General features: G+C 40.5%; 6 protein-coding genes across 6 annotated transcripts in view; 1 reads left to right on the top strand and 5 right to left on the bottom strand.

Moving 5' to 3' along the window:
• Positions 1 to 394, bottom strand: part of cpsf2 (cleavage and polyadenylation specific factor 2) — a 7,335-nt gene extending 6,941 nt beyond the window's left edge. Inside the window, exons 1-2 of the mRNA XM_058073451.2 lie at positions 270 to 394; positions 1 to 116 (exon numbers count right to left, since the gene is read on the bottom strand). The exon at positions 1 to 116 is cut by the window's left edge and continues 51 nt beyond it. Coding sequence (XP_057929434.2) covers positions 1 to 98 — 98 coding nt within the window. The 5' untranslated portion in view covers positions 99 to 116; positions 270 to 394. The remainder of the gene's footprint in view (positions 117 to 269) is intronic.
• A 137-nt stretch (positions 395 to 531) lies between these two features.
• On the top strand, positions 532 to 1,965 carry ndufb1 (NADH:ubiquinone oxidoreductase subunit B1). Its single transcript, XM_058091613.2, has 3 exons — positions 532 to 687; positions 1,091 to 1,235; positions 1,326 to 1,965. The coding sequence occupies exons 2-3, from the start codon at positions 1,096 to 1,098 to the stop codon at positions 1,360 to 1,362; spliced, it is 177 nt and encodes a 58-aa protein (XP_057947596.1). The 5' UTR covers positions 532 to 687; positions 1,091 to 1,095; the 3' UTR covers positions 1,363 to 1,965.
• Positions 567 to 12,477, bottom strand: riox1 (ribosomal oxygenase 1). Its single transcript, XM_078794675.1, has 15 exons — positions 12,339 to 12,477; positions 11,734 to 11,883; positions 11,380 to 11,669; positions 11,208 to 11,307; positions 11,026 to 11,139; positions 4,929 to 5,035; positions 4,752 to 4,859; positions 3,605 to 3,639; positions 3,345 to 3,523; positions 2,549 to 2,653; positions 2,333 to 2,474; positions 2,125 to 2,245; positions 1,949 to 2,048; positions 1,794 to 1,880; positions 567 to 1,729 (listed from the first exon to the last, which is right to left on the bottom strand). Exons 1-15 carry the CDS (start codon positions 12,429 to 12,431, stop codon positions 1,670 to 1,672), a joined length of 1,791 nt encoding a protein of 596 aa, XP_078650801.1. The 5' UTR covers positions 12,432 to 12,477; the 3' UTR covers positions 567 to 1,669.
• An 8,590-nt stretch (positions 12,478 to 21,067) lies between these two features.
• ism2b (isthmin 2b) lies at positions 21,068 to 34,242 on the bottom strand. Its single transcript, XM_058073100.2, has 6 exons — positions 33,608 to 34,242; positions 27,952 to 28,200; positions 24,906 to 25,230; positions 23,308 to 23,445; positions 23,176 to 23,244; positions 21,068 to 21,730 (listed from the first exon to the last, which is right to left on the bottom strand). The coding sequence occupies exons 1-6, from the start codon at positions 33,716 to 33,718 to the stop codon at positions 21,213 to 21,215; spliced, it is 1,410 nt and encodes a 469-aa protein (XP_057929083.2). The 5' UTR covers positions 33,719 to 34,242; the 3' UTR covers positions 21,068 to 21,212.
• Positions 34,243 to 37,085: 2,843 nt separating this feature from the next.
• sptlc2b (serine palmitoyltransferase, long chain base subunit 2b) lies at positions 37,086 to 56,461 on the bottom strand. The gene is made up of 12 exons (XM_058087208.2): positions 56,176 to 56,461; positions 52,194 to 52,391; positions 51,830 to 51,984; positions 49,744 to 49,892; positions 47,472 to 47,596; positions 45,828 to 45,921; positions 45,630 to 45,735; positions 44,056 to 44,275; positions 43,780 to 43,906; positions 41,877 to 42,012; positions 39,527 to 39,656; positions 37,086 to 38,792 (listed from the first exon to the last, which is right to left on the bottom strand). The coding sequence occupies exons 1-12, from the start codon at positions 56,317 to 56,319 to the stop codon at positions 38,685 to 38,687; spliced, it is 1,692 nt and encodes a 563-aa protein (XP_057943191.2). The 5' UTR covers positions 56,320 to 56,461; the 3' UTR covers positions 37,086 to 38,684.
• Positions 56,462 to 59,488: 3,027 nt separating this feature from the next.
• Positions 59,489 to 63,732, bottom strand: snw1 (SNW domain containing 1). The gene is made up of 14 exons (XM_058070718.2): positions 63,633 to 63,732; positions 63,175 to 63,328; positions 62,919 to 63,080; positions 62,705 to 62,800; positions 62,458 to 62,564; positions 62,013 to 62,117; positions 61,795 to 61,864; positions 61,639 to 61,704; positions 61,417 to 61,533; positions 61,133 to 61,274; positions 60,913 to 61,015; positions 60,727 to 60,844; positions 60,446 to 60,609; positions 59,489 to 59,828 (listed from the first exon to the last, which is right to left on the bottom strand). Exons 1-14 carry the CDS (start codon positions 63,644 to 63,646, stop codon positions 59,636 to 59,638), a joined length of 1,611 nt encoding a protein of 536 aa, XP_057926701.2. The 5' UTR covers positions 63,647 to 63,732; the 3' UTR covers positions 59,489 to 59,635.
• Positions 63,733 to 71,145: the final 7,413 nt, after the last annotated feature.

The following is a 71,145-nucleotide window of genomic DNA, read 5'->3' as shown; positions in this document are numbered from 1 at the left end:
TCCAAAAGGAAGCGGAATTCATCCACCTGGAGAAGGTAGCAGAGGGCAGACTCCTCCTGAACTCCTGACAAAGCTGTCAGCTTGATAATGGACGTCATTGCTGCTCATTCGCTGGTCTGAAAGAACGTTTGGATTACAAACTAGCCGACAAAACAAAACAACACGAGCTAGCTTAGCATTATTGTGGCTCAAGTTAACTACCCGGCAACTCTATTAGGTAATGCTCAAGCTTTTGGATAGAATTAATAACTTAATGATGCTAAACGTACCATTCCTTTGTATATTGTAGAAATGTATAGTTAGCGCGTTCAAACAAAAATATGTTTTTTGTGTAATTTCAATATTTAAACAGTTTGGCTAGCGTCGTATAACCGCGACAGACAGCCATGTTTGCCGCTGCATCATGTGTGAAAGGGCATTAGGCGGTACCAAGTCGGTATCAACCAAGAACTCAAAGTCAAAACAATGGCACATTGTTTCAGTAACATTTATTTATTTTACCATTACAAAAGTAAACATATACGAATTATTTGAAATGTATAGTTTCTTGAATATACGTACAATTCGTACATTTTATGTATGTATGTGTATTAACTCCCCCCATTCTTCTTGGCACAGATGGTAGAGTCCAATGTCCTCTATCCGTTGAGTGTATAGCAAAGGCCACAGCTTGCTGCAAGCTTTAAGGTAAAACATTTAATAGGAAACGTGTGTTTTATCTATGGCTACGAACGTATTTTGAAAGAACATCTGCTGTGATTATTTTACCTTCTTTATAGTTAAACTCAAAAAAAGGATATCCAGTACTGCTAATATAAGCTAGCTAGGCTAGACGACTAGCTAGTGCGGTGGCTGTAGTATTGGTTGTAAATAAACATATTTAATGGTCTATATAATTGGCGGTGCTTATTAAACCTTCGCAATTGCGTTATGAGTACGATAGTGTAATTTTGTTGGTGTCATTTTTAAAAGATAACGGAACGTCATCATCAAGTGTTCACTTGCTAAAATGGGCACATTTCTTGTCCCCTGGCTTGCAACATGCTAGTCACGTGATCAAGAGACATAACAATTGTTTATCTCATTACAGCAACCATGGTCAACTTTGTAGCGTTTGCCCGTGAGCACTGGGTGAACATATTGGTGCCCATGGGTTTTGTCATTGGATGGTACTTGGACAAACAACAGGACCAGAAACTGACAGCTTTCCGGAACAAAAGCGCTTTATACAGCAGGTACAGTATGAGTCCACCCAGATGATAATCATGTTACGGTGTTGTGGAGCGAGTATCGAATATATTCACATTTATTCCTCCTCTTCACAGGGAGCTGAAGCCTGGCGAGGAGGTCACTTGGAAGTAGACTTCCCAACCAACTGTGTGCGTCTTCTGTGTCTGTAGTTTGAATGGATAATGGGTGCCCCTCAGATGAGACTATTTAATTATTCTCACATTCATACATCTTTGAGTTGTATCAACCAACAATAAATGTACTTCCCCACCAAAAATAAGGTTTGATTTTTATAAAACTTTATACAGACAGGAAACAGTGAATTGTTCTGTATGGGTATCTGCACAAAAGAGGTCAGTTAATATTTTGTATACAGGTCAATTTGAAGGTTGAGCGAAACTAACATATGACCTTGAAGTTATAAGTGGTTGAATTAAAGTTACTGAGGTCTTGCAGTCTGAATAATCCCCTTCTCAAAAAGCAGCTCCGCCAAAGAAATCTGGTGGTGGAAAGAAATGTAAATTAGACTCCTGTACAACAGTTAACATTAAAAAAAAACACACCTTGTCCCGTGAAGCATCACATGGGAGATGTCCTACGCTCACAAATTTGGGATAAGAATGGATCAGGAACTCTACGGCATCTGTGTGCTGCAAGGGAACAAGCTTGAAGGACACTTGAAACAACAAAATCCACTTTTTGTATGCTAATATTGTACCTCAAGTTTCATTTCTAAACTTTTCATCTCCTCTTTGTGATAAACTCTGCAGTTTTCCGTTGTGTAGTAAAGACGGACAGCATCGCCATCGCTGCACAACCTGAAGGAAAATAAATGTTAGGAATTAAAAGTCACAATTTTTTTTTAAATGCCATTTTAGTGACATTACTGTATACCTGGCACACCCTGCACGAATGAGTCGAATCCGGGTCTGGCTTGTGAAATGTGCACCTGCATCCATGACTCTCCCATGCTCCCACCTGGCAGGTGCTCCATGCACACTGCAGGTAAGTTCCTCTGTTGGAGGGAGGCATGTGCGTTAGTTAAACAGCTGAAAAAAAACAAACTGCTTTACTCGGGACTAAAGTGGTCGCTGTCGGGTACCTGCGGTGAGCTTTGGAGGCAGGCAGTCGTGCAGGAAGTCCCTGGCTTTGAGATCCACGGCCGCATCGACTGGAGCAAAACTTTTCAGCTTGCTTATCAGGGTATCAATCTTGGAGAAGAATTTGGTCCTGCGTGGATCGTGCTATATGAGAGCATTACGAAGCCGTAAGAAAAAAAAACACATAGAATGTTGATACTTGTTGAAGAGGCACACACCTTGTCGGAATTTTGCACCCCCATATATGAAAGATAATCCAAGGGTAAACCTTGTCTGAACTCCACATCCTCTTCCATGGCTACCTCAAGTGCAGCCGGGACGAGCTGCAAAATGATCATCAAAACAACAGCACTTACATGCAGTAGCTTAGAGTCCTTTATATTCTTTGGTTCAGAAAAATACTTTTTAATTATGTTGAATGATTTAAAAAGAGCTGGAAATTGCTGGAAATCACAACTTTTTTGGGCCCCATGGTGGGTTATTTAGCAGTCACACGCAATAAAAAATGCACAGACAGTGAGTCGGCATCATGTAGCGCCAGTTGGCGCCAATGCAATCTGCTGTGCCGCCTAGTGTCACCAATAAGGTGCCTAGTGGCATGCAGTGGCTCAAACTGCCTCCCAACTGGCTCGTGGTGGCCCGTAATGGTGGCAAGAAAATTTCAAAACGTAAAAAAAAATAAATAAATGCACAGACAGTGAGTCAGCATCATGTAGCGCCAGTTGGCGCCAATGCAATCTGCTGTGCCGCCTAGTGTCACCAATAAGGTGCCTAGTGGCGTGCAGTGGCTCAAACTGCCTCCCAACTGGCTCGTGGTGGCCCGTAATGGTGGCAAGAAAATTTTAAAATGTAAAAAAATAAAAAACGCACAGACAGTGAGTCGGCATCATGTAGCGCCAGTTGGTGCCAGTTGGCGCCAATGCAATCTGCTGTGCCGCCTAGTGTCACCAATAAGGTGCCTAGTGGCGTGCGGTGGCTCAAACTGCCTCCCAACTGGCTCGTGGCGCCAATCACCTTCTGCAGTAAATCTCCCCAGCTGTTCTTCTGGTAGGAAGAAACAGTGACGTGCAGGGAGTGTGCGTCTGACAGGCAGCTGCCCTGGTGGATGAATCCTCGAGGAAAGTAGAGCAGATCTCCCGCCTCCAGCACCACTTCCAGAATGGGCTTCCCAATCTCTGCCTGGTCAAAGTTAGCTGGAAAAGCAAACGCAAAAGCAGTCAAAGTATTTGAAATACTGTTGGAAAAGGATTATCATTTTTGTGTTTTGCACTCACGGCTTGAAAGCACAGGCAAGACCTCATCGTCTGACCTGAAAAAATACGATATTTTTTTAATAAGTCAAATATGTGGACTTTGCATGGGTTTTTTCAGGGTACTCCGAAAAACTTTCCGAAAACATGCTCGGTTAATCGGCAACTCTAAATTGTCCATAGGTATGCATGTGAGTGGGGATGGTTGTTTGTCTATACCAGTGGTCTCAAACACGCGGCCCGCGGGCCAAATGTGGCCCGCAGGACACTAGTTTGAGGCCCCCGCCTTGATATGAAAGTTAATGTTAGTGCGGCCCGCGCAAGTTTGATATGGATGCTGTATGGTATCATGTACCCAGAAAAAATTATTACATTTGATTAATGTTCATGTTAAAGGTTAAATAACTGTTAATAGTTATCCTCCCTATTCGTGTGGAAGTGGTAAGTTTTTGCCTATTTAAGTTTAAAGGAAATAACTTGAAGGCTACCGTTTAGGTCGCTAGCTCTCTAGTTTGCGAGTTAGCATGTGTCTCAAGACCCTGCAGTTGCGCAATATGTTGTAAATAAAAAGAGTATAAATGTGACTATAGTCGTGTTTTGTCATGTCTACAGGGCTCTAATAATGCTTTGTTCATTTTAATCTGAAAAAATAATTTGTCTACCCACCAACTATATGTGGTTTCTTAAGTTTTTATTATTTGCCGTTTTATTATTATTATTATATTTATTTATTACTGATTGATTGATTTTCTTTATTCTTGATTTGTTTATTTATTTTTCATCTTATTTTGTGCAGAAAAATAAAAATTAAGATATTTGAGAACAGTAGAATGTTTTATCAGAGCTTTTATTGTAGAAAATCGGAACCAAAGCACTGAAAAAGTTTGTATATTTTTCTGTTTTTAATAAATGCGTTTTTTTTTTTTTGGAAAACCTGAAGCGGCCCAGCCTTGCCCAGACCCCAGCTCCAGTGGCCCCCAGGTAAATTGAGTTTGAGACCCCTGGTCTATACTGTATGTGCCCTGTGATTGGCTGGGCACATACAGTGTGGTTAATAAGGTTTAAAAACATGAGAAAATGTCAAATATTTCTTATGAAGCCATAAGAAAAAACCATATAGGGTCACATAACGAGAAACTATTGATCTTCACCATCAATTTGCATATCTCACCTTGGGTTGTACACCCTCCAGTGCTTCTTTCCCTCCAGCTGAATCACAAACGCCTCAATGTCATCATAATGTGGAGCGAATCCTTGCGTTCCGGGCGGCGTCAGGTACCTGGATTCCCGTAAAAAAAACATGACTCCAATGCAAACCGCCATCAAATTGAGAAAAACTCCTACTCACACATTGGCTCCTGCCATGCTGCCAAAATATTCCTGCAGGATGGACAGCACATTCCAGACGGGGGAGGAGAAAGCCTGAGGATTCAGCATACGGAGGGAACAGCCATTCTGGAACACCCAGGTAAAGCCACAACTGTCAGAAGTGAATTTCAGCAAAGTAGGAATATTTAAAAACTGTTTGTGACTTTGTAAATACATTTTTTTTACATTAGAGCCCTCTAGACATGAACTAACACCCCTATAGTCACCTTAAACTTGGATTACCCAATATTGTAGACATAATAAAAGTAAATAAAACATATATAAGACTTATACTTGAGTGTGTGTTGCTATCAATGTGTTCCCAAGGGGAAATAAGTGAGTGGCGGACAGGAAGAAATGTCAGGGGTTCAGTTTCAGCTTACCATGGGTTCCAACCCCAACAGTAGCCCGTTTTTCTATTATGGATTTTTATTATTGTGCTTGTTGTGCAATAATTCAATAAAGCTGTTCTGGTGATCAAGTCTGGTGCTTGTGTGTCTCCCAAAACATTACAGCAGAGGTCTCAAACTCAATTTAAATGGGGGCCACTGGAGCTAGGGCCTGGGCAAGGCTGGGCCGCATCAGGTTTTCCAAAAAAAAAAAAAAACGCATTTATGAAAAACGGAAAAATATACAAACTTTTTCAGTGCTTTGAAAAAGCTCTGATACAAGAAAAGCTCTGATAAAACATTCCACTTTTCTCAAATATCTTAATTTTTATTTTTCTGCACAAAATAAGATGGAAAATAAATAAACAAATCAAGAATAAAGAAAATCAATCAATGAGTAATAAATAAATATAATAATAATAAAACGGCAAATAATAAAAACTTAAGAAACCACATATAGTTGGTGGGTAGACAAATTATTTTTTCAGATTAAAATGAACAAAGCATTATTAGAGCCCTGTAGACATGACAAAACACGACTATGGTCTAACTAACTAGAGAGCTAGCGACCTAAACGGTAGCCTTCAAGTTATTTCCTTTAAACTTAAATAGCCAAAAACTTACCACTTCCACAGGGATAGGGAGGATAACTATTAACAGTTATTTAACCTTTAACATGAACATTAATCAAATGTAATAATTTTTTCTGGGTACATGATACCATACAGCATCCATATCAAACTTGCACGGGCCGCACTAACATTAAACTTTCATATCAAGGCGGGGGCCTCAAATTAGTGTCCTGCGGGCCACATTTGGCCCGCGGGCCACGTGTTTGAGACCCCTGCATTACAGTATCATGACTGATTGAATACCACGTCAATGGCTTTGAATGCTTCATATTTGTATTTTTGTCCATTTAGCCATTCTTGTCCTTGAAAATATTTAATGTAGGTAAAAATTGTGCAACATTTGCTTTAATACGGATATGTAATAGCTCATATTCAACCATGAAACAGCATAACTGATTAATACGTTCTTGAAATACCAGTAATAGAGTAAAGCCACAAAATTCTAAGCAAAGTCAAAATGAACTGTTAAAGGGAAACACTATGACTGCACATATAATTCATCAAAGAACATGAGAATTGTTATGACCACAATGATGCTAACGATACACATCTTTCAAAATATTGGTACTAATGACGATGATGGTGATGTAACCGATGTCATAACCATAATGCTTAAATGACATATATCTAATGGGTATGTGACATGCACGATGCGAATACAGCTAGTTGTAGAGAGTACTTTATACCAGAAAACTGAAGACAGGACTGAAATGATTCGTTACCAGAGAAGACCTGGAAGATCACAGGTATGCAACGATAAATGCTGGTCCCAAGTTATTATTGGTCTGAGTGGTGTTTTGACACTATTCCTCTTTTGATCTTAGGTAATCAACCTAACCTGACAAATAAATTCATCCTCTACGATCAGTCAAAGTCCAAAAGATCTTCGCGGTTCATAACCACGGATCATTTATTGTAAAGAGGAAGACACAAACAGCCTTAAAATTCCTAACTACCACTGCCGACACAAACTGAAAACCATAAAAAATGGAGGACAGAATAACAGAACTTCGAAAGCAAAGGTCTACCGCCAAAAGTTGCCTGGTAAAAAAAGCTTGCCAGATCGCTAAAAAGGCAGGCGGAATGAGCGAACAGGAATTAAGAGAGGAATTCACTAAACTTAACCACTACCATAACAGATTTCTTGACCTTAGCGAAGACTACAAAATAGAACTTGGTGTATTCCCAACATCAGATGACAAACAAGTAGCTCTTCAGGAATATTTAGATAAGGACTCCAAAGAACTTCATGCAAAGTTTTCCGAAGCTGAGCAGATTATCCAGTTTAACCTGTGGACAAAATTCTGTAATCTCGCATCGGTAATCCAAAATGCTGAAATGAGTTGTGACGAGATTGAACACGTGTCCACTGACACCAATCCAGGTTACTTTAAAGCACTCTTGGGCATCCTTGAGAAACGAATCAAAGAAATAGTTTGGGCTAGGTCGATTTGGGAACAATGGATACCAGCCGATCAATTGCAGGATTTTAATCGCAGGATCCGGAAAATTAAAAGCACAAAACAAAGAATGGAGTTTAAAGCGGTGCGGGTGATTGCCCCGCAGATAAGAACTCTAACTGGAGGAAACCTAATGCAGCCACCAGCAACCCAATCAGGAAAGATGAACGCTACCGGTCTTCCCATCTTCAACGGCGGCAGCAGAGACTTTTACCGATGGAAACAAGACTGGGAATCTCTGCAAAGGCAAGGAAATCCATCTGGTTCGGCTGAAGCCGTGAAAGCACAGCTAATCGAGAGCATCGATGAAAAGATCATAAAAGATCTAAGTCTAAGGTCCTACAGTACGGACAAAGACATATTCAGAGCTTTGGAGAGCAAGTACGGCAATAAGTCAGCCATTAATCTTGATCTTCTGAAGAAACTGCAGGACTTACATCCCGTCGAGGGAAACGATCCAAGACAAATCTCTGAATTTCTTACAAACATCGAAAAAGCTTTAATAGATTTAGCGGAAAATTCACTTACCATACGAACAGTGGAAAGCAAGTTACCCAAACCCATCCAAGAGGCTTGGCTCGTTTTTAAAGATGACCCGGAAAACAATGTCTCAATAGTCAACCAGTTCAGCAAATTATTAGCATTTTTGAAAGCTCCAGAAAGCATTCTCGACAGAACGAAACAATGGAATATTCATTACTCGGAGAAACCAGAAGACTCTGATGTCTGCGGGAAATTCGAAGGACTTGGACTACAAGAGAAAAGGGCGCCTGTGACCAAGTCAGGAGCTTGTGAATTGTGTCTAAGGTACCATGATGGTGAAGAACCGTGCAATAACACGTACCTTTGCGACAACAACGTCTGCATGAGAGATCACCATCACATTCTCTGTCCGATAAAGGAAAAGGACCGTGAACAAAAAACTGATGAAACCGGAATACTCACCAGCGAACAGTTTGAACACTTGTCCAATTTTCCACTTGAAGATGTAGAAGAAATCAAGAAAGCCCTTATGTGCTTGTCCAAATACTCACCCGCAGATGTAGACATCATCAAGAAGGCTCTTAAAACCAAACCAAGGGCCTCGGTGGAGCATGAAGATACCTCAAAGATGGGTGAACATGCAGCCACCAATGTCAACACTGCTGGTTGTATGGCTCAAGGAGAAAACCCATCCTCTGACATAGTCCAAGAAGTGGTTGAAAAACAAGACCATCTTGAAGAAGACGCCCATGATATGCTGACCTCTCAAGAAGTTGAAGAACGCAGCTACAACGTTGGTCAAGAAAGACATGACCAAACCTCTCAAGATGTCGAAGAGACTATAAATACAGAAAACTTCTCCCCTGAACCGCAGGTTGGATCAGACCAAAGTGAGAAGGAAAAGTCTGACCTTGAAGATGAAGACGACAAAGCCGTAGAGGGAGTTGAACAGCTTGTGTCCAGTTAATGTCCATTCTTACATTTGATCAAAGTTACTTAAGATTTGTCAGATCAAATCACGCTGACTCCTTATGACGTGTGGTCGTCTTGTCTAATTTGGACCTACTAGGTAATTACTAATAAAATTAGCAATCAAGAAGTGGGCGATGTGATTTTTTTTCCTGTGAGGCCCAGAATTCTGTACGGTTAAACCCAAACAGATTCATATCTAGGCCCAAATTCAAGTTAAATAGATTTGAATCTTTTCATGAAATGGATCACAAGTTCTAGAAGTAAAATTCAAAGAAACATTAGCATAGTAAAAATTTTTAGCCATTTCCATTAGCACACAATTACAGTTGTTATGCTTGGGTTAGCATGCCAACATTAGCATAGTAACATTCATTCATTCATTTTCTACCGCTTTTTCCTCACGAGGGTCGCGGGGGTGCTGGAGCCTATCCCAGCTGTCTTTGGGCGAGAGGCGGGGTACACCCTGGACTGGTCGCCAGCCAATCACAGGGCACATATAGACAAACAGCCATTCACACTCACATTCATACCTATGGACAATTTGGAGTCGCTAATTAACCTAGCATGTTTGGAATGTGGGAGGAAACCGGAGTACCCGGAGAAAACCCACGCATGCACGGGGAGAACATGCAAACTCCACACAGAGATGGCCGAGGGTGGAGTTGAACCCTGGTCTCTTAGCTGTGAGGTCTGCGCGCTAACCACTAGACCGCCGTGCCGCCCACATAGTAACATTTTTAGCCATTTACAATAGCAGACACTTGGAGTTGTCATGCTAGGTTTAGCATGCCAACATTAGCATAGTAACATTTTTAGCCATTTACATTAGCAGACAAAGCCGTAAAGGGAGTTGAACAGGTGGCGTCCAGTTAATGTCCATTCTACATTTGATCAAAGTTACTTAAGATTTGTCAGATCAAATCACACTGACTGCTTATGACGTGTGGTTGTCTTGTCTAATTTGGACCTACGAGGTAATTACTAATAAAATTAGCAATCAAGAAGTGGGTGATATGATTTTTTTTCAGTGAGGCCCAGAATTCCTGGCTATATATGAACATTTTTTCATATATATGAAATCCAGTGTCTTCCACCACTAACAAGACTGGTCATCTGGTTTAGCTTAGCTTAGCCTTCTAGCTGTCCAACACATATACAGGCCAGTGTTCTCCACATGGCTGGTACCCAAATAAACAGATATATTATGATGTACTAGATAGATAGACTAGATCAGGGGTCTCAAACTCAATTTACTTGGGGGCCACTGGAGCTCGGGTCTGGGTGAGACTGGGCCACATCAGGTTCCCCCCCCCCCCCCCCCCCAAAAAAAACACATTTATTAAAAACAGAAAAATATACAAACTTTTTCAGTGCTTTGGTTCTGATTTTCTACAATAAAAGCTCTGATAAAACATTCCACTGTTCTCAAATATCTTAATTTTTATTTTTCTGCACAAAATAAGTTGAAAAATAATTAAATCAAGAATAAAGAAAATAAATCAATAAGTAATAAAGATAATAATAAAACGGCAAATAATAAAAACTTAAGAAACCACATATAGTTGGTGGGTAGACAAATTATTTTTTTCAGATTAAAATGAACAAAGCATTATTAGAGCCCTGTAGACATGACAAAACACGACTATAGTCACATTTATACTCTTTTTATTTACAACATATTGCGCAACTGCAGGGTCTTGAGACACATGCTAACTCGCAAACTAGAGAGCCAGCGACCTAAACGGTAGCCTCCAAGTTATTTCCTTTAAACTTAAATCGCCAAAAACTTACCACTTCCACACGGATAGGGAGGATAACTATTAGTTATTTAACCTTTAACATGAACATTAATCAAACGTAATATTTTTTTCTGGGTACATGATACCATACAGCATCCATATCAAATTTGCGCGGGCCGCACTAACATTAAACTTTCATATCAAGGCGGGGGCCTCAAACTAGTGTCCTGCGGGCCACATGTTTGAGACCCCTGGACGAGCAGTGAAATTGTCAACGAAATGTCGTTGCCTAGCTCATGTATAATACTAGAGACAAAAGAAGATAAATAATAAATATGTGGAGAATAAATAGATGACATCAAATATGAACTATACAACCAATGTATAACCTATTTACCATACCTCATAGAAGTCCCACACAGTGAATGGCAAAGCTCTCCCAGGAGGATTGTGTGTTTCCCTCTTGCCGTCAGTGTAGCTTGTGACATCCAGATTTACTCCATACTGAACATCCTCCTTTATTAAAAAAAAAACAAAACAGAAAAATCAGTCCTGTAAAAATATGGAACGAGGAAGAGCCTTACCTGTCTAAGAATACGATCAAACTCTTGTGTTGAGAATAATCCCTTGTAGTAATCAGTATTTTTACGCTGGACAACAACGGGTTTCTTTTCCCATGTTTCCCTTAGAAAAGAAAAAAGTAACATTATTTTGATGTTAATTTGATGTTATTGTGTCTTGTAACAAATCCTGTACCTGAAGAAAGCCTTGGCGGGAATGGGGTCGATCAGCCACTGGAAGAGCTTGCTGGCACGGTCCCTGCTGTTGTTCATTTTTGCCAGCTCATCCAGTAACACATTTAAGGCCTGCCCTCCTGCTTTTACGCTCCCTTTCGCCGGCAATGGCTTCACCTGCAACGGCTTCGACTGCAACGGCTTCGACTGCAACGGCTTCGACTGCAACGGCTTCGCCTGCAACGGCTTCGCCTGCAACGGCTTCGCCTGCAACGGCTTCGCCTGCAACGCCTTCACCGGCAACGCCTTCACCTGCAACACCTTCAGACTTAACCACAAAGTTCCCTAACTTTTAACTAATTCTATGACTACTCACATCAACATTACTCCGTGTTGTTTTTTCCTCTGCTCCATGACTTCTGGCTCTCTTCCGTACTTTCTTCTTTTTCACCTTCAACGCAGGATCAGCGGTGCTAACATGAGCATGTGCAACCCCATTCTCCTTTTTCTTTTTCTCTGAGGACACCTAGAAAAGACAGAGGAATAAGAGGAAGCTTAGAACTATGTAAAACGGGGGTGTCCGTACTTTACACCGAGGGCCACGCATGGAAAAATCTAAACTAGCATTAAAAAAAACATTTTCAGGTGAGAAATATGCGTCGCAATTTTACAAGCATAAACTCGTTAAAGAAAGAAAAATGCAATAGACTGAAAATAGCCCCCAGGTCGCACTTTGGACACCCCTGATGTAAACAAATGCACATTCCCGGATGCAGTCAAATACAGTAGGATAATACTGCCTACATTACATTACTATAATGGGCAAGCATTGGATTGAGAAGCATTAGTGTTTTGTTTATTGTCCGTGCTGAAACAAGCACTGAAAGGCACTTAGCATATAACTAGCAGTGGAGTATGAGCTACAAACAGCTACAAGTATACCATTAAATATGCACATTACATAATTTATGTGTATTTTACCTGTATTGAACGTTTCTTAGCGGGGGGTGGCGAGTCTTCTGATAGTTTCAAAGATTGATAAAAGGCAAAAGCCGACATGTGTTTTCGCTCCATGTTTTTTTTACAATGACGTCATTAAACTGCGACTCCGTCTTCTTCGCGAAATATGTAAAGACTCTGTAGCGCCCCTACTGGTTTGTCGGCTCAACTGTGTAAAAAAAAATAAACATAAGGTAAACTGACCTTAATGACCCCCAATTATGCACATTGGGGCCTTCCAGGATTGTAAATAGGATCAATATTGCCAACTAGAGCGTACCATTACGTAGATAAAAAACACTTCACTGCTCAAATAAAATGTTTCTCCTCAGCTGGTGATACAATTACACCCGTCTCCAGGAGCGCCGTGGTGGAAGGGTAATTGCTGGAACACCTACTGTATAGGTTGGATCAATACACACAATGTGTTGGCCAAGTGATGCAAATTAATCTTGTGTGTCATCGCCTACGTCAATGTATAGGTCACGGTTGCATTTGCAACAAGTGTTACATTAAATTACATCGCATATTTACGCTTGCACAAGCCGGGAATCGGGAGAAGCAGAGCTTATTTAACAGTTTATTTATTTCCTGTATATAACATTACTGTTTTTCTGTGTTGGTTTAGTGAATAAAGGGCGTTTCTGTCATGACTTAAATCCATAAACTCATTAAATGCATTTGCTAAACTTAGTTTGTTCAAGTTGGCTTTTCCTATGAATGTTTTATTCACCTCATTAAAACGTGATGTAAAATGCTGCAATGTGAAACTTCACCACAAGAGGGTGCTATAAATTCACATTTGTTGTTTTGTCTGTTATATTAGTACTAATTGCTTTGTGTGTTTTAAAACATTTTTTTGTTGCTTTATTGTAACCCTTTAATAAGTCATATGTGCTGTATTTGCTATATGTAATGTACTGTTGTTGTATGTAATAATTTGCTAAAGAGATATACGTATTTATTTTACTTTTATTATATTAATATTATATTATATTAATAAATATCAATATTTATTATAATATTAATAGTAATATTAACAATAATAGAATTATAAATATTATATTATATTATATATATTATAACATTATATTATTATAAAAAATATAAATATTAATTAATAATAGTCATATTTATTAATAATATTAATATTTATTATATTAATATTATATTATATTTAATGTATTACAATATTATAATATTATATATTATTATTATAAATTATTATAAAAATAATACACCATAATAAATAATAATAATATTAATATTTATTATTTATATTAATATTTTATATATTATAATATATTGTGTTATATTAATATTAGTATTATATTGATATATACTGTCATTTATTGTACATCAATTAATATGTACTGTGTGTTTTTAATGTAGTTTCTTAAATTAATGTTTTTAAAATGACTTTTATGATAAAAAAAGTTTCTAAACTAGCAAATTCCAGGTTTCAGATTATTATTTTAATATTATATTAATATTTAATATATTATAATATTTTGTGTTATATTAATATTAATATTATATTAATATTTACCGTCATTTATTGTACATCAATTAATATGTACTGTGTGTTTTTAATGTATTTTTTTAAATTATTTTTAAAATGACTTTTATGATCAAAAAAGTTTCTAAACTAGCAAATTCCAGGTTTCAGATTATTATTTTAATATTATATTAATATTTAATATATTATAATATATTGTGTTATATTAATATTAATATTATATTAATATTTACTGTCATTTATTGTACATCAATTAATATGTACTGTGTGTTTTTAATATATTTTTAAAATTATTTTTTAAATGACTTTTATGATAAAAAAAGTTTCTAAACAAGCAAATTCTAGGTTTCAGATATATGAGCCAGTCTTGGGGGGGTGGGGGGTAGCCATAACCACACAAGAGGGAAAGGATTTCACAATAAAAGAGCAATTTCAGGAAGAACACAACCCAGAAAAAGACGTACGTATATACACACACAGAGTTTACACAATAGTGTACACCACATTGCTTGTTTATGTGCTCTGACGCAAGCTTTTGTCCAAATGTGTTGTGTTTACTGACATTTAGCCAAGCATGCTAACTTGATGCAACTAAACTGAAGCATAATGAAAACAAAACTCCAAACTAATTCTTAGCTTAAACCTGCGACTGCGTTGCAAACAAAGCCTTTCACTGTGTGAAGCTGCTGAAGGAATTGGATAAATCCCAGCTCACATAATCCAGAAGATTTTAAATCCACTGGTATTTTTATTTTTTTGGACAAAAAAGTAGCTACGGACACAAATATGCAATGTTTGCAAGCATTAATGCACCGTGTGTTTGGTTTGTTTGCAAGTAGTTTGCAGGCTGGGGGGAAGGGGACGGGGGGGTTGCGGGGGTACTTTTTAACAGGGCCACGCTGTTTGAGCCTGGTGGTACACCCAGAGGAAATCTCAAGTTGCTGCCAGCCACTAAAAGTAAACACATCTGTAGGCACCCAGCGGCCACCCTCTGCTTGCACTCAATCCTTTATTTATGTTCTGTGAAAAAAACACTTGCTATAAAAGTCATGCTAAATTGATTCTGGTCATTGTGGCGCCTGAAAAACCACCGCACCAGCTCGGATGGCAGGGGGGTGTCCAAAGTACGGCCCGGGGGCTACTTCCAGGCCATGTTTTATTTTTTATTGGCTTGGAAATGGTATAAAATTACACAAATATGCCCCCACCCACAAAAAAATGGTGTGTTCAAGGAGTGTACCTCAGCTGGGATAGGCTCCAGCATACCCCCACCCAAGTGAGGATAAGCGGCATAGAAATCAGATGGATGGATGTTATTGTTACTTTGTATTTTTGCCTTTTGCAGTACATATTAGGGATTTGTTCAAAAATATTTCTGTTTTATTGTGATTGTGAATATTATATATTATATTGTATTTATTATGAATCATGATCAACACATTAAAGGCAAAATCATTCAAGGAACTTCAATCATTTAGCCTAAAAGTTTCACGTTTTAAGTATTGGCAACTTACTTTAGTAAAGTATTGGCAACTTACTTTAGTAAAGTATTGGCAACTTAAATTAAATAAAATAAAATAAAATAAAATTAAATTAAATTAAATTAAATTAAATTAAATTAAATTAAATTAAATTAAATTAAATTAAATTAAATTAAATTAAATTAAATTAAATTAAATTAAATTAAATTAATAAAGTATTGGCAACTTACTTTAGTAAAGTATTGGTAACTTACTTTAGTAAAGTATTGCCAACTTTAGTAAAGTATTGGCAACTTACTTTAATAAAGTATTGGCAACTTAAATTAGTAAGGTATTGCCAACTTACTTTAATAAAGTATTGGCAACTTAAATTAGTAAAGTATTGCCAACTTACTTTAATAAAGTATTGGCAACTTAAATTAGTAAGGTATTGGCAACTTACTTTAGTAAAGTATTGCCAACTAAAATTAAATTAAATTAAATTAAATTAAATTAAATTAAATTAAATTAAATTAAATTAAATTAAATTAAATTAAATTAAATTAAATTAAATTAAATTAAATTACTTTAATAAAGTATTGCCAACTTACTTTAGTAAAGTATTGGCAAATTAAATTAGTAAGGTATTGGCAACTTACTTTAGTAAAGTATTGCCAACTAAAATTAAATTAAATTAAATTAAATTAAATTAAATTAAATTAAATTAAATTAAATTAAATTAAATTAAATTAAATTACTTTAATAAAGTATTGCCAACTTACTTTAGTAAAGTATTGGCAAATTAAATTAGTAAGGTATTGGCAACTTACTTTAGTAAAGTATTGCCAACTTAAATTAAATTAAATTAAATTAAATTAAATTAAATTAAATTAAATTAAATTAAATTAAATTAAATTAAATTACTTTAATAAAGTATTGCCAACTTACTTTAGTAAAGTATTGGCAAATTAAATTAGTAAAGTATTGGCAACTTACTTTAGTAAAGTATTGCCAACTAAAATTAAATTAAATTAAAATAAATTAAATTAACTTACTTTAATAAAGTATTGGCAGCTTACTTTATTAAAGTATTGTCACCTTACTTAGTAAAAATGAGCATTAGCAGCAGTTTCAGTGTTTTTGCTTTTGTTGTCGTCATTGTTTCCAAGTTGTGTAGCAAGGTTGCAATGGTTCCAATGTAATGGTGGTTATTCCACTACAATCGTAGAGAGTCGTGTGCTTTTCCTGCCATGTGGTTGTTACGGCAACCTTTATTCATATAAAAGCCCAAATACCTCTGCCTTTACACATGTGCGGTTATTTTTGTGTGCACGCGGCGGCCGCAATGTGGTCAGCATGTGTTTGGCTCCCCTCCATGCCGAGATCATCCGCAGTGGAGTCAGGAAAACCACAGCAGACCTACTGCCTAAGCTTCTTCATCACCCTGTGGCATCCCGTCTCTATGCTAATTGTACCTGATGTTCGACTTCTCTCTTGGGTCAGTGAGAGCAGAAGGTGGGGGGGGGGGTCATGAGGCCAGGTATTAGAGCATCAAGAGGACTTAGCTTATGGATTTCCATCACCGTGACCTTGGCACTTTAAATCGCTGTGGTATTTAATCCTCAGCAAAACACAACATGGCGGCAGGAACGGATCAATTTCAAGTATTGCTAACTTGCTATTGGTAACTTACTTACGAACGTACGTTGCCAATACTTAAACTACAAATTAAATTAAATTAAATTAAATTAAATTAAATTAAATTAAATTAAATTAAATTAAATTAAATTAAATTAAATTAAATTAAATTAAATTAAATTAAATTAAATTAAATTAAATTAAATTAAATTAAATTAAGTAGTAAAGTATTGGCAACTTACTTTAATAAAGTATTGCCAACTTACTTTAGTAAAGTATTGGTAACTTACTTTAAGCTGGAATGGCAGGAACGGATCAATTTAAAGTATTGGTAACTTGTTATTGGTAACTAATAATTTAGTAAAGTATTGGAAACTTATTTACAAAAGTATGTTGCCAATACTTTACAAATTAAATTAAATTAAATTAAATTAAATTAAATTAAATTAAATTAAATTAAATTAAATTAAATTAAATTAAATTAAATTAAATTAAATTAAATTAAATTAAATTAAATTAAATTAAATTAAATTAGTAAAGTATTGGCAACTTACTTACGAAAGTACGTTGCCAATACTTTACAAATAAAATAAAATAAAATAAAATAAAATAAAATAAAATAAAATAAAATAAAATAAAATAAAATAAAATAAAATAAAATAAAATAAAATAAAATAAAATAAAATAAAATAAGTATTGGCAACTTACTTTAGTTAAGTATTGGCTACTTACTTACGAAAGTACGTTGCCAATTCTTTACAAATTAAAATAAATAAAAATAAATAAAAATAAATAAAAATAAATAAAAATAAATAAAAATAAATACAAATAAAAGTATAAAGTATAAAGGAACGGATCAATTTGGTGTCCGCCCATGCGGCGAGTGAAAGTGAACACAACACGCCCATTACTTCTCATCAAGGGAGACACTTACAAACAAAAAAACGCAAGCGCAGCCCCGCCCACCTCTTAAAGAATAACACCAAAAGGATAATGAATGCATTTTTATATCGATTTCTTCAGCGTGATGTCAACAACCAAAGCGATGCAGTACGGCAAAGAATACAACACAAAACACCAGCAAGGAAGTGAGTTCCCTTTTTTTTTTTCTTTCTCAGTCCGACGTGTTTTTCAAAGCGAAAAAAAAAAAACCAAAACACACAAATAAATACTGTACAACCATATATGTATATCAAGATTTCATGCTATTGTCAGCATTAACACTTCATAGGTCCATCTTCATTGTACAACACCCTTTCCCTTCACAATGTCATCTGTGGTACTTATATATATACATACATATACTTTATAGTACATATACCTTAAATAAAGTGCCTTCCATTCAACCGCTTATGAAGAAAAGGGACATTTGGAACCAACATCCGGTTGATTAGATAGAAAGGACTGCTTCTCATTGCCACAAGTTATGCTGGGTATGCTTCCCAGCATACCTTGCGGGTATACATTGGAAAGAGCTGGTAAAGTTAACATTGTTGTTCATTACTCCTTCGAGTATAATAGCTGTGTTGGCGCCGTGATTGTAGTTAGTGATGTTTTCTTTTAAGCTAAAGTGCTACTGAGCATCTTTTGAGGGGTTCAAGATGGCCCCCGTGTATCAAATATAAATATAACTTTGATGTCTTTTAATGAAGTTTGATGTCAAGGAGTGGTGGTAAAAAAATATGGGCCATGAGTCTGGAGGATTGCGGACTGAAAGCTGTGCCGCTGGTGCAGAACCGGAGAACTGTCGGGCAAGGAGAGTAGCGGCGAGTGTATTAAATGTTACCCAAACGACATCGCCCGGGGTGTGGATGTCTACCCGGCGACCATCTTACGGCTTCTCCCCAAAAACATACACCAATTGAGGGTTGACAGGTATGCCATCCATTCATACATTTTCCTCCACTTATCCGGGTCCGGGTCGCGGGGGCAGCAGTCTCAGTAGGGAAGCCCAGACTTCCTGGTCCCTGGCTACCTCCTCCAGCTCCACCGGGAGGACACCAAGGTGTTCCCAGGCCAGCTGTGAGACATAATCCCCTCCAGCGTGTCCTAGGTCTGCCCCGGGGCCTTTTCCCGGTTGTGCATGCCCGGAATACCTCACCAGGGAGGCGTCCGGGAGGCATCCGGACTAGATCCCTGAGCCACACCAACTGACTCCTCTCGTTGTGAAGGAGAAGCAGTTCTACTCTGAGCCCCTCCCGGATGGATGGCTGAGCTCCTCAGCTGGGTGAGTCCAGCTACCCCTACGGAGGAAACTCATTTCAGCCGCCTGGGTCCGCGATCTCATTCCTTCGGTCAAGACCCAAAGCTCAGGGTGGGAACATCGATTGACCGTTAATTGAGAGCTTTGCCTTCCAGCCCAGCTCTCTTTTCACCATGACGGTCCGGTACGGCGACCGCATTACTGCCGAGGCTGCACCGATCCGTCTGTCGACCTCGTGAACAAGACCCCGAGATACTTAAACTCCTCCACCTGGGGAAGGACCTCATACCCAACCCGGAGGGAGCACTCCACCCTTTTCCGACTGAGCTCTCTTTTCACCACGACGGTCCGGTACGGCGACCGCATTACTGCCAAGGCTGCACCGATCTGTCTGTCGACCTCGTGAACAAGACCCCGAGATAGTTAAACTCCTCCACCTGGGGCAGGACCTTATTCCCAACCCGGAGGGAGCACTCCACCCTTTTCCGACTGAGCTCTCTTTTCACCACGACGGTCCGGTACGGCGACCGCATTACTGCCAAGGCTGCACCGATCCGTCTGTCCACCTCGTGAACAAGACCCCAAGATACTTAAACTCCTCCACCTGGGGCAGGACCTTATTCCCAACCCGGAGGGAGCACTCCACCCTTTTCCGATTGAGCTCTCTTTTCACCACGACGGTCCGGTACGGCGACCGCATTACTGCCGAGGCTGCACCGATCCGTCTGTCCACCTCGTGAACAAGACCCCAAGATAGTTAAACTCCTCCACCTGGGGAAGGACCTCATACCCAACCCGGAGGGGGCACTCCACCCTTTTCCGACTGAGAACCATGGCCTCAGATTTTGGAGGTACTGAGTCTCATCCCAGATGCTTCACACTCAGATGCAAACCGTCGCAGTTAAACGCTGAAGGCCATAAGAACCACATGATCTGCAAATAGCAGAGATGAGATTCTAAGGCCCCCCGAACCGGACTCCGTCAACATCTTAGCTGCGCCTAGAATTTCTGTCCATGACAGGTATGTATGCGCCGTGAGTAAGAACATCATTTTTTTCGAATCGCCACGAGTCAGCATCATCTATCAGCGAAGTAAATGGATGACTTTTTTTCTGGTCCCTTTTGTGAGTCCCCCTGAGAATGTGTTCCAAACACATTGACTGACTGATAGAACCTTGTTGGACTACATTTGCACCATAGAGACTAAAAGGATCACTGATCACTGATTGTCAACTCTTTGGCATACCTGTCAACATTTGCATTTGAAAAGAAGGGAAATATTACGGAAATTTTTTTTTAGTACGGGAAAGTATTAAAATGGGAAGTGTCCCCGGTTGACAGGTATGCTTGTTTTCTCCTGGTAATCAAACAACATGGCTGCCTGAATGCTATTTTAGCTATTCACACAATCACAACCTTTAGCTTATCGTTCTGGACCTGATTCCAAATCATTCATTCATTCATTCATTTTCTACCGCTTATCCTCACGAGGGTTGCAGGGGGGTGCTGGAGCCTATCCCAGCTGTCTTCGGGGCGAGAGGCGGGGTACACCCTGGACTGGTCGCCAGCCAATCACAGGGCACATATACGTAGACAAACAACCATTCACACTCACATTCATACCTATGGACAATTTGGAGTCGCTAATTAACCTAGCATGTTTTTGGAATGTGGGAGGAAACCGGAGTACGCACGGGGGGAGAACATGCAAACTCCACACAGAGATGGCCGAGGGTGGAATTGAACCCTGGTCTCCTAGCTGTGAGGTCTGCGCGCTAACCACTCGACCACCGCGCCGCCCAATTCCAAAACATTTCATTCATAATTTTTTTTTGTCATTGAATGCCCCGCTGAAGTATTTAGGAGAAATTGAGTGTAGCAGCATTGTTGGACTGGAGTAGGTCTGTGCCATTGGGTCCCTTCAGGTGCGCCTGATGTGAGGACATAGGGGAAGGTTTTCTCTTGGTAATGCATGAAAAATGGCTGCCGCATGCTTTAGACAAAGAGTACATGATTTCTAAAATGGCCGCGGTCCGTCAGTACTCTCTGGCCTCCTCCAGTTCGTTCATGAACACGTCCTCGTGGGGGTTCTGTGGACAGCTCAGGCCGTTATTGGGCGGTCGTACGGCGTGGAAGCGGCTCCAGTCCCCCCTGCACAGGATCCACGGCAGCACGTCCACTTTGAAGTGCAGCTCGGGTGAGAACTCGGTGCTGATCAGGTTGGGCATGCCGGCGCCTTTCCCGCGCGTGATGAGCCGGCCACGGTCGTCGTAGCAACAGTGCTGCGCCGCCAGCGTGGACGAGTCGCCGGATAGCGCCGAGCGGATGCAGCCGCGGGCCGACGGTTTGTAGATGTCGAGGCGCTCCTTCGGGCCGCTGGCGTCACGCCATCGGAAGGTACGTCCGTGAGTGTCGTCGTAGACGCTGACCACCGTGTACGCCACCTCCGACGGGAAGGAACAAGGGCAGCTGGGTAGCTCCAGGAACACCTGATGGAGGTATCGCTGCAGGAAATCGCTCTTGCAGTTGAGCCACTTTTCACAGCTGTCCACATCTGGAGGGAGGATGACATCATCAGCGTCACACTTGGTGGTCTGTTGAACACGTGCGCCTCAAACCACGGCAACGGCTCGCTGCCTTAGACAATTATTTGTATGCAGTGGATCCCCACACATTCGTAAATTCGCAGATTTTTGGTAAAATAATACAATTCTTCAAAAATAGGCTGTTTTTTAACACAAAAGTATGGAGGTCACATTGACAAAATAAGGGATTTTGTGAATAAAGTTGAAAATTTAGTACAAAAAAAGCATAAATTCACAAAAAAGTCATACATTTATGAAAAAAAGTCATAATATTACAAGAATAAAATGTAAATTTATGAGAAAAAGATTGTAAATTTACAAGAATAAAATCATGAATTTACAAGGAAAAAATATAATAAATTTCCAACCCCCCCAAAAAATCATAAATTCACAAAAAAAAGAAAAAAGGGAAAAATTTAGAACGTATTGTCTTGAATTTACAAACAAAGAAGTCGTAAATGCACACAAAAAAGTCAAACATTTATGAGAAAAAAGCCATAATATTACAAGAATAACATGTAAATTTATGGGAAAAAGATCGTAAATTTACAAGAATAAAATCATGAATTTACAAAAAAAATATAGTAAATTTCCAAACACCCCACAAAAATCATAAATTCACAAAAAAAAAGAAAAAAAGTACAAATTTAGAAATTTATTGTCTTGAATTTACAAACAAAGAAGTCATAAATTCACACAAAAAAGTCAAACATTTATGAGAAAAATGTCCTAATATTACAAGAATAAATTTTAAATTTATGAGAAAAAGGTTGTACATTTACAAGAATGAAATCATAAATTCACAAAAAAGTTGTAAATTTATGTCAAAAAAAGTTGTAATTTACAAGAATAAAGTCATAAATTTACAACAAAAATATAGTAAAGTGTAAATTTAGGACTTTATTTTCTACAATTTACAAAAAAAAAAAAAAAAAATTCAAAACAAAAAAAGTCAAAATTTATGAGAAAATGTCACAATATTACTAACATTAAATGAGATTATTATATTAAATTATATATATATTATATTATATTAAATTATAATATATTTAATAGTAAATTAAAGTAGCACATTTTACAAAAAAGTTGTAAATGTGCAATTGTGTTTCCGTAAATTTGCCAAAAAACTCTGAAATTTCTGTGAAAAAAATTTACGTGCCATCGTGTCCGAGGGAAATTTTTTATTGATAAAGCATTCGATCACCAACAGATTAGCATGTCTGGAACCTTCTCACTTCCGCCTTCCTTACCCCGCCCCTACATATGCCCGAGGCCCTTTTCATAGCTGTCTCAGGCAACGCCTGTAACATTAATTTACGACTTTATCCTATTATTTGAATATTCATTATATACAGTACCCACATATACGTACTGTAAGTTGGATGAAGAAGGTTAAGTCTTAGAAATAACTCACCCGTTCCGAACGGTTCAGTGCCGTTCTCCATGTCAAAAGGAAACGGCTCAGCCACCGTGTTGACTTCCCCTGTGAAGAGAAAAGTAGCGTTGAAGCGTTTTGCATCTCGGTCATCCGGTGTGGTGAACTCACCGGGACAAGGCTCCAGGTCACACTTTGAGGCTTCGGTCAGAGTGCACGAGTAGCCGCAAGACTTGGTCCTCTTCCTCTCGCCGGGTCCGCATGTGACTGAGCAGGGAGACCAGGCGGTCCACTCATCGGTGTCCTTCTCTGCGGGAATCAGCGAGACACACACGCTCTCAGACAAAACGGTAGCCGTGCCGCTCCATTTGAAGTTTGATCTACAATATAATTTCCACGCTGACATGCAGCGCATACGAGAGAAGACATGAAGCGTGGACGGGGTTTACACAAACAGCCGTCGGCCAGTTTAAAAACAAGCGTCTTCAAAGGATTTATAGGGATCGTGAACTCGGAGAAGTTAGAATTTTGTGTCGCAATTGAACTCAGCGTGCACTTCAACATTGTAACCCGGGAATATGCGCTCAGACTTTCCAGGCTGTCTCATTCCATATAAGTGACCATTTTCCTCTTGATCTAACCTTAGCCAAATTCTTTTTAAGAGGCCTGCAGTGAAATTAGAGAGAGACGCTGCGCTGCGGCCGTCCACGTCTGCGCCACGTTTTCTTGTGGCGTTAATAACACTGAAAACAAGCCACTCTTGATTAAAGGCAAAAAGTGGGTGCAGAAATACCAGCTTGGGTGTAGCACGCACCCAATTTTGAGTACGCGGGCGTTGCCAGCTCGCCATGCGGCCATACGGGAATGAGGTCTCAGGAGCGTCTTAATTACAGAAGAAGCTATGGCAGACATCCTTGATTTATGCGCTCTAAGTCCTTAGAAGTGACCACTTAATGGGCATTGTTGCCTCTCGGGCTGGCACGTCTCCACGCGCAGCACTCGAACACATCGTCTTGTATGTCGTCACACCGAGGGAGATGTTTACAGCGAAAACATGTTTTTGAGTACCTGCTCCCTCATGATTCCAACAACAACAATTTCCAAACTTTCTATTTGTGAGCTTTGCTCTCCGCAGATGGAGGAGGCCGGCGGCCAAGCCCATCAAACGTGTTCTGTTTTTTAAGTGTATACACCTTTTTTCCTGACACCACATTTTCAGGCATGATGGGAGTGGTGCTGAACCCACCCCCCCCCCCCCCCCCTCGTTGGAAATTCTTGAACCGGCTCAAAAGGCTGAGCCGCAGAGGGCAGCGAGGACCGCTCAAATGCAAGGGGGAGTCCATGGGGACCCGGGGGAAGGATGAAAGGGCCATCGGAATGGCCCCTGTCAGTCTGCGTTCCCAATGCGCCCTCTAATTGTCCACAAGCAGAGAGGGCTGTTTTGTCTCGAGGGGGGAACAGTGGCGGCCTCACGCTGCCATTAGCGAGAGCATCGAACCCATCTTCAAAAGGCCGCCGGCCTGTGCGGCTATCACGACCAGTGTCGACTTCAAAGTTCCCATAGCCCGCAATGTTTGGACGGTCGAGCGCTTGTCCTGCCTCGCACGCTGCCATTGTTTGCCTCTGTGGGACTGTTTGTCATGCAGCCTTCCCAAATCCCTTTGTTGTTGTCCATCGCTTGCCCCGCGTCCAAATCCCACCTCCAAAATGCCCCCCCCCCTTGTATGTCTGACTTGTATGAAGTCTTATCAAGAAAGAGTACTACTTACCGTAGTAGGTCTGGATTGGATCCCAGCCTTCGTTCCAGTGACTGTCCCAATCCCCGCCCACTCCGCTGAGTAAAGACTCCTCGCTGCCGTAATCCAACGAATAATCTTCCTCGTCTTCTTCACCGGTTTCCTCCACGGTTGATCGGCTGCTGCTGTCTTCGCTTGAATCGGTGTAGCTCCAAAAAAGCGGCCAGAAAAGCTTCTTTCCTCCGAGCCAATCTACCGAGGACGAAGGGGAGGAGGAGGAGGCTGGTAGCCACTCATTGTCCTTGGCCAGGTCCATCTCCACCTCCATCTGGGGGTTATCCACAACCTCAATTGTGACCTGCATATAGACAAGAGGACAGGAATATATAATGATGTCATCGTGGCCTGGAAGCTGGACGTCAGTGTTTTGTTCAGGTAGCCTAGCTACTGATTTCAGTTTTCTCTACGCGACTCTCGGTGGTTAAAAATTTGGACACGTTTTGTCATGTTTTGGGTTTAGTTTAACCTTACACCAGGATGCAAGGACATGCTGGCGATTGGGATTAATGAAGCCTGTCATAAAGCTCACACATAAAAACGCAAAGTATCCAAATAACAAGGTAAATTCATTCATTCATTTTCTACCGCTTATCCTCACAAGGGGTGCTGGAGCCTATCCCAGCTGTCTTCGAGCGAGAGGTGGGGTACACCCTGGACTGGTCGCCATATATAGACAAACAACCATTCACACTCACATTCATACCTATAGACATTTTGGAGTCGCCAATTAACCTAGCATGTTTTTGGAATGTGGGAGGAAACCGGAGTACCCAAAGAAAACCCACGCTGGAGTCTATCCCAGCTGTCTTCGAGCGAGAGGCGGAGTACACCCTGGACTGGTCGCCAGCCAATCACAGGGCACATATAGACAAACAACCATTCACACTCACATTCATACCTATGGACAATTTGGAGTCGCTAATTAACCTAGCATGTTTTTGGAATGTGGGAGGAAACCGGAGTACCCAAAGAAAACCCACGCTGGAGTCTATCCCAGCTGTCTTTGAGCGAGAGGCGGGGTACACCCTGGACTGGTGGCCAGCCAATCACATATAGCACATATAGACAAACAACCATTCACACTCACATTCATACCTATGGACAATTTGGAGTCGCTAATTAACCTAGCATGTTTTTGGAATGTGGGAGGAAACCGGAGTACCCGGAGAAAACCCACGCATGCACGGGGAGAACATGCAAACTCCACACAGAGATAGCCGAGGGTGGGACCGAACCCAGGTCTCCTAGCTGTGAGGTCTTCGCGCTAACCACTCAACCGCCGTGCAGAGGAGGGACAGCTAAGGCTAACAAATAACTCACCATGGGAGGTGGAAACAGGAAAGGAGAATACCGTAACAGGTGACAGAAGTCCAAAGAGAAGCAATGAAGTGGATGTTGCTTCCGTTTTAAAGACAGCTGCGCCCCCCCAGCCCCCTTCCACCACACTCAAGGAACAGCATTAAGAACAGGAAGTAGAAATAAACTCAACTAAAAGTCCAATCTTCCATGACACCTGCAGGGTACTTAATGTCATGACATCATTACAGTGCATTCATTTAGACAATGAGCTGTCCATGGTGTTTCATCTGAACGTCATGAAGAAAGCTAAAGCCCATCAGTGACGTTGTCCCACTTCAGTGCGTGAAGCATCTGAGATCCTCCTCTGATGACGATATCGTCAGGCATCCCCACTCACCGGATGTGAACAAGCCAGTCAGACGTGAGCATTTAGGGAGCCAAATAATCCTCTCAAGGAGAGAATGTGAGCATTTCTTCCAGGCAACTACTTCTCATTACGTCTCTGAGTCATCTTGAAATGCTGCCGTGCTTCAGCGGACGTCGGGAGAAAGAAGGAACGTTTTGGGTAGTTTTTTTTTTTTTTTTGCAGTTCGCAGTGAAATGTGATCATTTGGGATTTCTTCATGCTTTTTCATTCATTCATTCATTTTCGCGAGGGGTGCTGGAGCCTATCCCAGGTGTCTTCTGGCGAGAGGCGGGGTACACCCTGGACTGGTCACCAGCCAATCACAGGGCACATATAGACAAACAACCATTCACACTCACATTCATACCTATGGACATTTTGGAGTCGACAATTAACCTAGCATGTTTTTGGAATGTGGGAGGAAACCGGAGTACCCACAGAAAACCCACGCTGGAGCCTATCCCAGGTGTCCTCTGGCGAGAGGCGGGGTACACCCTGGACTGGTCACCAGCCAATCACAGGGCACATATAGACAAACAACCATTCACACTCACATTCATACCTATGGACAATTTGGAGTCGACAATTAACCTAGCATGTTTTTGGAATGTGGGAGGAAACCGGAGTACCCGGAGAAAGCCCACGCATGCACGGGGAGAACATGCAAACTCCACACAGATATGGCCGAGGGTGGAATTGAACCCGGGTCTACTTTGTGGAATAAGAAAAAAAATAAATTTCAAGGAAAAAATATGCATCATAACACAGGCCTGCACAGTGATGTCTTGTCAAATGCACCGTACATTACAAGTTTATACCGAGTAACAAACGGAAATATAGGCGAATAAGACACCGCTTAGTTCCTGTCTTGGAAGAGACTGGCCAATCACAGAGCATTAAGATTGAATATATAATGAGCATTTCCCTTAAACACGAAAGTACTTTTTTCATACTCATATCTGGCAAAAAACAGCATCTGGCTCATACTTATGGAAAATTTGGAGTCGCCAATTAACCTAGCATGTTTTTGGAATGTGAGAGGAAACCGGAGTACCCAGAGAAAACCCACGCATGCACTTGGAGAACAAAATTCTAATGCTGGAAAGGTCATATTATTTTGAATATGACCAAAAAATTGGGGGATTTTGCAGCAGTCTTGACTTTTCTAGACTCTTGGGTCAGTGGTGTCCAAACTGCGGCCTTTTTTATTGGCCTGCAGTGCATTATAAAAATAAAATTTAACAAAAAAATCTGCAGTAATTATACAATAATAATATCAAAATATCAATAATACCCCCCCTTTTGAGCACTCACCTGTATATTGGGGTTTTGTGAGTTCACATCACCATTCGCCAGGTCTGGAAAGTTCTTCAAATCCAGGATAAAGGGTTTAGTCTCTTCCTCGGGTTCCGGCTGAGGAAGCACTCCCACAGAGTGGTGCTGAGGGTGGGACCACCGTCTCTGGTGGCTGTGGGGTTCTGGCATGCTTTGCACCTGGTTCTGCCTTTCCAAGTCATCTGGGTCGTACTGGATCCCAACGCTCTGAACTGGGTGGCCGTGACCCTGATGGCAAACAGTACAAATCTTCACATTAATCTAAAACTGAGGATTTATTATTTGTGTTTAACATCTGCTGATATTTAGCTCATGTTTGGGATGACTCAACTGTAAAAAGTCTACAACGGCAGAATATTAAAATGGAAAAACAAATGGAAGAAAATCTGAAAAATGTCAGCATTTTGCAGATTGCTCAGTCGAGCCTCTGAGGCATCCGTCCCACCAGCCAAGTGACCAACCGGCATTTGTGTCGTTCGTTTTTTTTTTTCCCACAACAGTCATTGCATCCAGGCCTTGGACAAAGGGGGGCCTGTGCCAGAAAGATCCTTTTTAGCTTTAATGAGAGGGCCTGGGAGGCGTGAGACCCCTGTGTCATTCATGTGTGTGTATGCCTGAAGCTAGGGTCACTACGACCACCACTTATTTTAACCTTACAGCAAAAACGGCATGACAATAATAATAATAATAATTGATGGGAATAACAACAATTTCATTCATCATTATGTCTGTGTCATTGTGAACACATCACCTGTCAATCATATGAGAGGATTGGAATTCAAAGATTGTACCAGTTTGTGGCCTACATACATATGCCAGTGGTAGCTGGGGAAGGGGGTTGAGGGGGGTGGGGGGTTAGAGAGGAAATGTCTGCATTAATGACCAAACGGGTGATGATTTACAGTTATGGCATCTAGAACAGCACGTTCTTTCTACTCAGTGCCTGTGATTGCCCCATAAAGTAGTTATGCGGAGGGTCAAATGCAAGCAAGTGAAACACAACAAGCTCGTTTAGAAAAGAAAGCATGTCAAGCATGATGATTGACACATGATGGGAAGCCGGCCCCCCTCTGCAAATGTACGCATCAAGAGGCGGTGGTGATGATGTTTGGTGGTACCGGCATTGAAAAATCATTCATTCATTTTCTACCGCTTTTTCCTCATGAGGGTCGCGGGGGTATCTGGAGTCTATCCCAGCTGTCTTCGGGTGAGAGGCGGGGTACACCCTGGACTGGTGGCCAGCCATTCACAGGGCACATATAGACAAACAACCATTCACACTCACATTCATACCTATGGACAATTTGGAGTCGCTAATTAACCTAGCATGTTTTTTGGAATGTGGGAGGAAACCGGAGTACCCGGAGAAAACCCACGCATGCACGGGGTGAACATGCAAACTCCACACAGAAATGGCCCGAGGGTGGGAATTGAACCCTGGTGTCCTAGCTGTGAGGTCTGTGCGCTAACCACTAGACCGCCGTGCCACCCCCCCATTGAAAAATCAGTGAAGAAAAAAGACATAAACATGTAAAATTGTTGGCTTTCTAACAATGCTACATGTATTCTGTATAGTTTACCTGTATTATCAGGTATTTACAATTTTTTTAAATAAAAAAATTATAAAACATTTCATTTAATAAAATGTCAAAAAAATCATAAATTTGCAGGCATTTGAATTGCAAATTTGATGTAGCCTAATTTCATTTTCAAAACAATACAATGGGCGGCACGGTGGTGGAGTGGTTAGCGCGCAGACCTCAAAGCTAGAAGACCAGGGTTCAATTCCACCCTCTGCCATCTCTGTGTGGAGTTTGCATGTTCTCCCCGTGCATGCGTGGGTTTTCTCCGGGTACTCCGGTTTCCTCCCACATTCCAAAAACATGCTAGGTTAATTGGCGACACCAAATTGTCCATAGGTTGTTTGTCTATATGTGTCCTGTGATTGGCTGGCGACCAGTCCAGGGTGTACCGCGCCTCTCGCCTGAAGACAGCTGGGATAGGCTGCAGCATCCCCCGCAACCCTCGCGAAGAAAAAGCGGTAGAAAATGAATGAATGAATGAATGAAAACAATACAATGATGAAAATGAGGGGAACTAAAATGGAACCTTGAGGGACACCCTAGGACAGGGAGTAATTGCGGAAACAACATAAAAAAAACTGCTAATGTCAGCGAATGACACATTCCTTTCCCATTGTAACACAGCAGCGACAATTCTCCATCAACCAATCAGCTGACAGCATTGTGTTTAGATGCACATTTACACAAGCGTATGTACAAATAAAGGCCTCCTCTCACACAAACACTCGGGTACTGTTTGAAGGTGAGTAAATAAACCCCCCCTGGTAACTATTTCTTGTCCCACTATCCGCTCATAGACGGTCTAACACCGAAACAGACGCTACGACTAAGTAGTCACATGGACGGCTATATGCTTTTACATCCTCCTCATCTCATCCTGCAACACATCTGGATCCTGTGTTCTTTCACTTGCATATCCTCCTCTCTTCCTCCCCCCCTCGCCTTCTCTGATCCTCCGAAGAGGGGCTCTTCTGATCAAAGGCCGACGGCATGTGGTGTGTTTAACGGGAACGCTGTATGGATGCAGTCGAGGACGTGTGTCTGGCCTCAAGACGTCCTCTCCACTCACATAAGCGCTGTTGAGAGCGTTGAGGCTTTGGGTAAAGTTCATAGAAGATGACACAGGTAAGAGGCCAGTAAGGGTTGGGTCCTGATTTATGGGCATGCACATATCAAAGACTTGGCTGTTTCCAAACCATTACAGAAGAACAATAAACAACCCCCCTCCCTTGATCACCCATCTTCTACAAATGGGCACACAAATGCATGGCAGGATGGCAGTGAGGGTGTTGAGAAAGAACCCGCCTCTTCTTGTGTTCCCCAAAACAGGAAATTCCACATTAACACAAAAAAAGCCAATGTAAACAATCACATAAATGACACTTGACCCCGAGCTGCAGCGCAAGAATCAAGGATCGCCTTATTCCGGTTACATAAGCATATCGTTACTGTGCTTCCCCTCCTTTTCTTCCTCTGCTAATCTCTCCGTCCGAAATTTAGGAATACACACCCAGTAGGTCACAGTGAAGGTAGAGTCATCATGTTTGTTCTCCTCCATCCGTCCCTCCTTTGTGTGCTCGCACATCAGTCAAACAGATGAGGAGAGTAAAAGGGGACCCAGCAGAGCATCCATGGGAGGCCACACAAGAAGCACGTCAACTGAACCCTGACACAAACACCCTTTGATCCAAATATGTCCATGTGCAACCAAGAGGGACAGACGTATTTATGTAAATCATATTCCAACAAGAGAGATGAAGCAACACTCTTGTGGCAAAAATAAATGTTATATATATATACTGTACATACTCTATGGTATCATTATTTTTATTAGTATTATTGAATGAGTGAAGTGTAAATCACTCACTATCCCAAGGTGTTCCTCAAGGTTCCATTTTAGATCCCAAATAATAATAATTCATCAAAAATAATTTTTGGACCACAAATAGGACATTTTTCACACAACACTTCTCAATAACAATAAGTCAGAAAGAATTTAGACATGCGTGATAAGCAGTTCAGTAACGCCGTTCAATTGTTGAACTACTTTTAAATCCACAAATCACTCACTATCTCAAGGTGTTCCTCAAGGTTCCGTTTTAGGTCCCCTCATTTCCACCATCATTGTATTGTCGTTACAAAAGTGGGTACAATGGATACATGCACATTTGCGATTCAGCATTCACGTCCCCGCAAAATTGCAGATTTTTGGTCAATAATAATTTTTTGACCAAGTAATAATAATTTTTCAAATAATAAAAAATAATAATAATTCATCAAGTCAGAAAGAATTTAGACATGCGTGAATTTAGACAAGCAGTTCAGTAATGGTGTTCAATTGTTGAACTACTTTTAAAGCCACAAATCACTCACTATCCCAAGGTGTTCCACAAAGTTCTGTTTTAGGTCCCCTCATTTTCACCATCATTGTATTGTTGTTACAAAAGTGGGTACAATGGATACATGCACATTCGTGATTCAGCATTCATGTCCCCGCAAAATTGCAAATTTTTGGTCAAAAATAATTTTTTGACCAAATAATAATAATTTTTCAAATAATAACAAATAATAATAATTCATCAAAATAATTTTTTGACCAAAAATGGGACATTTTTCCCACAACACTTGTCAATAACAATAAGTCAGAAAAATTTTAGACATAGACAATTTTAGACAATTTAGACATAGAACTACTTTTAAATCCACAAATCACTCACTATCCCAAGGTGTTCCACAAAGTTCTGTTTTAGGTCCCCTCATTTTCACCATCATTGTATTGCTGTTACAAAAGTGGGTACAATGGATACATGCACATTCGTGATTCAGCATTCATGTCCCAGCAAACTAGCAGATTTTTGGTCAAAAATATTTTTTTTACCATAAATAGGACATTTTTTCCCACATGAAAACACTTCTCAATAACAATAAGTCAGAAATAATTTAGAAATGCGTCATAAACAGTTCAGTAACGGTGTTCAATTGTTCAACTACTTTTCAAATCACTCACTATCCCAAGGTGTTCCTCAAGGTTCCGTTTTAGGTCCCCTCATTTTCACATTTCATACATGACAACGGCATCACTGTTGCTAACAGTGAGATTAAATTATGTACTGATATCTATGTCAACAATCTGGATATCGCTGTTCAACACTACACAGGAAGCTAAACAGCTAGTCAATGAGAGTCAAGGAAAAGACTGCCCTCAAGTGTTTTGGTAGAGAATTGCAAGTCACAAGCTCAGCGGTTGGCCTTTAGCTAAAGCTAAATCTGAATTATTGTATACACCTATATGTTTTTAGTCGCTTTTTGCTAATGGACAATTATCCAAATGTGACAAAAATGATGTCACCACTCCCAGACCCCTACATAACACCCACCGCAGGTAGATCGCAGGCCTGTGGGAGACACTACCGATGAATGGGCACTGCATGGCATGGTGGTATAGTGGTTTGCACGTCAGTCGGGAGAGTTTGAGTCTCAAATAATTATTTTTGCTAATGGACAATTATCCAAATGTGACAAAAATGATGTCACCACTCCCAGACCCTGACATAACACCCACCGCAGGTAGATCGCAGGCCTGTGGGAGACACTACTGAGGAATGGGCACTGCATGGCATGGTGGTATAGTGGTTTGCACGTCAGTCGGGAGAGTTTGAGTCTCAAATAATTCATTTAGCAGGGGAAAAGGTGAATCGAGTACAAAATAACAAATGGGAGTATAAATATTTGTCAAATGGGGATAAAATAATTAAACATATTTTTAAAAATGGCGACCGAAATGATTGATGATATGTGGGAAGTCATTCATAAACAAAACATCAACATTAAATACATATTTGACACACAATATATTTAAATTTACCGATTATAAACCATAATACACAAATTCAATAAAGGTGTTATCGTTATTTTGAAGATTAAATTCGGATAAGGTAAGATAGCGAACTGTGGTTAGCTAATTAGCTGCTAATAGAAGGACGTTAAAGTTGATGTTTTTGAACTTATATTGTTTGAAATAACGTAATTTAATAATAATGTAATAGACGTACCTTGTGAGCAGCATTTCTGTGCCTGCTTGGAAATCCTGTCCCCAAACTAAAAAGAAGTATGGAGAACATCACCAGCTGCATCTGAAGCCTCCTCGACACCTCCTGACGCATCTTCCTGCTGGAGAAGCTTTCAAAACTTCAAATAAAAAAGTGATTTGAAAACCTCTTTTGTCGATATTAGTGCCGTTTGTGGATGGAATGGACTCCGTTTGTTGAGTGGAGATGAATGGAGTTTCAGGGCAGGGCTGGTGAAGAGTGTGGTACTTTACGGAGATGCGCTGGTATCCATATGTGGCCAGCTGTGTGTCCTTGTGGCGGCTCCAGCTCAACGCCTCTCTTCCCCATAAAAACCACACTTGGCAGCTGCTTTAAGTAGCAGGAAGAAGCGGGGGTAACCCCACGCAGAAATCTCCCCGTCCGCACCGGCGACCGCTTATTCGACTACTTTAAAACCCGTGAGTCACTCCGTCGTGGGTGGGTGTGTTTTCTTCCAATGCACGGACATCTGGAGATGATAGCTTGCCGCTCGTCTTCGCAAAGTGTCTGATGCGTGAATCCATCAAACACTTCAAGTTCATCCGCTGGCTCGGTGAATGTGCGCGCCGCCCAGCCATCCGGTGTCGGTAAATGCGCCTTTTTACGCACGCATGTTAGACGGTCGGAGCTGTGGGAGTTGGGGGTGGGATGCTCATTGCTAACAGCTGTGTGTGTGTGTGTGTGTGTGTGTGTGTGGAGGGGGGGATACTGGGGTCCCTAAGGAGGTTTAGGGTCACCAGTGGACACATACACAATCATACAAACGGAAAAGCCCTGCTAATAGCCTATCGGGTGTTTCCCATATCATCATTTGAAATGAATTCAACCCTCTCATCTGAACACACAAATTAAGGCAAATAGCAGTAAAGTCAATCCGGATCACTTTCTGTTCACATTACACAGGTTAAGTGAATCAAATTCAGATCCAGTCCGCTTCGGGTCTGATTAACTTGTGTTATTGTATAAAAGCCCAAAGTAAATAGAATTCACTTTCTGTTTGATTAGGACTCAATACAATACCAATACAAGATTCTGTTCACATTTGGACAGGTTAAGTGGATCAAATTCAGATCCAATCCGCTTCGGGTCTGATTGGACCTTTGTACAATAACACAAGTTAAAATAAATGGAATTCACTTTGTGTTTGATTAAGACTCAATACAATACCAATGCAAGGTTCTGTTCACATTGGACAGGTTACGTGAATCAAATTCAGATTCAGTCCGCTTCTGGTCTGATTGGGCTTTTATACAATAACACAAGTTAGAGTAAATAGAATTCACTTTCTGTTTGATTAGGACTCAATACAATACCAATGCAAGGTTCTGTTCACATTGGACAGGTTAAGTGCATCAAATTCAGATCCAATCCGCTTCGGGTCTGATTGGGCTTTTATACAATAACACAAGTAAAAGTAAATAGAATTCACTTCCTATTTGATTAGGACTCAATACAATACCAATACAAGATTCTGTTCACATTGGACAGGTTAAGTGGATCAAATTCAGATCCAATCCGCTTCGGGTCTGATTGGACCTTTGTACAATAACACAAGTTAAAATAAATGGAATTCACTTTGTGTTTGAATAGGACTCAATACAATACCAATGCAAGATTCTGTTCACATTGGACAGGTTAAGTGAATCAAATTCAGATCCAATCCGCTTCGGGTCTGATGGGGCTTTTATACAATAACACAAGTTAAAGTAAATGGAATTCACTTTATGTTTGATTAGGACTCAATACAATACCAATGCAAGGTTCTGTTCACATTGGACAGGTTAAGTGAATCAAATTCAGATCCAGTCCGCTTCGGGTCTGATTGGGCTTTTATACAATAACACAAGTTAAAGTAAATAGAATTCACTTTCTGTTTGATTAGGACTCAATACAATACCAATACAAGATTCTGTTCACATTGGACAGGTTAAGTGAATCAAATTCAGATCCAGTCCACTTCTGGTCTGATTGGGCTTTTATACAATAACACAAGTAAAAGTAAATAGAATTCACTTCCTATTTGATTAGGACTCAATACAATACCAATACAAGATTCTGTTCACATTGGACAGGTTAAGTGAATCAAATTCAGATCCAATCCACTTCAGGTCTGATTGGACCTTTGTACAATAACACAAGTTAAAGTAAATGGAATTCACTTTCTGTTTGAATAGGACTCAATACAATACCAATACAAGGTTCTGTTCACATTGGACAGGTTAAGTGAATCAAATTCAGATCCAGTCCACTTCTGGTCTCATTGGGCTTTTATGGATTCCTTTCTGTTCACATTGTACAGATTAGGAGAATCAAATTAAGATCTGGCTCACTTTGACGTTTGATTAGGACTCAATACAATACCAATACAAGGTTCTGTTCACATTGGACAGGTTAAGTGAATCAAATTCAGATCCAATCCACTTCAGGTCTGATTGGGCCATTATACAATAACACAAGTTAAAGTAAATTGCATTCACTTTCTGTTCACATTGCACCACATTGTCTTAAATTGAGATCTGGTCTCATTGGCTGTTAATACAATATCAAGGTAATGTCGATATGGATTCCTTTCTGTTCACATTGTACAGATTAGGAGACTCAAATTAAGATCAGGTTCACTTCAAAGTTTGATTAGGACTCAATACAAGGTTCTGTTCACATTGGACAGGTTAAGTGAATCAAATTAACATCTCATTTATTTCAGGTTTGGTTGGGCCTTTATCAATAAAATGGCAACATGATATATGATGATATGATATACAAGTTAAGTGAACAAAATTGAGATCCAATCCACTTCAGATCTGATTTGGCCTAAATACATAGCAATCCAAGGTAAAGTGACCGGAGTCCATACTCTATTCCCACTGCACAGGCTAAGTGAATCAAGTTGAAACCAGTTACAGTTCAGGTCTGGGGTACAGTCAATCCGGATCACCTTGTTCACACTGCAGAGCTTAATTGAATCAAATTGAGATTTGGTTCATTTCAGGTCTAATTGGGCCGCAATCAATATATTAACAAAGTATGGTAAAATCCATTTGGATTACATTCTGTTATCAAACTGAGATCTGGTTCACTTCAGGTTTGGTTTAAAATGCTTTGGTCTAAATAGATATTCAAAGTAAACTCAGTCGGGTTCTGTTCACAATGCACAGATGAAACAACTGGAATTGAGATAATGATAAAACCATTTTGGATCACTTTGTTCACATTGTACAGGTAAAGTGAATCAAACTGAGCTCCAGATGTTTCCCTGTTTGGAAGGTTCGCATGCAAACATTAAAGTGAACCAGTTATTCTGCTTTCATATTACGAGTTCATTTAGGACCTGATCTTGTTCTGCGTATGAAAACACCCTTAATGAAACATTTTCATACAACAAAACATTTAGTAAAAGTGCTTCTAAATGTACTTTTTGGTGACACCAGAAAGTATTCCAGAATTTGATACAAAGAAAGCGTTTTAATCTGTTTAGAACAGCTGGAGCAACACGTACACATCATGGCTTTACAATCTGCAGTCTGAGAACACTTTAAAAGTGAATGGAAGTACAGTGGCATATGTAACCGATAAGTTCAGGTAACACGTAGGCTAAGTGGAAAAACATCACAATGAAGCAGTTGTGTGTATTTTATCAGTAAGGTCATTTGTGTATTTGAGGGGAAACTTAACGTTTGAGCTGTAATGGCAGATTCCGGTAACATTCTTGGTACATGACTTGAAGGAAATGCATCACAGAGTGGTTATTCATGCCATTTTGCGGGTGACCAATCACGTTATCACAATGAGACCAGTTGATTTACATTCGAAAAATGATGCATTATGGTAGTTGAAAAGTCGAAATCTGTGTGACGAGTGACCGGAATTCTGACACTGGCAGATGAAGCTCTGCCTGCTAACTAGCTTTAGTGAACTCCAATTCTTATCAATAAATTAATTAATGAGACATTAAAAAAAAAAACACTAACAAACACACAAAAGCAGAATGTTCCACAAGGATTTTTTTTTTTTAACAGTGCAGCAAAAGCGATTTGGAATGCCATCCTTAAAAAAAAAAAAAAAAAAAAAAAAAAATCAAATCACATTTGGTGGCGTATGGAAAAAAAACTGCATATTTCAGTGACTACATCATCTGTGCATTTACAATGCCTGTCAGTAGTGTCAAGCACTGAAGTTACTCTAAGACATATGAAACAAAGAATTAAAATTTTGCACGTCCAACCGGGAATGCGTGCAAAGCTGCCGTTGGGATAACCGTTCCATTATGCACACACACACACACACACATTTAAATAATAAATACAACTGTATATCGGATACGCCGTATCGTCATACATACAGTTCAAACGTACAAGACGGAAGCGCGAGAAAAGAGAGAGGACGATGGAGGGCGGGTGTAAACAGTAAATAAGGCTGCAAAATATCTCTAGAAAAGAAGCGGTAAAAAATATCTTGTAATTCTTTCTCCCCGATCCCGCCCCATAACTCGGTAATATTTTTGGAACTTTACAATTGAAGAGAAAAAGTAGAAAATAGATCTATACATATATTTTTGCTTTGGTCAGGGGTAGTAATATTCTACACTGTTCAAGTACAAGTGATTCTCCAGGTGAGGGTAGGGTGGTAAATATACACGCGTAATGTTACTCCTGTGGGCGCTATTTGTGAAAAATATTATTTACATATATCCGTTTTGACTTTTATGTAAGTGCACAACTAATGTCTCATGGCGTATTGGCTCTAGATTTTTTTTTTTTTTGCTGCGACTATTGCACGAATAACATGTATAGTTGATGTGCTCACGGGAATAAAAAAGCTTAGGTCTGGTCGGAAAAGAAAGCGTCTAAATGTAAAAAATACAGGCACAAAAAGACGCATATTGTTGAGTGGGGTCGATTCCCAGAATGTTTTCAAGGTGAAGGTCGCTGAGGTTTGAAGTGTGATATGTAAAAGAGGTATGGAGGAGTGGTGTGGTCTGTTACTAAGAGTATGCGGATGGATTTGGGAAGGGGCGGGGAATGGACATTTACACTCAAGGGCTTCAGTCCTGAAGTTGGCTTTCCTCAGATGTCCACCTGATGGAGGGAGGAGACTGCCTGGAGTACTTAAGCTGCAAAAGGTCGCCCACTTCATTCATGGCCTCTAATACCTGGCGAGACATCACAGGGAATGTTATCATTCCGACTGCAAGAATCAGTGAAAAATGCATGCTGATAAAAAAAAAAAAAAAAACGCCACATGGACGGTAGAATGACAAGAATAAACAAGAGCGATGTGACAAACCTTAATCGCATTTAAGCATAAAAGCAAAAAGGTGACTAGAACAGAAAAACTCCCGCACTTCTTTCCACAGTGAATGCATCACAGCATTGCAACACCGCAAAGCACCTGGAAACAATTTTACCTTCCCCCTGACCTTTTTTCCCCCCACCGATTCCATGGCTCAAGGAACAGTGAGGGCTGGGTTTTCCAAAAAGGGAAAAAAGCGGCTCCTGGAAGTCCTCTACAAAGGCTTTCTGATGCCCTTTAAATGGACTTTTACAAATGGTGTTGACATGCTCTGCAGTGAGATGAATGAAGTGCCTTTGGAGAGACACAGCAGCTCGTATAAAAGCCTCACTGTAATACCGACAGACAGCTTCCAAGCGCTATTAAAATATAAGGGCAAACTGGGAGTCCTTATTATTATTCAACACGCTCACTCCGACACACAGACGTCCATCAGCGTGAAGCAGGGAGATTTAGTCGATTAAAAACAACATTTCACTGTTGTAAGAAACTGCTGATAATAATAATAATAATAATAATAATAATAATAATAACGAAAGGCATTTGGATTTGAAGCCTGCTGCTGACAGTGTCTGACTTCGGTGAAGCACTTACTGTGTCGAGCATTTCCCGGGTGTGAGCAGCTGAAATGCAGAAACGTGCTCGGGATTCGATGATGGGAGTTGCCGGGAAGCCGACGACGACTGTGCCGATGTTTCGCCTCAACATCTCTCGACCAAACGCCCTAAAAAAAAAGCAACAACAATAGGGCATCAAGATCAGTTCAGCATCTCTTATCACATATATCATATATCAAACCTCAGTTATCAATTGCATTTTCAATTAAAACAAACAATTATGGGTGTACCAACAAAAAATGTTGTCAAAGCATCTTCCTGCTGGAAAATATTGAGTGAATTGATGTGCGACATAGCACTCTGCTGGATTCATAGCTCCAGCACCCTTTCCCCCCCTCCTGTAGATATTGCCATCAAACCATTTTCTATTTAACATGTTGTCAAAGCATCTTCCTGCTGGAAAATGTTGAGTGAATTGATGTGAGACATAATTGTCAAAGCATCTTTCTGCTGGAAAGTATTGAGTGAATTGATGAGCGACATAGCCCTCTGCTGGATTCAGAGCTCCAGCACCCTTTTCCCCAACCTGTAGATATTGCCATCAAACCATTTTCTATTTAACATATTGTCAAAACATCTTCCTGCTGGAAAATATTGACTGAATTTATGTGCGACATAGTTGTCAAAGCATCTTCCAGCTGGAAAGTATTAAGTGAAAATACTGAATGAATTGATGTGCGACATAGCCCTCTGCTGGATTCATAACTCCAGCACCCTTTTCCCCCCTCTTGTAGATATTGCCATCAAATTATTTTCTATTTAACATGTTGTCAAAGCATCTTCCTGCTGGAAAATATTGAGTGAATTGATGTGCGACATAGCACTCTGCTGGATTCATAGCTCCAGCACCCTTTCCCCCCCTCCTGTAGATATTGCCATAAAACCATTTTCTATTTAACATGTTGTCAAAGCATCTTCCTGCTGGAAAATGTTGAGTGAATTGATGTGAGACATAGCACTCTGCTGGATTCATAACTCCAGCACCCTTTCCCCCCCTCCTGTAGATAGTGCCATCAAACCCTTTTCTATTTAACATATTGTCAAAACATCTTCCTGCTGGAAAATGTAGAGTGAATTGATGTGCGACATAGTACTGTGCTGGATTCAGAGCTCCACCACCCTTTTCCCCCTCCTGTAGATAGTGCCATCAAACCATTTTCTATTTAACATATTGTCAAAACATCTTCCTAATGGAAAATATTGACTGAATTGATGTGCGACATAGTTGTCAAAGCATCTTCCAGCTGGAAAGTATTAAGTGAAAATACTGAGTGAATTGATGTGCGACATAGCCCTCTGCTGGATTCATAACTCCAGCACCCTTTTCCCCCCTCCTGTAGATATTGCCATCAAATTATTTTCTATTTAACATGTTGTCAAAGCATCTTCCTGCTGGAAAATGTTGACTGAATTAACTCGGGACAGAAACCTCTGGTGGGTAGTTCCAGCACCATATTCCTCTCCTCCTATAGATAGTGCCATCAAACAATTTTCCATTAACATGTTGTCAAAACATCTACCTGCTAGAAAATGTTGAGTGAATTGATGTGCGACATAGCCCTCTGCTGGATTCATAACTCCAGCACCCTTTCCCCCTCCTGTAGATAGTGCCATCAAAAATTTTCTATTTAACATGTTGTCAGAACATCTTCCTGCTGGAAAATGTTGACTGAATTAACTCGGGACAGAACCCTCTGGTGGATAGTTGCTGCACCCTTTTCCTCTCCTCCTATAGATAGTGCCATCAAACAATTTTCTACGTAACATGTTGTCAAAACATCTTCCTGCTGGAAAATGTTGAGTGAATTGATGTGCGACATAGCCCTCTGCTAGATTCATAACTCCAGCACCCTTTCCCCCTCCTGTAGATAGTGCCATCAAACAATTTTCTATTTAACATGTTGTCAGAACATCTTCCTGCTGGAAAATGTTGACTGAATTAACTCGGGACAGAACCCTCTGATGGATAGTTCCAGCACCCTTTTCCTCTCCTCCTATAGATAGTGCCATCAAACAATTTTCTACATAACATATTGTCAAAACATCTTCCTGCTGGAAAATGTTGACTGAATTAACTTGGGACGGAACCCTCTGGTGGAAAAAAATTACAATTTAAAAGAGAAGCACACGTAGATAGAGATCTACCGGGCAAACCCCAAATAATGATTAGAATTTACCACAAAAATTAATTTATGCGATGGATCACATCCTTAAAACTGAAAGAGCAAAACAATATAAGCACCAGCAGATGCAGCTCCAACTACCTTGGAATCCAAGCACGCATCGGGACACATACACAACTATACCATTAAAATGAAATCACGCACCCAATTTTAGCAGGCATGTACAGCATCACGGGTACGACTGGCGAGTCCTTGTTGCCATAGATGATGACGCCCATTTCACGAAGTTTCCTGCGGAAATAGGTGGTGTTCTCTGATAGCTGCTGGAGGCGGTCTGCACCTGGAAAACACAAGACATCAAACACGGTCAGATTTATCATCTCATCTAATCTAACAGAGCAATCAAAAGTGCAACTTTTGGCTGTTGATGACTAGCGGAAGTCATTTTTTTAGTCAGCCTTCAAATGTATCTGACAATCACAAACCGGCCCGAGTGTCATCCGTCTCACAGCCACTTGCCTTTGAAGACAGCCAGGATTCATTAAGTCTGAGGTCAGTGGGGGTGAAACTAAACAGGCATCAATCCTCTCATGTCTGCCTGATGAACAACTGTGTGGATTCACCCAGTATCCTGGGGCCGGTGCCTCCTGAGATAGCATCTTAGCCAAACAAATAACCATGTGCTACAACGTGCCAGCAGCAACATACATCTGACTGCTGATGGAAAAAAAAAAAAACACGCATAACACAACTTCAAAGCACCAGAAGAAACAACCAAGTCTCAAATTATACTTTTTTTTTTTTAACCAACTAAAGAATACATCATTGTACACTGAACTCAAAGAACTACTGGTAAAAAAATTGTGTTTAGCATTCTTTCCATATCAGAGCAAGCTTTGCCGTCTTATGTTCCATTCTTAGATATGATTGAACGTTGTCCGTTTTTGATGCAAAAGAAACGTTAACAGGAATCTACCACAACGACCTTGCATCTGTGCATTTGTACTTTTAGTTTTCATTTTGATTAATTTCATTTGTCATTTTTACGTTTTATGTCCAAAGATTTGAAACAGGTGACAGGGCTGCAATCAATCAAGCTGTCATTGATATTCTTCCATGAGGAAAACGAGAGCTGAGGTGTGTTCACGGTTCATCTCATCTGGGTAGCATCAGACCTGATCTTGTCACGTAAATGTGTGACAAGTGCGGTTCTACACCAGGGAAAAGTCGTTCAGGTGTTCAAATTAGCGATAATATTAATGCAAATAGAGGTATCGTGTTGGAATAGTATCTAAAACGGCAAATTCGGGTGGAAAAAATGTGGATCGGTGCATCTCTAGTTGAGGGTGGTACAATGTTTGGAGCAAAGCACAACTAATTTTTGGTGAATTTTTGCATTGTGGTGTGACCAACAAGATCCACCTGATGGGAGAAAAACCTGGAGTGGCTTTGTTGTCTGTTCAGTTATTCTGAGGTGTTTCCATTGGGTACTGCCAATGTGATGTAATCAGTATCTTAAAAAAAAATCAATCAATAAGAAAAAGAAAGAAACCCCAAATTTAGTGTTTTGTGTATGTCTGTAGATGTAATAAAATGTGTTCGAACTCCCCTGATCACCAGGCCCAATGCACCATGCTGCTGCGTGCCCAGCTTTGAAGGCCCACATGAGGAAAAACGCACATGTGCAAACTATAAATAAGTCCAAGGTAGTATAGTAGCACATCACGGCATTACATCAGTTTCAAATGTTATTGCCAAGAACTGTGCACTTCCCACTTTTGCAGTATAAAATCACACAAAGCTAAACAAAGTGTTATGATTCTCTTGCGCTATAATAGTTAGTGGTTTCTTTATTTATAATCATTTGTATGTAACATATTGTGAAAATATAAAACAAATATGAATGAAGAAACTGGGCCAATCCGACATTCACATTGTATTGATGGCAGTGACACATGATGGTAAATCCTGACATCTAGTGGTCAAACGCAACATTACATCTGAATTGCGAAACTGACTCCAAAGGGCCTCAGAAACTTGGGTTGTTTTACATAACTTATTATTATTATTTACGTCTCCAGTCACTTTAAAGCAGTTTAACACCTACCCCTTGTGGTCCCATCCTCTCCCATGATGATCTTCATCGAGGTGATGATTTGCTGAGCCACAGGAGGGGGCATCGAGGTGGCGTAAAGGGCGCTGTGGGAGTGCTGCCGCAGATAATCGATGAGCTCCTGACAGGGAAAGGACCAACACATAACAGTTGACATTTTTTTTTCTTCCCTGTTATTTTTTTTTTTGCAGAAACATCCCAGCATAGCATAACTGCCCCCCACCCCCCATAAAAAAAAAGTATGTATGGGTACAGGGTTAGTTGACTAACCTTTTTGCCTCCGATGTAGCCCCCGGCACTGCCAAAGCTCTTGGTGAACGTTCCCATCATGACGTCCACATCTGTGGGATCGAGGCCAAAGTAGTCCACCACTCCTTTACCGTGAGGCCCCAGAGCCCCAATACTGTGGGCCTCATCCAGGTACACGTACGCCTTGTAACGCTTCTTCAGGGCGATCACCTCTGGCAGGCGCACGATCGAACCCTCCATACTTTAGGGCAAGAAAGTGATAGTGAAAATTAAAATTAATTTTAAAAATGTATTTTTCGGATGTTACAAATACAGGAATCTGTGTTGTTGTTGTGTTTATATGCATAGGAACTGTCGATTTTAGCCGTTTCCCTTAGAATACCTGGGAGAACTCAGACTCCATTAATGTTGCATTGATTAAGCCGGGTTGGCTGTTTTTGAGCACTATATTGATCCTCAATGTTGATTACTTTTACAGTAAATACACTTCAAGGACAGTTGGAACAAGTCCAAGCTGCTTTAGATTGCCTATTTTGCTAAAATTCCAATTTGCTAAAAATTTTAACATATTTCTCAATATTTTATATTCAGATTCTGACCTGTTAGCACTATTTTTTTTATAGGTGTATACATAAAGCGTCATAAATAGACGGTGGTACAGTAGGTCCCAGTCATGGCAACATTGTGAAGACAGCGCCCTCTGCTGGATTAACAACAGTAGCACCCCCCCTAACAGATTGCACCATTAAACCACTTTCTATTATTCATTCATTCATTTTCTACCGCTTATCCTCACGAGAGTCGCAGTGGGTGCTGGAGCCTATCCCAGCTGTTTTCAGGAGTGAGGCGGGGTACACCCTGGACTAGTGGCCAGCCAATCACAGGGCACATATAGACAACAACCGCAGTGCCGCCTCGATCCGGTCTCATTGGCTGTTACTACAATATCAAGGTTATATCGATATGGATTCCTTTCTGTTCACATTGTACAGATTAGGAGAATCAAATTAAGATCTGGTTCACTTCAAAGTTTGATTAGGACGCAATACAATACCAATACAAGATTCTGTTCACATTGGACAGGTTAAGTGAATCAAATTCAGATCCAGTCCACTTCTGGTCTGATTGGGCTTTTATACAATAACACAAGTTAAAGTAAATAGAATTCACTTTCTGTTCACATTGCACCACATTGTCTTAAATTGAGATCCAGTCTCATTGGGTGTTAATATAATATCAAGGTTATGTCAATAAGGATTCCTTTCTGTTCACATTGTACAGATTAGGAGAATCAAATTAAGATCTGGTTCACTTCAAAGTTTGATTAGGATGCAATACAATACCAATACAAGGTTCTGTTCACATTGGATAGGTTAAGTGAATCAAATTAACATCTCATTTATTTCAGGTCTGGTTGGGCCTTAATCAATTAAATGGCAACATGATATATGATGATATGATATATAAGTTAAGTGAACAAAATTGAGATCCAATCCACTTCAGATCTGATTTGGCCTTAATACAATAACAATCCATCTGCTCACATATTTCTAGTAATCTCTCCATCTAGGTTTACACAAGATAATCAAGCATACCTGTAAATGCCCTCCACAATAATAAGAATTTTTCTCCAGGGTCGATGGGTCCTTGGCTGCCCGTGTACGATGGCATCTCGGAGGAGTTTTTCCAGGCTTTGCATGTCTACAGTGAAAAAGAGTTGTTATGCATGCTGGCTGTTCTTCAAGTCCCGACTCTGTCAACAGTTATGGACGTGATTATTAGGCGTCACCTACTGTTATGCTTGAAGACTCGAATTGTAGAGCCAGAAAGACGGGCACCCAGCACCAGCGATGCATGATTCAGCTCATCACTTAAGATAAGACAACCCTGTGAGAAAATCAATGCAAAAAATGACTATATTTAAAAGTAAATATATATTTAACCAACAAGTATACTGTGATATATTCATGTCTACTGTGTTCTGTTACCATTACATACCAGTTTGAAGTGTTAACAGGTTTGGATACCAGGGACAGAATACATGTCTAACATTGCTGAAATAGTTTGCTTCGTTAAACTGGCATAAGACAGAAGCATAAATACAGTTGTGTTGAAGACGTGCGTGTCTTAACAGCGACAAACACCGTCAACACTACAAAGCACGAAAAACAAGACTTTCATTGGCAGCCTGCAACAAGTTTAAGCTGGATGCCACACCCCAGGGAGTATAAGAACATAAAATCATGGAAAGAATTATTAAACCACCCTTGTTTCTTCGTTTTTTTGTTTGTTTTAATGCCTTGGACAAATACAATAATGACAAAAAAATAGATTGGATACGTTGAAGAAGCTATTGATGCAGGGTTTTGGTTATCAAAAAATAATAATAATAAACATGGAAGGTACTAGATATTAGCTCTTAAATTAAACTAGCTATTTTGGTTATCATTATGATGATCTAATCATTTTTTCCCATCGCTGTATATACGCTGGGTGGCACGGTGGACGAGTGGTTAGCGCGCAGACCTCACAGCTAGGAGACCAGGGTTCAATTCCACCCTCGGCCATCTCTGTGTGGAGTTTGCATGTTCTTCCCGTGCATGCGTGGGTTTTCTCCCACATTCCAAAAACATGCTAGGTTAATTAGCGACTCCAAATTGTCCATAGGTATGAGTGTGAATGGTTGTTTGTCTATATGGGCCCTGTGATTGGCTGGCGACCAGTCTGGGGTGTACCCCGCCTCTCGCCCGATGACAGCTGGGATAGGCTCCAGCACCCCCGCGACCCTCATGAGGAAAAGCGGTAGAAAACGAATGAATGAATGTATATACGCTACAGCTGCAGGTCATGTGACAAAAGGTACAAAAACATTAAATTAATAGTTTTTATTTTCACATTTACAATTTTGGGGTCTAAATTGAAAGTCAGAGCACTATATAAATATTTCTAGCAGGTGTTTTCCTTCGTGAACTCCTAAATTACGTAACATTAGCTGGCCACAACACAAGCCAGCACTAAGAAAAAGAGAGGAAGTAATCCAAAAATGCAGCAACTTGATAAGTAAAGAATGTACGAGGCTCCTTGTCAATGACTACGTATGGCTCCTTTCACAAAATGTTCACCCTTCTACCAACTCTGGTCTCTATTTCCTGTTCAAACACTGCAAAACAGCATGTAAGTCCTGATATGATTGACTTTGCGGCAGCAATTTATCCAACAAAAGCAGCACAATGTTTTCAAACCTTTTGTCCTGGGAAGCCTTGGAACAGTGTGACCCGTTCAAGGTTGGCCGTGCATTTAAAACCAAGAACAGGAAGGTACACTTTTGTCAGAACTCTATCTTAAAATTACAGTAAAGGCACAATGCGGTTCACCAGGAGGAATATCGTGCCCGGTGGAGAACAAAAGAATAAAGGGAAGAGAGTGAAATTCCATACCTTTCCGGTCAGAGCAGGAATGTTCATGGAATTAGTAGCAAAGCCCATTCCGAAAGCCATAGCAGACTCCACGCCAAGGAACCTGGCTATTAACTGCTCCATCTCTTCATGGATGTCCAGGTTCCCTAGAAAGGACAAAATATTAATGTATTAAAGAGCTGAGTCCTGAACAATAAATAACATGTTCCAGCTGTATGCTAGCATAATATACATATTTATTTATATCTATCCCCTCATATAGTGTCACAGTATGAGCCGCTACTTTTTTCTCATGTTGTGAATCCTGCGACTAATTCATCAACTTAAAAAAAAAAGCATAATTCCCATGATGCTTAGAGGGCAGCTTCAGGAAATAGTGACGTGGATGCTAACATCACGTTTTAAATTCTTACGCAGCGATCATGTTTTAATCTGACAAAGCCTAAGTATGTTTGATCAAGTTTAGAAATACTACAGCTTCTGCTTGGACTGCCTGGACCGCCAACTGTCCACTACCACCAACGGGTTTCGAAAGACTGTGTGACCGTTGAGAGAGACTGACAAGGTGTGTGATGAAGGAATTATGACTAGCTGCTTTACATGCAATGTTTTGCACTACTTGTTGGTTAAAAAACATTATTCTGTGTCCTAAATGTACCCATGTTACAACGTGGACACATCACAAATAAAACTTGCCGCTATCTGCTCACCCTCACTTACATTCACATTATAATGATCTGCCCCTGAGCTGAATGGGGTGTTGTTACAACTCCGTCCAGTAGATGGCATTGGAAGACCAACAACTTGGACAAGGGTCATCAAACAGAAAGTCAGTCTTATTCTAAAAAAAGTTAACAGCACAACACTAACAAGTAAGTCAACACACAACCATGAACTAGCATTCTATGTGGGTGACAATTAACTACGTTTACATGCAGTCAGTATTCGGGTTAAGATATTAATATTGTGCTGGCCCTTTAAGGCGGGCCCTTTAAGGCGGGCCCTTTAAGGCTGGAGCTTTAAGGCGGGCCCTTTAAGGCGGGCCCTTTAAGGCGGGCCCTTTAAGGATGGCCCTGTAAGGCTGGCCCTTTAAGGCTGGCCCTTTAAGGCTGGCCCTTTAAGGTTGGCCCTTTAAGGATGGCCCTTTAAGGATGGCCCTTTAAGGCTGGCCCTTTAAGGCTGGCCCTTTAAGGATGGCCCTTTAAGGATGGCCCTTTAAGGATGGCCCTTTAAGGCGGGCCCTTTAAGGCGGGCCCTTTAAGGATGGCCCTGTAAGGATGGCCCTGTAAGGCTGGCCCTGTAAGGCTGGCCCTTTAAGGCTGACCTTTAAGGATGGCCTTAAATGATGGCCCTTTAAGGATGGCCCTTTAAGGCTGGCCTTAAATGATGGCCCTTTAAGGATGGCCCTTTAAGGATGGCCCTTTAAGCATGGCCCTTTAAGGATGGCCCTTTAAGGCTGGCGCTTTAAGGCGGGCCCTTTAAGGCGGGCCCTTTAAGGATGGAGCTTTAAGGATGGCCCTTTAAGGCTGGCCTTAAATGATGGCCCTTTAAGGATGGCCCTTTAAGGATGGCCCTTTAAGGATGGCCCTTTAAGGATGGCCCTTTAAGGATGGCCCTTTAAGGCGGGCCCTTTAAGGCGGGCCCTTTAAGGCGGGCCCTTTAAGGCGGGCCCTTTAAGGCGGGCCCTTTAAGGATGGCCCTTTAAGGATGGCCCTTTAAGGATGGCCCTTTAAGGCTGGCCCTGTAAGGCTGGCCCTGTAAGGCTGGCCCTGTAAGGCTGGCCCTGTAAGGCTGGCCCTGTAAGGCTGGCCCTTTAAGGATGGCCCTTTAAGGATGGCCCTTTAAGGATGGCCCTTTAAGGATGGCCCTTTAAGGCTGGAGCTTTAAGGCTGGAGCTTTAAGGCGGGCCCTTTAAGGCGGGCCCTTTAAGGCGGGCCCTTTAAGGCGGGCCCTTTAAGGCGGGCCCTTTAAGGCGGGCCCTTTAAGGATGGCCCTTTAAGGATGGCCCTTTAAGGCTGGCCCTTTATGCACAAAATGAAACCAACAGCTGTAAGTTAATAACTTTGTGTTCTGTTGTCATTTCTGTTGTCAAAGATCATTTCTGACAAAAAAACCCAAAAAGAGCTTTGTTTAGCTGTCTACACACAGTTGTGTACCAGTTGTGCGTCACGGCCAATTATGCAAATCAGAAGATGCACCAGCTTAAAAATAAAAGCCTCAAAACCTTAGTAGTGTACTCATTTATTTAGCAATACGATACAAAAAGTAAAATATTCGTGTCTGATTCTCTTACCCAATTCACAGCGAGTGCTGCCCACTCCCACGCCATACTTGTGTGTGACCTCAACGGCAGCATCAGCACAAGGGCCAGTGTTCTCCGCAAAGCCCAGATAATTGTACGAGCCCATGTTGATGACGTCCTTCACCACTTTGCCCGTGTGCCTGAAAGGAGACGAGAACAATGAGATTCAGGGGCCGGAGGACAACAGCCTCTGGTCGAGGTAAAATAATTAACTTCAGCATGTGGGGGTCGTTGCTGTGCAAACATTTCCTGCTCAGCACTGTCCTTTAAATGCCCCCCGTCACCCAGCAGCGTGGTGTTACGCAAGAGTTTATCTCAAGGAAACTCAGGTTAAGCACAGAAGAGCAATAAGACATATTTGACACATTCCAATCTGGCTAAATATAAGGTGGATACAGTGAACACACCCTGATAAAAAACACGATAAATCAGTTCCACATTTGGGGGAATGTATTTTTCAATGTGTTCCTTGTTCCTTTGTACCGATAATTCTAAACACAGTACAGTGAATCATAGTGGAATCTTACTTTTATTACTAAACACCTTTGTATATGGTTCAATTTAATATATGTTACTATCTAATTTATACAATACTATTTTTTTCTGAAAGCATGTCGTGTTATTGTGTAAATACAAAAAATACTAAAGATTATTGTGTTTATATAACAAGCACAACGTGTGTGTTTTTTTTTTAGGTCCTTTTTATTTATATTTATTTTTAATTATTTATTTTCTACTCTACACTTTTAGGTGATTTTTTATTATTTTTACACTACACTTTTAAGTAATTTTTACTTATTTTTTCTTTTTTACACTACACCTTTAAGTCATTTTATTTATTTTTTTTACACTAAAGTTTTAAGTCACTTTTTTCCCTATTTGTGTACTTTTAATGTGTAATTTAATGTGTAATTTTGTGTCATTTCTTAATACTTTGAAGTCAAACCAAGTAATGTTATCTTTTGAAATATTAATACATATAATTACATGTCCAAAGTGCATTTTAGTAGAATTGATTAAGGCATTTTTTCAAGAAAACAAGGATGAGCATAATTGATAATTCTAAACACAGTACAGTGAATCATAGTGGAATCTTACTTTTATTACTAAACACCTTTGTATATGGTTCAATTTAATATATGTATGTTACTAGCTAATTTATACAATACTATTTTTTTCTGAAAGCCATGTTGTGTTATTGTGTAAATACAATAAATAAAATAGGATTATTTCGTTTATATAACACAAGCACAAGGTGTTGTTTTTTTTTTTAAAGTCCTTTTTATTATTTATTTTCCACTCTACAATTTTAGGTGATTTTTTATTATTTTTACACTATACCTTTAAGTCATTTAAATTTTTTTTACACTAAAGTTTTAAGTCACTTTTTCCCCCATTTGTGTATTTTTAATGTGTAATTTAATGTGTAATTTTGTGTAATTTCTTAATACTTTGAAGTCAAAGCAAGCAATGTTATTTTTTGAAATATTAATACATATAATTACATGTCCAAAGTGCATTTTAGAAGAATTTATGAAGGCATTTTTTCAAGAAAACGAGGAAGAGCATAATTGATCATTCAGATAATGCATAAATTAAAATTAAATACCAAAATTGCACTAAATAAGACCACAACGTCTCATTTCTGACACACTTTTGGGTCTTGACCACCAGTTGAGAACCACTGCTTTAAATGTATACATTTGTTACTTGAATAACATGGGAACGTGTCTCTATAGTTTTTTGTTGCCATGATTTACTACAGTAACCTTACATATTAATCTACTGTGTGATATGGTTGTGATTACAGCTAAATTTAATGTCCAGAGGCAGGGTACTCCCTGGACTGGTGGCCAGCCAATCACAGGGCACATATAGACAAACAACCATTCACACTCACATTCATACCTATGGACAATTTGGAGTCGCTAATTAACCTAGCATGTTTTTGGAATGTGGGAGGAAACCGGCGTACCCGGAGAAAACCCGGGAAGAACATGCAAACTCCACACAGAGATGGTCCACTTTAATATTTAATACTTTAATATTTAATATTTAAACTTTAATATTTACTTACTGAAAGGTCCAGTTGTAGTCAGGGGAAACCCGCTCCACCAGATCCATCTTTGCCCCAGGAACACTACAGATGGGACGGTTCCAGTTGTCTCTGATGCGCATGTATAGGTTCCGGGTGTAAAAGTTCTCAAAGTCTTGATACAACGGGACAAAGTCCTATAAAGGAAATGGGTATTAATTAGGGTGTGCAATGGTGACAGAATGGGCCGCAGATGGTGGCGGAATCGAATACAATCTCATTAATTTGGATCCCATTTTTAGTGATGTCTTTACTCATGAACTGTCACAAAAACAGAAACTATTCCTGAAACATTTAGCGGGAACACAAAGATCTGCGGGACTCCGGAGTTTAAATATTTACGGACCTTCTGCTCCTCTCGTTCGCGGGCCATGCTGCACTTCCCAATGTTCCAGTGGCGGAGGAAGTCCCGGAGGTAGCCAAATATGGTGAGGATGCCGTAGCCCACGTAGGTAAGCACAGCCACGAGTAGAGGAGTCTGCTCAAACGATTCCACAAAGGGCCTCTTGTACAGGCTTGAGTTGCTGTGTGCGCCATGTTGGTTCTGGGGGACAAAACAGGCATTATCATTTATAACTGAAAATGGGAAAACAACAATGATGTTTTGGTGTCTCGTTTGCACGACGACTGAGCTATGGAATGATACTGTAATTAAGAATTTTGTGGAATTTGCAAAATCGTGTCAGTCTCAATTAGTTTGTTGTGCAAAGCAGGGGTCCCCAACAACCCGGCCGGGGCCGAATCATTTAAAAACTACATCAAGCTTTGTGTAAATGCATATCAATTTACATAATACAAGCTATTATTTTCGAGTGGTTAGCACGCAGACCTCACAGCTAGGAGACCAGGGTTCAATTCCACCCTCGGCCATCTCTTGTGTGGAGTTTGCATGTTCTCCCCGTCCATTTGTGGGTTTTCTCCGGGTACTCCGGTTTCCTCCCACATTCCAAAAACATGCTAGGTTAATTAGCGACTCCAAATTGTCCATCGGTATGAATGTGAGTGTGAATGGTTGTTTGTCTATATGTGCCCTGTGATTGGCTGGCGACCAGTCCAGGGTGTACCCCGCCTCTCGCCCCAAAGACAGCTGGGATAGGCTCCAGCACCACCCGCGACATGTTGCTGTTGAGCGATGATCCATTCTAAGTGGTTTGACGGTCCTTGAATGCACCATAATGCTTGTGCTAACTTTCTCCCATGCTGCACTACATTATTCTGCTCAATTTGACACTTAATTTTAAAGATGCCCGATTACGTCACGGTCAAAACAGCACTTTGAATCCTCAAAAAAACAACACAACAAACTATTCATTTTAAGTGGAACACAGCTTTGTACGACGACTTAGTACTCCCAAAACCCAGGACCAACCTGGCTATGAGTCCACTCCTTACAAAAATGTACCCTGCAGCTTAGCAGCACCTCTCATGTGATCAGTCATGCTTCTCTCCAATAAATACCTCTGAGGCAGGAAACGCCGCACAGTGTAAGCATCTAAAGCCACTTGGACGTGACATTCCCTCCGATGAAAGACGCAGGAAAAGCTTTTTGGCATACTGATGTCCTGCAAGATGTAAGACACTCAGACTCACCCATCAAATACATTTTGTTAAGCCTGTGCGCCATTCTGACAAAACAAAAGGCCTTCCTGTTTTCTCTTCCATGTGATATGTTTTCTTATGCCACCAAACAAGATCATAAACATGTTTTTGATGTCACACAACTCAAAAATGCACCAAGGCTGATGCAATATTAAAAACTTACTAATATTCTCTTCATTTTCACTTCACTCGTTCAATTTGAAGCCCTTATTTTACTTTTAGCAGGACAAAGTAAGCATAAATGTTAATGGTAATATTTCATTTGAACATGCATCAGATTACAATTGAATGCATCACATAATCAGTTCACAGTTCCACATGTCCAAAAGGAGTAGGAAGAAGCAAAGCTTATTAAATCCTACCCCTCCATCTGGTACTTTTACAATCAGTAACTGTTACATTTGTTCACTTCCTGCTTTCAATAATACAGTTTAAGTTTTTTTTTTTTTTTTTTTTTTTTTTAATAATGTACCTCGTACCGAAGTACAAGGTGATATTACCATCCAATGCCATAATGGGTACCATAGTAAGTGTCAATATAGTGATATATATAGCACATCATGACTGGTTCAAGACTCTTCATCCTTGTATTTAGCAAACATCAACTGCTTGTATTGTTTTTTGAATTGGCTCATCGTTGTGCATTGTTTGATTTCCTTACTCAATCCATTCCATAGTTTGATTCCACATACTGAAATGGCTTTTTAATGTAGTCCTAGCATAGAAGTGTTTCTAATGTAGTTCTTCCCTGAGATCATATAAGTATTGGATGACATTTTTAGGTAATTGGTTATTTTTAGCCTTATGCATTTTTTTTTAGCTGTTTGAAGATTAACTATATAAATGTACAACTACAAAAACTACAGTAGTGTAGTTTGCAGGTAATAAAAAAATTGCTGGACAGGATCGCAATCTATGTGTGGTGGTAGTGGTTTGAAAGGGTGACGTTTTTGTTGTTTTTATAAAGTCACAAACAAGACGGAGCCACCTGTGAGTGCTTTAAAGACATGGGAGGGGCCCACGGCATCACCCCATTTAATCAAGAATTAAGATTTTCGAACTTTGTCTGGTGGTCTATGAACACACCACAACTATGTTCTATGAGATGAAAAAGCGAAACATGTGCAAAACTTTCTCTGGGGTTGCAATAGCTGAATAAATCCATCAAATAGAAGACATGAAAAGATGGTTGTAATATTTTTCCTCTCATGCGGCTAACTTAGACTAAGCTAAGTTCTCCGTATGATGAGGTGCAGTTCTACAGGACTGCAAATTACAATAAGAAAAACATATTGTATGAAAACATAATGTATTCCTGTCTGACAGTAGAGTGAATAGAAAACCGAGCTTCACTATCGAGGCATACTTGGAGGCGAATCTAAAACTGTGACTTATGAGTGTACATAACACGGATATACCCTATTTTACTGTGGAATGTAAGCCCTTTGATTCCAAAATACTATCACAATCCAGTCGTGCTATTGTGCAAAAACTACAAATGCAACAACTAACACATGGAAAGCATGCATGTTCAGTCAGCCAACCACCACAAAACTGCGTTTTCTATTCCACTGTGGAAGGGACCACACCCATGACAGCATAGAGACATTCCTCTCCTGTTTAAGTGTCATGTGGAAGCAGGCCCGCTCTGGCTCTGCTCTGCTCTGCTCTCCTTGGAGACACACACCAGGAACACAGGCCCGGGGTTGTCATCTTCTTCTCATTAGCCAAGGTAAACAGAGACCGGTCTGACTTCATAAGACACTCACAGGCAAAAACAACAAGGTGTTAAATTACACTCAGCTTTCCCTACAACATTGGCCCATCAGGTGGCATGGGGGCCATTGTTACTACACAATTAAAAAGACCGAACTGTGCTTGGCGACACTTTTATTCAATAAAAATGCTCACCAGGAACAGTTTTAACAAGCTTTAATATTAGCAACAACTATTATGAAGCCATCTGACGACTATGCATGGTATGGTATGGTATGGTTTAGTCCATTTGGACAAGACATGCAAACGTGCATGGACAAACAAGACAATATAATAAAATAATTTATAATTAATTAATAAAATAAGAGTTAAATTAGCGACATGCATTGTGTAAATGTAACCATATTATATAACAAATACTATACCATATTCAAAAGCTGTCAATAGATAATGGGATGCACGTACTTCCGGTCTTTGGACTACAAGTGCGCTAGCTAAACTCGACTAATCAATTGAATATAACATTGTATTAAAAGGGGCGATGTAAATGTTGGTGATGGCAAGTGAATCTAAGCAAAGACACAATATAATTTATGTATCTTGTTTATTTTACGTGAAACTAGTTGACAAGAAGACGCATTTGAAGACCATTATATGGGTGGGTTTGTTGACATGTATGTATGAAGGCAAACATTAACTTTAATGTCTACAACAAGGGAGAAAATGTTGATAAAATTAATGTGTCATCTTGTCAAATAGAGTTTTCAATTAGTATTAGTATTATAATACATTTTTATTTCTACATATTTGACGGTGCCCTACAGTCAGTCAGGTGACGTATGTCTGACGCAGCAACCGCTCATATGATTTAAGTCCAAATAAACTAATATAGCAACAAAAAAAAGCTATCCGGAGATTTTAAAATTATATAAAAGATGTATGGGAGAAATTTAGTTCACAAATGCGAAACGGTTCCGGGGCCATCCTCCGGTTGACGGGCGGGCGGGCCTCACCTTCTCCCCGGGGCGACGGTACTTCTGCGGCTGTTGAAACAGGCAGTGGTTCTTCACGAAGCCATTTTTGCTCGTTTTTTGGCCACTCGATGTGCGGCGACAGACGTCTCCGTTGAGCAGTTTGTTCGCGGAGCTTTCCGTCATCGCTGTAGGGATCGCTGTGGCAGGGAAGTATCACAAATTCAAGTAGCCCAACTTGGGTGCGGATAATCGGGAAGTCATGTATGAACTCCGAGAAACCGTCGATTCTACGCCCACTGCGCTGAGTCTGCATGAGAACGCCGGAAATACACGCCCCCTTGACGAGCTGTCATTGGCTAATACAGGTGGTCATTCACAAAGATCGTATATTCAAGTTTGAGTGCCTTCTTCTCGCAAATTATACACCAAACCCGCGAAAGAGGATATTAATATATATCTCGAGTGGGGATTTTTATATCTTTGCCAAATGTCACCAGTCACCAAATTATGTCGTCCTAAAACCCTTCCCATGGAAATAACTCATAATAACCTTTGGTCAGGCGTCAACCTAATACCATGTCTGTGACGTAACTTCTCACCTGAGTAGGTGTGCTGCATCATTAGTGGTCAAGGTTATATCTGAAGTGAGTCACCGGAAGAAGTTGATATGATGTGTGGAGTGGTGTAACTGGTACTGCATGGAATATTAGTTGTTTATTACCTGTACTTTTACTTAAGTATACTTTAAGGTTTTGCATCTTGCTACATTTTAAGTGTTATTACAGTTTTATTTCCTAAAATACTAACTTAAACAATCCAGTTTATGCTTCTATCTTTCCTCTCTATATTTGTTGATATTCATTTTGTTCCAGTGACGCTGTGCAGGTATTAAATGTCCCCGCAGTTGCACATCCCTGCTCCTAGATGGCACTATTGAGCCACATAAACATGGCCTCTTCATTTACCTGCAGGGTTTCTGGTGCTCGCAAGCACTGATGTGCAGCCCATGATTAAGACATTGACGATAACATCAAATGATTCGATTCTTTAATCAATTTCTGAGTTTTTTTCCTTTTTTTTTTTGTTTCATCCCAAGGTTGTAACCTTGGGTGTGGAGTAATGAAACATCAGCTCTTAAAGCTCTTGCCAATGAGCAGAGAAGCACTTAAGCTCCTGTCCATTCCAAAGCAGATAAAGGCGATAAGAAAGCAGCTTTAATAGGATCACTGCAAGGGTTACAAGCAAAGAGGATGATCAGTACTCATGCATGCAGCTACTGCATGTATACTGTGTATTTTGACCTGGAGGCCATTGTGATAAAACTGTAAAATATACAAATATATTCAGTTTAATATTGAATCCTATATCGTGGAAATTCATTGATTGTGGTTAAGTCTGTAATGAGGGAAGACTAAATGCGGGTATCCATTAAATATTCATTTGACGCTTTTAAGGTTCAGGGTCATGGGAACTTCCTGAAATCAAATTTATTGATGTGCACCTGAACTTCAAAGCACACTCCACAGCTCTTTCCCCAGAATAAAGACGCCGGCTAAGGCGTCCATCACTTCCTGTCACTGCAAATCCCACAGCGGTTGACGTGCACTCCTACTAACAGTTGGTCGGGGCCCTGTCGCCGCCGACGCCATTCGGCCGCGAGGCTTCATTCTGACTGACACCACCATTAGGAATGGTTACGCCTGTCTAAGTCTTCCTGGCATAATAGATTATCCACCCAAGAAAGATGCAGCGAGGCAGATGAGGTCGCATATAGAGTGGCAGACAAACCATTTTCCAGTGAGCAGTCGACTCTAACTCTCTGCGGCTGGAATAATGAGGAGTGAATCCCGGCCTGAATATGCATGGGTGAGGAACTAATGGTGAAGAAGGGATGGAGGATGCTCAGGTGCATGTGTTGCATGTCACTAAGATGGATTTCACCCACACACTTTGCGGTCTGGTTCATTATATTCACACAATGAAATGCAGTGTATATAAACATAATCATATATTAATTCCGCAAAATATAGTGGTGGGAAAAAAAGCTTCATATGCAACCTGAGCATCCCATTGTGGCCGAGGTGCAGCACAATATGTGCAACATTTACACAGAAAAACACACAAAAGCAAATGTTGGAAAGCCATTATCCACACTTTCAACGATGCTTTACAGTAAGTTTGTCTGGAGGCATGACGCCTTCTTATTGCAAAGCAGCCACCAGGAAGCCAATATGATATGTGCTCTGCACGCACCCCCCCCAAAGTGGTCTGATGTAGTTTCACCACGCTTGAATGGATTTGTTCACCAGGTTTCACAATAGATCAACCCTGCAGTGAGCACATTTTTGACTCACACGAGAAGGCGAAAGTATGAACAAAAATAAGGTGGTGTTAAGGTAACTTTTTTTGCTCACTTTCTGTAAACATTGCACACATACAGATTTCAGTCCTGTGGGACTTGGTTTAATATGGGTTGGATATTTACAATGCTTATTTCACACATTCGGTAAAACAGCAATACAACCCACAATGCAAATGCAGTGCATCCATGTTATCGATGGCACCAAACAGGACGATGGAGTGACTGCAAGGTTAATTTTTGCTTTTTATCTGAAGCCAGTCATAATGTCATATTTTTGGCGGCTTTTGTTCAAACGTGAAGCATATTCTTGACTCAGCATTTTTCAATTTGCTAAGGGAATGGCTGTTTCAAACTACAGTGCGTAATTTGTATAATTTGTTATTGGAAATGCTGGAAATTACATTTTTTGAAAATAATGCAACTTAAGACGACCATTCGAATATATGCACATGACACAATGAAAGCTCTGTGATGCTCCTATGCGTCCTGTACTGCTCACCCATACGACTACCACACGCTATTTGGAATTTATTGTACTGCTGTACAAGATTCAATAAGATGCTTTGTGTTAAACGTGCATCCTGATACACACACCCGTCAAGAAATACTGCACCAACACATACAGAGTCCTCTTAAATTGTACACAATTTAAAGTAAAATTAAACAGACACTAAAATCTACACATTTCCATGGCATTGGCTGCACTGTATATCTGGTCATTAGCGGATTTCACTCATATCTCATCCGTGTAACATTTTAATTTAGGTTAGAAATGAGACAGGATAAATATGAGTAAATGGTTGCTTATCTATATGTACCCTGCGATTGGCTGCCAACCAGTCCAGGATGTACCCCCACCTCTTGCTAAAAGGTCAACTGGGATAGGCTCCGGCATACCTCCGTGATCCTTGCGAGGATAAGCGGCATGGAACATGGATGGATGAGATAGATGAATAAGGTTGTTGGGGCAAACAAAGACATTAAAAGTGTAAAGCTCACAATTTCTCACACTGGCTAACATAATAGGAAAAAGGAAAACGATCCCTATAGACATTTGAGTGGAACGTAACACCTGAGGATTCCGCACATTGAAGTGTAGACAACCTCCTTCGTCTTCCAGCGAGCCACAAGGTGGCCTCACTCCTTCCTGCGCTTCTTGTCGTGGTAGTCGTCCTTGGAGCGGCTGCTGGTGGATGGTCTCTTTGAGCCGCCGTGCTGCTTGGCCTCCTCCAAGAATTTATCCAGACCGAAGGGATCCACCTCGAACTGGACAGGCCCATCTCGCCTCTGCCCGTGGTCAGCACCAGAGAACTCTTTGTCAGGAACAAATCTGAAAACAAGACGAGCAAAGGGAAATCAGACTCATGTACTCTTGCTGGGACGTTATTCTGGTCATGCATGATTTGCAAATTAGTCGATGCAGTCCATCCTGCAATTGCAACCAGCCACCACTGATGGATTGCAGTGCTGTGAGTAACACTTCAGTCGTTTTCTTCAAGTTTTTCCAATAAAATGTCAAGTCCGCGATACAATCAAGTTTTCATTTCCCTCTAAACCAGTTTCTGCCCGTCTTGGCTTATCACATTTAACCACACTCAGCTAACCTCATCCGATAAAGCTCTTCCTTCAAATAAATGAAAATAAAGTTTCCTTATTTATGCAAGATTCAGATCATGTGATGTACAGTTCCATATTAGCTTCAGTGGGACATAAATGAAACGTCATTTCTTTGTATTCATTTAAATGGAAGCATAGCAGTACGGTCAAGATTATATTAGCGATATGCAAGGTTGGGGACTAAATAGATTGTCTAATTAGGATTGATAGTAAACATTTTGACTATCCTGAATGTCGTCAATGAAATAATCATCCAGCAAAAAGTGTTATCATGACAGGCCTAAACTCAGCAGTGCGTAATACTAGCAGAACACAAGTGTTTCAAAGTACCGGTTGTTGCGCATGAGTGTGTCAAAGTCATCGGCGTAGGCGTCCTTGTCGATGCTCTTGCTGGGCCTGTAGATGTTTGATGCCATGTCTCTGCCACTGCGGAAAGGCTGGTCGTAGACATTGTACGTCTCGTCCTCACCCCCGGCAAAGCCGCTATCCATTCCCTGGGAGGAGAAAGGTAGGCGGCTTTAAAAGGAAGACTTAAATATAAACATGTAATACAGCTAATTCTTGAAGGCAGAGCATTGATGATATCTAAAAGGCAGACATGGTACACTCACTTTACTCTGATTGAATAGTCGCTGGTCATACTGGGCCTCATTGGTGGTGCGAGGGTTGGGCATTCCCAGAGCGATGAGCTCGCTAATGTCTCGGTCCTGGTCTCTCTGCAACTTGGACCTGAAAGAAACGGTCGCGGGTCTCAACACAACCATCCCAGCTGACTTGGTGTCAAGTTTGCTCTGCACCTCTTATCAGGAGCGGCTCTGGAAATGTTCCTGTCGTGTTGTCTCTCTTTCCTTCGGTCATGGCGGATCTCGTCACGCTCCCTGGCTTCACCGTCATCGCCACCTTACAGGTGAGGAGGAGAAAATGATGAGAAACATTGTAAGTATAAAGGGATTGAGAAAATAAACACCCTGTCTCACTGTGCATGTATTTGTTGATACACAGTAGTACATGTCTCACCCTTGTCGCCGTGGCTTTTAATTCCTGCTCTGCGATCACGAGCCATTTGGGCCAACTCCCTGAGTTTCTCCTCTTTCTTTTCTTTCTCTTTCTGGGCCATCTTCTTTTCCACTTGGGCCCTCATCTCCACCGCCTCTCTGGCCTAAAGACGCAAATCACATGTATGTATTTTATACTCTGATTTAAAAAAAAAATACTTGTGGGAGAAAGAGATAAATAACCAGGATTTAATTCTTTCTCCACGTGTTGAACGTAAATATATCCAGATAAATGGGGAGGAGCACCTTTCTATCAGCGATGTAGAGCGCCTCAGCGAGCTTGGCAAAGTTTTCATTGATGTGAACCGTTTGCAGTCCCCTTCCATCAGCGGCCAAACGCTTGTCAAGAGGGATGGTGTAACCCTGAAAGACAAGAATCATTAGTCTAGAAGAGGCAGGTGTGGGGGGAGACATAAATAAGACTGATATGACAGGTCAAATAAACGAGTGAAAGAGGATTTCAATTACCTTTGCATTCTTCCAGTTGGAAATGCAAGGGGGAATCTTCCACTCCTGCTGTTCCTTCACGGTCATCTATAACAAAATGTGAGCGAGTTAATAGGACCAGCCAACAAGTTTGTCAATGTAGAAGTACAATAAACTAATTTGTCAACACATTAGTACCTTTCTGCTTGGAGAATGCATAACCGGTGCAGGCGGTGAAGGAGGTCCACGAGGAATTTTCTTGTTGATTCTGAATGCAGAAAATATAGTTTAGTCTTAAATGTTGCCTCGGCAAAAAACAAAACAAAACTAAAAATACAATATTCATGCATGATTTAAACATCTTGTTAAAATAAATAAAAATATATGGTTATCGTGTTTAGGACATGCTAACTTACTTGAAACGTGGTGGCTCCATAGGGTCTTTCTGCATTTCCACCATGCGGATGACTCTCTGTTTGGCCCCGGAGTTGAACGCCACACCTTGCTGGGAGGGAGTGTATCTGGTGGAGAGACGTGTATATATGAGTTGACCTCATGTGCAAAACACAGAATTATGTTGGTTTCTTGGAAGAAAATGTACAAATTTATATTTAACAAGACAGCGGATCTCCACAAAGTCACAGATTTTTGGTCAAAAGAAATTCTTTTTCATGCTTTTTTGATTTTATTCACTCCAAAAATAGTTGTTTTTCCCACCACAAAAAACATCTCATGCACCCTCAGTGGGTGACAGAATAGCATTAAATCTACCGTATACATATACAACCTAATGATGTGATATCAATGCAAGTTTAGATAAACGTAAACGTTTCGTAAACGATAAAATTGCCTAGCAGATACCTGATGTACTGTGCTGGGGCTAGTTTGTCTGCTGCTCTCACAGGCATGGCTGCAGCAATCTTTTGTGACACCTGCTTGCTCAGGGCAGCACGAGTCTTTTCAGTCAGCTACAAAAGACACATTAGAAAGTGAAGTCAGTGGTCCGGACATTTGGAAAAAAACTATCATAAGCATAGTTTGGTCGTTTTGCGCACACACAATACATTAAGATGACCAAAATCACGTAAATAATAAGGTACAATCTTACCTCCTGTATGGCTTCCTCATCAGGCTTCTGTAGTTCTGGGGTGTCCTCATTCATAACTTCTTTAGGAAGTAGATCTGTATACTTACTGAAGACCACCTGGAGCAATGAAAAGGCAGAAAAATAATCAGTGCTGATATTTGTGAATAATATACATCCAAAGCTATAAAATAAGTGCATATTTGTGAGTGTTTTAGTTTGCAGTTAGACTCCATACCTTGTCCTTGCTCTGTCCTTGTCTTGCAATGGCATCATATTTCACCTTCCCTTCAGCATCCACCTGCATGGTCAGCGCATTGGAGGTTTTTTTCTGCCTACCCATCTCCAGAGGAAACTGTGCCACATGGATCTCAGGAAAAGCGCCTCCATCTCCAAAGTCCTGTGGATGGGCAATATTTTACACATTTTATTCAGGAGTAAGCAACATTTGAAGTAAATCCAGCCAAGTACTGTAGTTATTTGCATGGCCCTACCTCCTGGACACGAGGTACAAATCCAGTTCTGTGTCCATAAGGTGGTGGTTCTCTCCGGGACGCGACCAAAGCGGTGGAGTAGGACTTCTGGGCACGAAGTCTATCCTCCGCCTCAAGCTGGTCTTGTGAGAGCTGGGTGGGCGCCGGTAAAAAGCTGGACAAAAACAACATCAATTTTATGCTAATTAAACTAGCAAAGCCTTCGTCGTGGTGGCGTTTCTAATTGAAACATTGAACAAGTAAACTGATAGTTTGTCGTAAGCGTGAAGGCCTGGTGCTATGCTAGTTTAGCTTGTTAGCCTAGCTCGACATAATAGTACATAGCGGCTAATGCTGGGTCGCTGTAATGGCGCCGTCATGTCTTCCGCGAATCCCTTGTCCGACACAACGCAGTTTTAACAACTTGTATTGAAAATATCCTCAATTAACAACACAAAGAACGTTGCTACGGTGCTTACCTCGTTAGCGACATTTTTTCCTCCTTTCCAACGCACTTCCGCTTTCTTCTTCTTTGAAAGGTAATGTCAGCTTTCGCTGTTGCTTGGCGGTTGTCAAATGACGTTTTGTGCACATTACCGCCACCTTTTGAGCTGGAGTGGGAATAGATATTATGTTCACTGATATTATGCATTATTGACTAGGCTGTTTACTTCAATGTAATAATAATAATAATAATAATAATAATAATAATAATAATAATAATAATAATAATAATAATAATAATAATAATAATAATAATAATAATAATAATAATAATAATAATAATAATAATAATAATAATAATATAATAAACAATAATAAAAACAACAATAATAATAAAAATAATAATAATAATACGCAACACGAGCAAAAAAACAACTTGTGGTATAACGGTCCCTTTTTCCCTTTTCGTTGTTCACTGATATTATTCATTATTGACTAGGCTGTTCACTTCAATTTAACAACAACAACAACAATAATAATAATAATAATAATAATAATAATAATAATAATAATAATAATAATAATAATAATAATAATAATAATAATAATATGATAATAATATAATAAACAATAATAAAAACAACAATAATAATACAAATAATAATAATAATACGCAACACGAGCAAAAAAACAACTTGTGGTATAACGGTCCCTTTTTCCCTTTTCGTTGTTCACTGATATTATTCATTATTGACTAGGCTGTTCACTTCAATTTAACAACAACAACAACAACAACAACAATAATAATAATAATAATAATAATAATAATAATAATAATAATAATAATAATAATAATAATAATAATAATAATAATAATAATAATAATAATAATACACAACACAAGCAAAAAAAAACAACTTACTGGCTCTCTTTGAAATCTTTGGATTTTCTATTGCTCTGGTATCAATAATATTAATATTTGGATTGATCCAATGGGCTCCATATAGTCTTGAGTTCCTGACTGCCACCAGGTCCATCACTGCCTTCATTAATACATATTTTGCACTGCCTAAATTACGTTGCCCTCCCCTTGTCTCTTCCCACTGACGCCCACTTAAGAGGCATTAAGCAGTCTAATACTATTTGACTTGCATGACTGATGGAGGGTGTTTCCCATTTAAATTCATTAACCACCTCCGGGAATACAGCAGACCTTCCTACTGCCATGTTTAGCGTGTGATGAAGGGCTGTGTTTAAAATCATCCCATTCTTATGTCATCAAGTAATGAATCAATTAGAGCTAACTAGTATTGGCCCAGGCAGCACGGTGGTGCACGTTCATGTCGCACTGCAGTCTTTCACACGATGCAATGATCACAAATGGAATTCCGATACTTCCCTGTCAAATCTGTTTATACACTGTATATTTGCCATTTATTTAGAATACATGGGAACATATATTTTATAATATGACCTCCAAAAAGTATGAGTATCACCTTGCACATTGATTAACATTGAAAAGTGATCGAAGCCAGGGTCTGCACTATCTGCTTGCTCCCAGACCAGGCTGCTGGTCATGAACCGCACTCTGCCAGCACCAGGATGGAGTCCAGAGTCAGACAGAGCCAAACAAGAAGATGAGAGCACGGGAACAGTGTTTTCTTTCCAAAATAAACTGCAAAGAGAGTCTGTATGTGACATTGTACATGTGTTTTTCTGATAAATAAACACAAAAAAACTTAAATATCAGTCAACAACAATACAATGGAACACAAAGTGCCGTTTTAAATGGAAGTTTTATTCATTCATTCATTCATTTACTACCGCTTATCCTCACGAGGGTCGCGGGGGGTGCTGGATTGGCGGCCAGCCAATCACAGGGCACATTTAGACAAACAACCATTCACACTCACATTCATACCTATGGACAATTTGGAGTCGGCAATTAACCTAGCATGTTTTTGGAATGTGGGAGGAAACCGGAGTACTCGGAGAAAACCCACGCATGCATGGGGAGAACATGCAAACTCCACACAGAGATGGCCGAGGGTGGAATTGAACCCTGGTCTCCTAGCTGTGAGGTCTGCGTGCTAACCACTATACCGCCGTGCCGCCCAATGGAAGTTTTATTATTAAGGTAAACAAAAAAAAACTACATGGCCCTATGTGAAAAAGTGATTGCCCCCTAATACTAATACTGAAACGGGTTGGACCACCCTGAGCCGCAACAACTGCAATCAAGCATTTGTGAAAACTTGCAATGAGTCTCTTACAGGAATTTTGGCCCGTTTCAGCTTGAGATCATCAACAGATGATTAGGCAGCAGAATTCATGGTTCCATTTATCACCGCAAGTCTCCTCAAGCAGCAAAACAGCCCCAGACCATCACACTACCACCACCATATTTTACTGTTGTATGATGAAATATGATGAAAGTTAAACCTTTGTCTTGCCAGGTAAAAGTACAAGCTAATCCTGCAGTCGCAAGATAAAACGTGATAAAAAAAAACTGTTAACCCACAGCTTTACTTCCTGTCCACCTTCCACTTAAAGGAGTCTGATTTATGTCTTATATGTTGTATTTTTCTCTTATTATGTCTGCTCGACAGTAGTTTCACTTTTCAGTTTGAATTTTGCGGCTACACTATCCCCCAAAAATAATGAAATAATAAATTATGTGGACGAGCGGTTAGCGCGCAAGTCTCACAGCTAAGAGACCTGAGTTCAATTCCACCCTCAGCCATCTCTGTGTGGAGTTTGCATGTTCTCCGGGTTTTCTCCGGGTACTCCGGTTTCCTCCCACATTCCAAAAACATGCTAGGTTAATTGGCGACTCCAAATTGTCCATAGGTATGAATGTGAGTGTGAATGGTTGTTTGTCTTATATGTGCCCTGTGATTGGCTGGCCACCAGTCCAGGGTGTACCCCGCCTCTTGCCCGAAGACAGCTGGGATAGGCTCCAGCATATATATTATTATATATAATATTTAAATGGTCTGCACGGCGGTCGAGTGGTTAGCACACAGGCCTCACAGCTAAGAAACCTGAGTTCAATTCCACCCTCACCCATCTCTGTGTGGAGTTTGAATGTTCTCCAGGTTTTTTTCTGAGTACTCCGGTTTCCTCCCACATTCCAAAAACATGCTAGGTTAATTGGCGACTCCAAATTGTCCATAGGTATGAATGTGAGTGTGAATGGTTGTTTGTCTGAGGATAAGCGGTAGAAAATGAATGAATGAATGAATGAATAAATTATGCTGTTTTGTGGTTTATTAAGGCCTATTATTTGTAAAAAAAAACAAAACTCATATAAAATATGCATATTAACATATAATTTTAAATGACTAAATATCGTTCCCAAGATTGATGCCATTAATAGATGGCTATATTATGTAAAGAAATACCCATTAACAGAAAATGCATTGAGGCTGATTGTGCTATTCGGGTCAGACGTTGACCACTAGATAGCAGCACCACTCCAGGGTGGCGTTTAAGGACTTGGACATGCATCATTTCAATCCACGCTCATGTGCTTTCACAAAATACCTGCTGATATTTGCATCAGCACCAAATCCAATTTGCATGAAAAAGACACCACATGGTCAGAACGACGCCGTGTAGCTTTGTGTACATGTTGTATGCTTCCTTGGTGCTTGAGTGCGACCGTGTGTGTGTGTGTGTGTGTGTGTGTTGCCAGAGAAAGCATTAGCAGTCTACGCCTGAGAGAGCCAGCATTGGCCGGTCAGGGCCGCTTTGCATCAGCAAGCGCACGCTGTCTGAGGTATTATTTTCACCTTTGGGCATTGGACTTTTTCCAACTTAAATGCATTCAAGGTGCCTCTAGAAAAAATCACTGGTCTGCCAATTTAGGCTGGAGTGATTAATTAATTGACTTAAAATTGCTTCCATATAAGAGCCAAGCTAAATCAACTGCTTTCAGCACACATAAGCTTCCCTTTGATGCAATTGCTCAGCCTGCATGCGCTTAGATAAACCTCATTTTCAGGCTGCTTTCATCATATTGCAGCGCTGTGACCTTGACAGGGAGGAAGAGGACATGGAGGCAACGCCGGCAGCAAGGGAAAGCTGCATGACGGCGCAACACCTCCTAATCTCCAGAGGATGTCGTCCGATGAGGAGGCCTGATAAGCGAGCGGTGCAGATACCAATCGCTCCAAATTTGAGCCCCTTGCAAAGTAAAGCGGTGACGGATTTGTACCCGAGTTTGAACGTCTGGGGTGCAACCTCATTTTCTGCTCCGTTTGATGTTCAATAAATGTAAAGCAATTTAGTTGGTGAAGTCGATACGGTACATGGGGGGCTCACGGGGGGTGAAAAGTGTTTGTACAAAGCGTGTCACTCGCGTCGTACACAGACACCAGCGCAAAAAAAAAAAAAACATCTTAAGATGTGTCTATTTACAGATCTGATTGGCAGCGCCGCTCACCTCGCATTTTATCTGAGATCTGAGGACATCTTGAGATAGAAGTGTGTATGCGAGGAGACTAATCCGATCTCACAAACACACACACACAAACACACAAATAGCTGTACGCAGATATTTCTGATGCTTTTTGAGACAGCACCCTCCAACCACAGCTTGACTGCTTTTTTCGGGGGTTGGGTAGGCTACATCACGCCCCCCTTTGCTTGGTGCTTCATGCATAAGAGTTACTTGAAGCGTCCCTCCACAAAATGTCTCCATTTAGAGCACATGTAAAAGTTTCAAGGTGACCTTTTATGCTTTTCTGACCTATAAACGTAGTTAGAATGTTGTATTATCGTTTTAAACCATGCTAAAGTTCACAATTAGTGGCCACAGTTGGTTACCGATGCTGTAAAAAAAACAAATGCTAATATGCTAAAGCTACTTACCATTGAGCTACTTTTTTTGAGAAACTTCGGACTGTCCAGTCTCTACTTCCGGATCGGAATTTGGAGTCGCTAATTAACCTAGCATGTTTTTGGAATATGGTACAAAAAAATACAGTGGAATCGAACTCGGGTCTCCTCTCTGCGAGGCCTGTGTGCTAACCACTAGGGCACTGTGCAGCCCCAGTACAATTCATTCATTCATTTTCTACCGCTTATCCTCGCGAGGGTCGCGGAGGGTGCTGGAGCCTATCCCAAATGTCTTTGGGCGAGAGGCGGGGTACACCCTGGACTGGTGGCCAGCCAATCACAGGACACATATAGACAAACAACCATTCACACTCACATTCATACCTATGGACAATGTAGAGTCGCTAATTAACCTAGCATGTTTTTGGAATGTTGGAGGAAACCGGAGTACTCGGAGAAAACCCGGAGAACATGCAAACTCCACACAGAGATGACTGAGGGTGGAATTGAACTCAGGTCTCTTAGCTGTGAGGCCTGCGTGCTAACCACTCGACCACCGTGCAGACCATTTCAATATTATATATAATAATATATATGCTGGAGCCTATCCCAGCTGTCTTCGGGCGAGAGGCGGGCTACACCCTGGACTGGTGGCCAGCCAATCACAGGACACATATAGACAAACAACCATTCACACTCACATTCATACCTATGGACAATTTGGAGTCGCCAATTAACCTAGCATGTTTTTGGAATGTGGGAGGAAACCGGAGTACCCGGAGAAAACCCACGCATGCACGGGGAGAACATGCAAACTCCACACAAAGATGGCCGAGGATGGAATTGAACCCTGGTCTCCTAGCTGTGAGGTCACTAGTGTGATCAACCACAGCGGCGTGGGCGTGCCTGGAGGCGGGCCATGGGTGGAATACATTAAAACAGACTGTTTATTGTGGGAACCACGAAATTTTGAAAAATACAGCTGAATAGGTGCAGATTCTGGAAGAACTAGAAAGCTTTGTGCGCTGGTTATTGTGTGTAACTGCTCTATAGGAGTCCACAACTCAATACAAAGGGACAAAAAAATATGTCCAGCCTCGCCATACAGCGAAACGAAAATAATCTGTTCAGGTTCTAACTATTTTTTTCGGGCGCTAGTTAGTGTTACATTTGTGAGTCCATGCCTGCCACCCATTGGTTGTATAATTAATATGTTGGTTCAGCTTCATCTCCAAACTCTTCATCTAAGATTAAAAAAATAAATTCCGAGACAGCTCACTCTGGAGTCCAATCCGTGGGGCCGGAGAACTGAAAGGTGTTCCTATTGTCCCTGAAGTAGCCGAAACTGGCAAAGCCAAATGAAACTGTCACAGCCGTCCCATTACATTTCTCTTTGTGAATGATCTCTACTGTATATGATATATACAAAAGTAAATGGTAATATGGATTATTTCTGCATGCAGATACAGTAGCTCATGCACTTACCAATCAGAGTCCAGGTAATAGGAAAGAGGGAAAGATCACAGTGCATGCATTTCATCATGCAGGCCTCAACTGTGAATAAGCCATGCATGACAGAAAAATACAAGGCATGAAATTAGCTAGTCCTCTGTGATCCGTCTCAATAGACATCACTTGCTCCCTTCTGTATATTTTACAACATTTCCATTACAAATGAGGTGGCAGAAAAATGCAGATTAGATTTCATATTAGGGGTCAGCACCGCTGAGCCGTGGAAAAGTCATATCAAATGTGGTAACATCATCTGTGACTACATTAGAGAAATATTTGAATAATGTCTGATGCATTTTAAATGACTTTTCACACACAACAAGGCTTTAGTAAACATAGAATGGTTACACACAGTATATGACATAATTGGATTTTCCTTTATGGATGTCAGGATTTAATTATTTATTGAATAACAAAATACTCGGGATGTCTGATAATTATTACCAATATATCAGTATCAAAATGTGATTTTTTTTCCCAATCATGAAAAATAATATTTAAGCCCTCAGCGAGGTAAGATTCAATCCATTTAAGTTCATCTGTTGAAAGACTAAAACTACATACTGTGATTTTGTTCGTAAGATTTTAGGACCGTCAAATACCTTCATGAGATCCACAAACACAGCACCAACAACTGCATGGGTGAGTGTGAATGGTTGTTTGTCTATATGTGCCCTGTGATTGGCTGGCCACCAGTCCAGGGTGTACCCCGCCTCTCGCCCGAAGACAGCTGGGATAGGCTCCAGCACCCCCGTGACCCTCGCGAGGATAAGCGGTAGAAAATGAATGAATCGTTTCAAAACCTGTTTACAGCCATTTAACATTATTAGAGCCCTCTAGACATTAAATAACACCCCTATAGTCACATTTACAGAGAAATAAGCAACTGAAGCTGTCAATTTCCATTATTTTGATGTATAAGTCACGAAAATGTCATTTTAATGTATAAAAGGCTGCATGGCGGTCGAGTGGTTAGCGCGCAGACCTCACAGCTAGGAGACCCAAGTTCAATTCCACCCTCGGCCATCTCTGTGTGGAGTTTGCATGTTCTCCCCATGGGTTTTCTCCAAAGACAGCTGGGATAGGCTGGGATAGACCCCCCCGAAATTTTTGATGTACATCAAAGTTTTTGATGCACGGTGATTGAGTGGTTAGCACGCAGACCTCACAACTAGGAGACCCGATTTCAATCCC

Source organism: Doryrhamphus excisus, linkage group LG11, assembly GCF_037039965.1.
Source record: "Doryrhamphus excisus strain RoL-2023G ecotype Guam linkage group LG11, RoL_Dexc_Guam_v1.1, whole genome shotgun sequence".
In the NCBI taxonomy this organism is placed as follows: domain Eukaryota; kingdom Metazoa; phylum Chordata; class Actinopteri; order Syngnathiformes; family Syngnathidae; genus Doryrhamphus; species Doryrhamphus excisus.
The sequence above is the reverse complement of the archived record's forward strand: the minus strand, read 5'-3'. Positions and strand labels throughout refer to the sequence as shown.

Coding starts and splice junctions, on each gene's coding strand:
- ndufb1 (XM_058091613.2), top strand. CDS start 1,096: ATGGTCAACTTTGTAGCGTTTGCCCGTGAGCACTGGGTGAACATATTG. Junction 1,236..1,325: donor AAAAGCGCTTTATACAGCAG/GTACAGTATGAG, acceptor TCCTCTTCACAG/GGAGCTGAAGCCTGGCGAGG.
- riox1 (XM_078794675.1), bottom strand. CDS start 12,431: ATGGAGCGAAAACACATGTCGGCTTTTGCCTTTTATCAATCTTTGAAA. Junction 3,640..4,751: donor TGGAGGGTGTACAACCCAAG/GTGAGATATGCA, acceptor GTATTTTTTCAG/GTCAGACGATGAGGTCTTGC. Junction 2,654..3,344: donor GGGGAGATTTACTGCAGAAG/GTGATTGGCGCC, acceptor ATCATTTTGCAG/CTCGTCCCGGCTGCACTTGA.
- ism2b (XM_058073100.2), bottom strand. CDS start 33,718: ATGCGTCAGGAGGTGTCGAGGAGGCTTCAGATGCAGCTGGTGATGTTC. Junction 23,245..23,307: donor TGACCTGGAGCCTTGTCCCG/GTGAGTTCACCA, acceptor TTCTCTTCACAG/GGGAAGTCAACACGGTGGCT. Junction 21,731..23,175: donor CACTGAACCGTTCGGAACGG/GTGAGTTATTTC, acceptor TCCTCCCTCCAG/ATGTGGACAGCTGTGAAAAG.
- sptlc2b (XM_058087208.2), bottom strand. CDS start 56,319: ATGACGGAAAGCTCCGCGAACAAACTGCTCAACGGAGACGTCTGTCGC. Junction 43,907..44,055: donor GCTACATCGGAGGCAAAAAG/GTTAGTCAACTA, acceptor TTTCCCTGTCAG/GAGCTCATCGATTATCTGCG. Junction 39,657..41,876: donor TACATGCCTGCTAAAATTGG/GTGCGTGATTTC, acceptor CTTTTTTTTTAG/GGCGTTTGGTCGAGAGATGT.
- snw1 (XM_058070718.2), bottom strand. Junction 62,801..62,918: donor AAGGACAGAGCAAGGACAAG/GTATGGAGTCTA, acceptor TCATTGCTCCAG/GTGGTCTTCAGTAAGTATAC. Junction 61,705..61,794: donor TGCATTCTCCAAGCAGAAAG/GTACTAATGTGT, acceptor ATTTTGTTATAG/ATGACCGTGAAGGAACAGCA.